At 45.0% G+C, this 72,089-nt stretch overlaps 3 protein-coding genes across 4 annotated transcripts; 2 read left to right on the forward strand and 1 right to left on the reverse strand.

Moving 5' to 3' along the window:
* Positions 1-26,962: 26,962 nt before the first annotated feature.
* PHYC (phytochrome C) lies at positions 26,963-32,043 on the forward strand. The gene is made up of 4 exons (XM_048694377.2): positions 26,963-29,658; positions 29,768-30,584; positions 30,907-31,200; positions 31,547-32,043. The coding sequence occupies exons 1-4, from the start codon at positions 27,594-27,596 to the stop codon at positions 31,788-31,790; spliced, it is 3,420 nt and encodes a 1,139-aa protein (XP_048550334.1). The 5' UTR covers positions 26,963-27,593; the 3' UTR covers positions 31,791-32,043.
* Positions 32,044-32,191: 148 nt separating this feature from the next.
* On the forward strand, positions 32,192-36,418 carry ATSPO11-1 (Spo11/DNA topoisomerase VI, subunit A protein). 2 transcript variants are annotated; one of them, XM_087521763.1, is made up of 15 exons: positions 32,192-32,393; positions 32,513-32,636; positions 32,739-32,815; positions 32,912-33,013; positions 33,121-33,194; positions 33,561-33,577; positions 33,854-33,923; positions 34,024-34,060; positions 34,433-34,480; positions 34,568-34,626; positions 34,709-34,740; positions 34,825-34,930; positions 35,151-35,271; positions 35,363-35,426; positions 36,098-36,418. In XM_087521763.1, exons 1-15 carry the CDS (start codon positions 32,288-32,290, stop codon positions 36,222-36,224), a joined length of 1,164 nt encoding a protein of 387 aa, XP_087377889.1. In that variant the 5' UTR covers positions 32,192-32,287; the 3' UTR covers positions 36,225-36,418. The 2 variants fall into 2 exon arrangements, with proteins under 2 accessions (XP_087377889.1, XP_087377888.1); XM_087521762.1 differs by having other exon boundaries at positions 32,513-32,815.
* A 240-nt stretch (positions 36,419-36,658) lies between these two features.
* On the reverse strand, positions 36,659-39,064 carry KCO1 (Outward rectifying potassium channel protein). Its single transcript, XM_087521764.1, has 3 exons — positions 38,830-39,064; positions 37,189-38,129; positions 36,659-37,083 (listed from the first exon to the last, which is right to left on the reverse strand). The coding sequence occupies exons 2-3, from the start codon at positions 38,082-38,084 to the stop codon at positions 36,930-36,932; spliced, it is 1,050 nt and encodes a 349-aa protein (XP_087377890.1). The 5' UTR covers positions 38,085-38,129; positions 38,830-39,064; the 3' UTR covers positions 36,659-36,929.
* Between the last annotated feature and the right edge of the window lie 33,025 nt (positions 39,065-72,089).

Below are 72,089 nucleotides of genomic sequence, written 5' to 3' on the forward strand. Positions count from 1 at the left end.
GGGCAGTAAGCTGGTGCAGTTGCAAGCAGAGCGTCGTGGCGGGATCTACATGTGAAGCGGAGTACATGGCAGCCTCGGAGGCAGCGCATGAAGCAATTTGGGTGAAGGAGTTCATCACCGACCTAGGAGTCATACCCAATGCGTCGGGGCCGATCAAGCTCTTCTGTGACAACACTGGAGCTATTGCACTTGCCAAGGAGCCCAGGTTTCACAAGAAGACCAGGCACATCAAGCGTCGCTTCAACTCCATTCGTGAAAATGTTCAAGATGGAGACATAGATATTTGTAAAGTACATACGGACCTGAATGTAGCAGATCCGTTGACTAAACCTCTCCCTAGAGCAAAACATGATCAACACCAGAATTCCATGGGTGTTCGATTCATCACAATGTAACTAGATTATTGACTCTAGTGCAAGTGGGAGACTGTTGGAAATATGCCCTAGAGGCAATAATAAAAGCATTATTATTATATTTCCTTGTTCATGATAATTGTCTTTATTCATGCTATAATTGTGTTATCCGGAAATCGCAATACATGTGTGAAAAATAGGCACCAACATGTCCCTGGTAAGCCTCTAGTTGACTAGCTCGTTGATCAACAGATAGTCATGGTTTCCTGACTATGGACATTGGATGTCATTGATAACGAGATCACATCATTAGGAGAATGATGTGATGGACAAGACCCAATCCTAAACATAGCACAAGATCGTATAGTTCGTTTGCTAGAGTTTTCCAATGTCAAGTATCCTTTCCTTAGACCATGAGATCGTGTAACTCCCGGATACCGTAGGAGTGCTTTGGGTGTACCAAACGTCACAACGTAACTGGGTGACTATAAAGGTATACTGCGGGTATCTCCGAAAGTGTCTGTTGGGTTGACACGGATCAAGACTGGGATTTGTCACTCCGTATGACGGAGAGGTATCACTGGGCCCACTCGGTAATGCATCATCATTATGAGCTCAAAGTGACCAACTGTCTGGTCACGGGATCATGCATTACGGTACGAGTAAAGTGACTTGCCGGTAACGAGATTGAACGAGGTATTGGGATACCGACGATCGAATCTTGGGCAAGTAGCATACCGATTGACAAAGGGAATTGTATATGGGGTTTCTTAAATCCTCGATATCGTGATTCATCCGATGAGATCATCGAGGAGCATGTGGGAGCCAACATGGGTATCCAGATCCAGCTGTTGGTTATTGACCGAAGAGCGATCTCGGTCATGTCTACATGTCTCCCGAACCCGTAGGGTCTACACACTTAAGGTTCGGTGACGCTAGGGTTGTAGGGATTTGTATATGCAGTAACCTGAATGTTGTTTGGAGTCCCGGATGAGATCCCGGACGTCACGAGGAGTTCCGGAATGGTCCGGAGGTAAAGAATTATATATATGAAGTGCTATTTCGGGCATCGGGACAAGTTTCGGGGTCACCAGTATTGTACCTGGACCACCGGAAGGGTCCCGGAGGTCCACCGGGTGGGGCCACCTGCCCCGGGGGCCACATGAGCTGTAGGGGGTGCGCCTTGGCCTACATGGGCCAAGGGAACCAGCCCCAAGAGGCCCATGCGCCTAGGGTTCAAGAAGGGAAGAGTCCCAAAGGGGAAGGCACCCCCTAGGTGCCTTGGGGGGAGGGATTCCTCCCTTGGCCGCCGCCCCCCCTAGGAGATTGGATCTCCTAGGGCTGGCGCCCCCCCCCTAGGCTCCCTATATATAGTGGGGGAAGGAGGTCCTCTCAATCCACGCCTTTGGTGCCTCCCTCTCCCTCTCCAACACATCCTCCTCCTCCATAGTGCTTAGCGAAGCCCTGCCGGAGTGCTGCAGCTCCATCACCACCACGCCGTCGTGCTGCTGCTAGAGCCATCTTCCTCAACCTCTCCTTCCCCTTGCTGGATCAAGAAGGAGGAGACGTTACGCTGACCGTACGTGTGTTGAACGCGGAGGTGCCGTCTGTTCCGCGCTAGGATCTTCGGTGATTTGGATCACGTCGAGTACGCCTTCCTCATCCCCGTTCTTCGCGCGATCTACAAAGGTATGTAGATGCAATCCAATCACTCGTTGCTAGATGAACTCATAGATGGATCTTGGTGAAACCGTAGGAAAATTTTTGTTTTCTGCAACGTTCCCCAACACCTTTGACATCAAAATTGAAGGTATGCTTTGTGTAAGTTGCATGTCATATATTATTGCTCTAATGTTTGGTCAAAGTTAGCCTCGAATAACGCATTAGGACCTATATAGATGGAAGGAGCGAGTAGAAATTCACCCGATGACACAAATGTGATTTTTCAACCAACTTTGGTGCACGGGAGCATGTGCTTGTAGTTCAAATTTGAATTATGCACATTAAATGACCAAAAACTCAATTAATGTGTAAATAAGCCCAAACGAAGCTGGAATAATTCCAAAATTTAACAGGGCACTCATGTAGTTCTATGTTGCCTTTCTAAATAAGCTCAAGGGGGACAATGTATATCATTTCGCACTCAAAGGTGGCACGTTCCCTCTCAAAACCACGAGCCTTCTTGAGAGAAGCTTTGGTTTGCAAAAGCTTATACCAAAATCTGTTCCTATTCGACCAATTTTTTTACCACAACATGGTAGTACCATGACATGACATCCATGCCAAGTTTCATGATTTTCAGACGTGTTTTGGATTTACAAGAATTTTAAAACCAAGTTTCTCAATGTTCTCGGCCGAGCCACGATGCCCAGATGTTTTAATTTTATTCTCATTTCTTGCATGGGACCTAGAAATTCACCTGAGGACACAAATGTGATTTTTCAACCAACTTTGGTGCACGAGAGCATGTGCTTGTAGTTCAAATTTGACTTATGCACATTAAATGACCAGAAACTCAATTAATGTATAAAAAACGACAAACAAACTCGGAATAATTCCAAAAATTAACAGGGCACTAATGTAGTTCTATGTTGCCTTTGTTAAGAAACTCAAGGGGGGCAGCGTATATCGTTTCACACTCAAAGGTGGCACGTTCCCTCTTAGAACCACGAGCTTCCAAATCGGCCCAATTTTTACCACAACATGTTAGTGCCATGACATGACACCATGCCAAGTTTCATGATTTCCAGGCGAGTTTGATTTACATGAATTTAAAATCAAAGTTTCTTGATGTTCTCGACTGAGTCATGACGCCCAAATGTTTGAATTTCATTCTCATGTCTTCCATGGGACCTAGAAATTCAACCAGGGACACACATGTGATTTTTCAACCCACTTTGGTGCACCGGAGCATGTGCTTGCAATTTATATTTAGATTATGCACATTAAAAGTCCAGAAACTCAATTAATGTATAAAAAGGCCAAATGAACCCAAAATAATTCCAAAATTTGACAGGGCACTCATATAGTTCTATGTTGCCTCTGTAAATAAAATCAGGGGGAGGCAGCGTATATTGTTTCACACACAAAGGTGACACATTCCCTCTCGGAACCATGAGGCTTGTTGAGAGAATCTCCGGTTTTGCAAGAGGCTTATACCAAAACTTGTCCCAATTCAGCCAAAAATTATATGTATGAAAACAGGGTTTAGATTATCCCAAACATCTCGCTACCTAGACCAATAATGTACTATGATTTGAATCAACATAAAATGGATACAAATATTTGAATTGGAGAGCGTATGGTACATGTAGTTCATAGTGAAATATGATTACTGCTATATGTATGTTTTTTGTTATCAAGATAATATTTAAATTATTGTATAACTTGACAACAATCGTATTCAAGTAAGGAAATTGATTAAAATTTAGTCCATATGGTAGACGACAATATATATGTTCACATGGTGGAGTAAAATGTTCATATATGATGGAAGATCAAAATGTACGACTACATCAATTATAAACCGCGAGGTCACCTAACGATATATTCGAATTCAACATAACGTGGATTCAAAAATTGTAATTCGAGATCATGGCATCTGCAATCATATAAAAAGGGACATTACTCTTTCTTTGGTGGGAATTGATTTGTTTTTTGTTGTTATTGAGGGAAGTGCGAATCGATTTGGTACTGTGCAGGGTAATCTTGTTCTCCCGATTTTTTTTACATTTTCTTGTAGTTTTTTTAATGGCATCTATAGCAATATAGTAAAAGGGGACATGACTCTCTTGTGTCTTGTATGAATTGTTTTTTTACACGTTAAGTTTGTTCTGTCGAACAAGGAATCCGCACCTTGTTATCCCGAAATTTTCAAGCTCGAGTATCTTCTGTCTCACCTGCTTTGAAACTCCCGCTTCTTCAACCCGCGTCGCGCCTTGTTATCCCAAAATTTGGACGCGTGAGAGAACTCCCTCCTCATCCGAAATCGCTCCCACAGTCCAGACACGCGAAATCCCCCTTCTACCCCTCAACCGAAATGAAGTTCCACGTCGCGGTGTCAAAACCGGTGGGGGTACGCTGGTAACTTACCCTACATTTCGGACAAGTGCGTCCCTAAGCTTGGCTCACCCCTCACCCTTCGCCCCCCCCCCATTCATACACCGAGGCCGCCAAAACCCACGAAACCCCACGCTCCTCCGTCGGCCTCCCAACCGCTGCCCAGCCGGAGACTCTTCCCCGACTACGTCGTCCACCGCAACAGCTCGCTGTCCCTCATCCACCGCACCGGATGAGGATCCGTTGTCAATCTTGGCGTCCCGCCGGATCAGCCGCCCCATCCTCCACCTCCAAGGAGCTGCCCCGACATTCGCCTCGTCTATCGCGCCACCTCAATCCCCACAGCGCCGTCTTGACCTGCCCCACCGGAACTGCAACACCCTCACCAGTTCCTCCGATGAAGCCGAGGCCAACTCGGCGCCACCAAGGAGCTTCTGCACTCACCGCTGCATTTTATCTTTTATTTGATCTCACGGGGCTGCCGGTGCTCGATACCGAGCAGACATGGCATGTCTCCATCGACGGCACCGTCGCCGGCCACATCATCCACGGCGTCTCTCCCCCATGTCGTTGCTTCCTCGGCAGCGACTTCCACAATGTCACTAGCTGCAGTTGCTCCGGCTCTCGCTCGCACTGCGGCTCTGTTCTTGTTGTCGGTCGCGCTGCTGCACTGCTCCTGCTTTCATTCGTGCTGCTGCTTTGCTATTGCTCTCGCTTGCGCTGCTGCTGCATGACCTCTGGCAGCTACAGGAGTTGCTGCTTTAGCACTCGCTCGCGGTGCTACTGCATGACTTGCTCTCTGCTAGTGCGTTCCCTGCTCGAGCGTCTGCTGATTTAGATCACTGCTTCTCTGCTACTAGTGCTCGAACGCCCTAAACATCTATTGCAATTCTCTGTTACTAGTTCAATCAGTTTCGACAATAAAATTCAGTTTCGACTGTGAAGTTCATTTTCTTTAGTTAAGTTCAGAGTGATTAGTACTTACATCATCTGTCGGAGTAGCCGTGGCATGGCTGATGCATTTTACATCTAGCACTTTTTGGTGATGTATTTTACATCATCTATTGCAGATGATATTAGGGTCCCACTTCAGATTAACGTTATCTGTCTTGTCATGCTTCAGCCTCGTCGTCGTACACCTTAGCGGAGCTGCTCCAATGACGGAACCGTCCATCATAGTGGAGCAGTACCCTTGGCACCATTTCCAGAGTCCTCAGATCTTCTTCCCCGCCTCTGACAGTCACACCAGCATCATCACCATCCTCCACGTCCAACCCAATGATGTTGAGGTCCACAAGGCTATGCCAAAGAGGTTGTACACTCGTCGCATCACTTTGTTTCTCCATTCCTCTATTCTTCCAATTCATGTGAGCCAAACACCCAGGTTGACTGAAATCCTATGTTTCCAAATGCTCTATTTTGCACGTGCATTCCTATCCTATTCCTGTGTTTTTCCTGTCCCTGCATTTATAGAATCCTCCAATTCTAAGGAGCCCTTACAGATTTACTTCATTTTCAGATAGGCGTCAAAGAAAACTCTGTGTGTTATGTCCTCTTCCTGCCGTGCCGTCATCCACCCCGCCTGAGGTGCACCATCGACAGAAGCGTTCACTGCAGCAGAGATCCCCCCTGTAGACTTCCTTTCGCCGCCTCAGATCATCTTCCCCATTGCCGGCAGCCATGCCAACTACATTACCATCATCGACTTGAGCAGATGAACTTGAGGACTACACAGTTCCGGAAGAGAGGTCGCAGTCTTTCGTGTTTGCTTATGTTATACATCGGTTATTATTACCTGCTACTTTATCGTTCAATCTTGAGTTTTGAATTGCCCATGGGTCTCATATCGAGCCAGCAACAAATACTATCTGTCTACTATCTGGTTCATCTGGGTCTTCCATGTGGTTCATGTTGGGTGGGCAATAAACAATAGATGATCCATTGTCTATCTTTTTAAACTGAAGCTATAATCTACCTGCTATCATTAGTTTTGGATCCATCCACTCGTTTGCTACCATCAGTCTTGATTTTTGCATGCACCCCTTAGGCCTTACAAAATCTAACTATTTTTTATTATGCATGTCAGATATTGTACACAATCGTACTGAACATGTAGAGAAAAAGAGAAGACTGTTGCGTGCGAATATAATGTCATGCAGACGCCGCTCCATGGTGGGCGAAGTGCCCCACCCCTCCTGCATTTCTAGATTGTATTCCAGAGAAAGATAATTGTTCAGATGGAGATTCAGAAGGAGCCGACCACGCCTGTTTACCACCTGAGGTGTTTGCTCTAACCTGGCATGTTGATGTTGGTCATATCATGCATATGGCGCCTTGCATTGCTTACATTATACATCTTATATGTCATCAGCTTAGTTTAGATTTTCTTTGTGTGAATGCCACCTGTTTGGTTTCTATATCATACTCCCACCATTCCTAAATATTTGTCTTTTTAGAGATTTCAACAAGTGACTACATACGGAACAAAATGAGTGAATCTACACTCTAAAATGTGTCTATATACATCTGTATGTGGTAGTCCATTTGAAATCTCTAAAAAGACAAATATTTAGGAACGGAGGGAGTATATGGGAATTATGCAATGCCATCTTCTTTAGCCAGGCATCATATACGTGGATCATGCAATGCCATCCTGTTTAGCTAGTCATCGTATATGTGAATTGTATCGTGCCATATTTTTTCCATAATGTATTCCATTTGTCAACAATGTTTATACATTCATCTACTCTTCCTGTGCATCAGCCATTTGAGTCGGTCATGGGAAAATCAGGAGTGAAAACAAGGTCTTCTGAGCAGTCAGTGCTACCTGTTGATGCAGATTTCTTGCTGGTTACAGATAGCTCCTCATAGGAGGATTCAAAGAGAGATGACTAATTGTATTCCCCCCCCCCCCCGAGGTGCATGCTCTAACTTGGCTGGGTTATATTGCTCATATCATGCATATGGTGTCTTGCATTGCCATGCCATCTGCTTAGATTAGACATGCTTTGTGTGAATGCCTCATGTTTGCTTTCTATATCAGATATGTGAATTATGCAATGCCATGTTTTTCAGCCAGTTATAATATATGTGAATTATGCACCGCCATGGAGCCAGGCATCATATATGTGAATTATCTCATGCCATCTTTTTTTCATTACGTATTCCATTTGTCGACAATCTGTGTATATTGAACTACTCTTCATGTGTATCAGCCATTTGAGCCGGTTATGGGAAAATCTGGAGTGAAAACAAGGTCTTCAGAGCAGGCAATGGTACTTGTTGAAGCATATATCTCGATGGTTACAGGCGGCTCCTCAGAGGAGGATTCAGAGACAGATGACCAGTCCTATATCCCACCTGAGGTGTATGCTCTAAGTTTCAATGTTTATATTTCTCATATGATGCATATGGTGTCTTGCATTGCTTAGTTTAGACATCATATGCACAATATTGAATTCTATCTGCTAGTTTAGAGATCATACATGCGAGTGCCAGTTGCTTAGTATATGAATCAATTATGTCAATTATATCATGCCATCATGTATACTTAGACAACATGTATGTGAATTATTTCATCCCAACCTATTTTAGAAAGACATCATATAGTTGTGTCATGTCATCCTGTTTAGGTACTCATCATATGTTGAATTATGCCATTATATCCTATTAAGTTATCCATCATATATCTGAAACTGTGTCATGCTATCCTGTTTAGTTAGGCATCATATATGTGAAACTATGTCATGTTGTCCTGTTTGGTTAGACAACATATATGTGAATTACCACATCTGTCTATCATACAATGTCTGTACGTTCAATTTCTTTTCTTGTTTATCATCCATTTGAATTGGAGGGGGTTCTTGAACAGGACAGCGGTACAGGCTAGCTACAAGCGCTTGTGCCAGCGGTACTGGCCAGTAACTCGAACAACAAGTTACTGTGGCTGATAAACACCAGTCCTTTCTTGTGCAACAACAAGCGCTGGAGGATTTAAGCACCAAACAAGAGAAAGTTAATAAGCTTGCTAAGCATCTTGCCAGCATTATGGGTACCCAGGATATTATTTCTTGAACTCTTCTGAAGTGGTTTCAGTTCTGGACTTGTTTTGCTGCGGCGTTTATATGCTGCTTTGTTCCCTATATTTGCACTGGTGGCGAACTTTGATGCCCAGTGGATGTAATATGTGTAATAGCCGTGATATCCTAGCATAAGTTGCTTGCTTATTTATTTCCTTGTTGTCTTGTTTATTTGTTTTCTTGTAGTCAGTGCAGTTCTTTTTCCGTGGTTTGCTAGTGGCTGCAATAACCTATTTTTTAAAACTAGGCCACAATAACCATGGGCTAATATTTACTGTAGTGACACTGGGCCTCCTACGGGCCGTAGAAACAGTGGGCCTTCTACGGGCCGTAGAAACAATAGGCCTTCTACAGGCCGTAGAAACAATGGGCTTTCTACGGGCCGTAGAAACAATGGGCCTTCTACGGGCCATATCATCAATGGGCCTTATACGGGACGTATGATCGATTGGCCAAACATGGGCTAATAACAGGCCGCATTATGGTCGTAAACGGGCCATCGTTAATAGGTCATATTTGATGATGCTATGAAAATGGCCCAACATATTAACGGACCACAAACGGGCTGACTGTAACCACGGGCTGAATTTGGCCCACAAGCAGAAAATGACAGTAACGGGCCGTAAGTAAACGAATGCTGGAAATGAGCCCAAGAATAAATGGGCTCTGAGAAGGCCGAAACATAACATGGGCTGGAAACGGCCCAACGGAATAACGGGCCATTAATGGGTATAAAGTGATACACTGTTCATTACGGGCCAGTTTCACCAAGGGTCGTTAATGGGTGTACAGTGATACACTATTCATTACGGGCCAGTTTCACCACGGGTCGTTAATAGGCCAAGAGTTACATAGGGCCTCATATGGGCCGAAAGACGTCATGGGCCATACATGGGCCAGAAGTGAAAACAGGCTAGAATCATATTGGATGGCCCAAATGATGCTACTAGGCCTAATTCGGATAGGGCGTAATGGGCCTTGGGTTAGCGGGCTGTAAATGGGCTATATGCGAACAGGCTATTAACAGGCTTTCCATGGGCCGGCCCGCCACCTTTTGACCAAGTCAAACGGGCTGGCCTTTTCACAGGAAGGGGCCTCTGTTGGGCCGTGCCACATGTCGACGTATCATAGGCGCCTTCTGTCCAATGAGTGGATGACATCTGTCCCAATGATGAGCTGACACGTGTTTCCTCCAGCCAATGATGATTTTACATGTGGAAAATCCCCAATGGTCCGGGCTGTTAACGGGTTATTGGATCCAAAACCCGACCCGATAGCTTAACGGCGTTCCATTACGGTGGATGCCACGTGTCCGTCACCCTTGACGAAAGCACTTCTGTGACGCGCGATTTATCATCATGGAAGTGCACACTTCCGTGATGATAATTTTGGTAATGTCATGGAACACTTCTACGACAGCACAAGTATGACTATCCTGATTCTGTCATAAAATCGTCATGGATGTACATGCATGACAAAAAACGCGACCTACTGTGACAAACACGTATCATCACGGAAGTGTATTTTTTTGTAGTGTACGGGTTCGGGAACCATGTAGACATGACCGAGAAAACTCTCCGGCCAATAACCAACAACGGGATCTGGATACCCATGTTGGCTCCCACATGTTCCACGATGATCTCATCAGATGAACCACGATGTCGAGGATTCAAGCAATCCCGTATACAATTCCCTTTGTTAATCGGTATGTTACTTGCCCGAGATTCGATCGTCGGTATCCCAATACCTCGTTCAATCTCGTTACCGGCAAGTCACTTTACTCGTTCCGTAATACATCATCTAGTGACCAACCCTTAGTCACATTGAGCTCATTACGATGATGCCTTACCGAGTGGGGCCATAGATACCTCTCCGTCATACGGAGTGACAAATCCCAGTCTTGATTCGTGCCAACACAACGGACACTTTCGGAGATACCCGTAGTGCACCTTTATAGTCACCCAGTTACGTTGTGACGTTTGGCACACCCAAAGTATTCCTACAGTATCTGGGAGTTGCACAATCTCATGGTCTAAGGAAAAGATACTTGACATTAGAAAAGCTTTAGCAAACGAACTACACGATCTTGCGCTATGCTTAGGATTGGGTCTTGTCCATCACATCATTCTCCTAATGATGTGATCCCGTTATCAATGACATCCAATGTCCATGGTCAGCAAACCGTAACCATCTATTGATCAACGAGCTAGTCAACTAGAGGCTCACTAGGGACATGTTGTGGTCTATGTATTCACACATGTATTACGATTTCCGGATAACACAATTATAGCATGAACAATAGACAATTATCATGAACAAGGAAATATAATAATAACCATTTTATTATTGCCTCTAGGGCATATTTCCAACAGTCTCCCACTTGCACTAGAGTCAATAATCTAGTTACATTGTGATGAATCGAACACCCATAGAGTTCTGGTGTTGATCATGTTTTGCTTGAGGAAGAGGTTTAGTCAACGGATCTGCGACATTCAGGTCCGTATGCACTTTACAAATATCCATGTCTCCATTTTGAACATTTTCATGAATGGAGTTGAAGCGGCGCTTGATATGCCTGGTCTTCCTGTGAAACCTGGGATCCTTGGCAAGGGCAATAGCTCTAGTGTTGTCACAGAAGAGAGTCATTGGGCCCGACGCATTGGGAATAACTCCTAGGTCGGTAATGAACTCCTTCATCCAGATTGCTTCTTGTGCTGCCTCCGAGGCTGCCATGTACTACGCTTCACATGTAGATCCCGCCACGACGCTTTGCTTGCAACTGCACCAGCTGACTGCCCCACCATTCAAAATATACATGTATCCGGTTTGTGACTTAGAGTCATCCAGATCTGTGTCGAAACTAGCATCGACGTAACCCTTTACGACGAGCTCTTCGTCACCTCCATAAACAAGAAACATATCCTTAGTCCTTTTTAGGTACTTCAGGATATTCTGGACCACTGTCCAGTGTTCCATGCCGGGATTACTTTGGTACCTTCCTACCAAACTCATGGCAAGGTTTACATCAGGTCTGGTACACAGCATGGCATACATAATAGACCCTATGGCCGAGGCATAGGGGACGACACTCATCTTTTCTCTATCTTCTGTCGTGGTCGGACATTGAGCCGTGCTCAATCTCATACCTTGCAATATAGGCAAGAACCCCTTCTTGGACTAATCCATATTGAACTTCTTCAATATCTTGTCAAGGTACATACTTTGTGAAAGACCAATGAGGCGTCTCGATCTATCTCTATAGATCTTGATGCCTAATATATAAGCAGCTTCTCCAAGGTCCTTCATTGAAAAACACTTGTTCAAGTAGGCCTTTATGCTTTCCAAGAATTATATATCATTTCCCATCAATAGTATGTCGTCCACATATAATATGAGAAATGCTACAGAGCTCCCACTCACTTTCTTGTAAACACAGGCTTCTCCATAAGTCTGCGTAAACCCAAACGCTTTGATCATCTCATCAAATTGAATGTTCCAACTCCGAGAGGCTTGCACCAGCCCATAGATTGAGCGTTGGAGCTTGCACACCTTGTCAGCATTCTTAGGATCGACAAAACCTTCCGGCTGCATCATATACAATTCTTCCTTAAGGAAACCATTAAGGAATGCCGTTTTGACGTCCATTTGCCATATCTCATAATCATAGAATGCGGCAATTGCTAACATGATTCGGACGGACTTCAGCTTCGCTACGGGTGAGAAAGTCTCATCATAGTCAACCCCTTGAACTTGTTGATAACCCTTAGCGACAAGCCGAGCCTTATAGATGGTCACATTACCATCCGCGTCTGTCTTCTTCTTAAAGATCCATTTATTTTCTATGGATCGCCGATCATCGGACAAGTCAGTTAAAGTCCATACTCCGTTTTCATACATGGATCCTATCTCGGATTTCATGGCTTCCAGCCATTTGTCGGAATCTCGGCCCGCCATCGCTTCTTCATAGTTTGAAGGTTCACCGTTGTCTAACAACATGATTTCCAGGACAGGGTTGCCATACCACTCTGGTCCGGAACGTGTCCTTGTGGACCTACGAAGTTCAGTAGCAACTTGATCTGAAGTTTCATGATCATCATCATTAACTTCCTCTCTAGTCGGTGCAGGCACCTCAGAAACATTTTCTTGAGCTGTGCCACTCTTCGGTTCAAGAGGCAATACTTCATCAAGTTCTACCTTCCTCCCACTTACTTCTTTCGAGAGAAACTCCTTCTCTAGAAAGGATCCATTCTTGGCAACAAAGATCTTGCCTTCGGATCTGAGGTAGAAGGTATACCCAATAGTTTCTTTAGGGTATCCTATGAAGACGCATTTTTTCGATTTGGGTTCGAGCTTTTCAGGTTGAAGTTTCTTGACATAAGCATCGCATCCCCAAACTTTCAGAAACGACATCTTAGGTTTCTTACCAAACCACAATTCATATGGTGTAGTCCCAATGGATTTCGACGGAGCCCTATTTAAAGTGAATGCGGCAGTCTCTATAGCATAACCACAAAATGACAGCGGTAGATCGGTAAGAGATATCATAGATCATACCATATCCAATAGAGTGCGATTACGACGTTCGGACACACCATTACGCTGAGGTGTTCCAGGCGGCGTGAGTTGTGAAACTATTCCACATTTCCTTAAGTGTGTGCCAAATTCGTGACTCAAATATTCTCCCCCACGATCTGATCGTAAGAACTTGATTTTCCTGTCACGTTGATTCTCAACCTCACTCTGAAATTCCTTGAACTTTTCAAAGTTCTCAGACTTGTGTTTCATTAAGTAGACATACCCATATCTACTCAAGTCATCAGTGAGGGTGAGAACATAACGATAGCCACCGCGAGCCTCAACACTCATTGGACCGCACACATCAGTATGTATGATTTCCAATAAGTTGGTTGCTCGCTCCATTGTTCCTGAGAACGGAGTCTTGGTCATTTTACCCATGAGGCATGGTTCGCACGTGTCAAATGATTCGTAATCAAGAGACTCTAAAAGTCCATCAGCATGGAGCTTCTTCATGCGTTTGACACCTATGTGACCAAGGCGGCAGTGCCATAAGTATGTGGGACTATCATTATCAATGTTACATCTTTTGGTACTCACACTATGAACATGTGTAGCATTACGCTCGAGATTCATTAAGAATAAACCATTCACCATCGGAGCATGACCATAAAACATATCTCTCATATAAATAGAACAACCATTATTCTCGGATTTAAATGAGTAGCCATCTCGAATTAAATGAGATCCTGATATAATGTTCATGCTCAAAGCTGGTACTAAATAACAATTATTGAGGTTTAAAACTAATCCTGTAGGTAAATGCAGAGGTAGCGTGCCGACGGCGATCACATCGACCTTGGAACCATTCCCGATGCGCATCGTCACCTCGTCCTTCGCCAGTCTCCGTTTATTCCGCAGTTCATGTTTTGAGTTACAAATATGAGCAACTGCACCGGTATCAAATACCCAGGAGCTACTACGAGCGCTGGTTAGGTACACATCAATAACATGTATATCACATATACCTTTGGTATTGCCGGCCTTCTTATCCGCTAAGTACTTGGGGCAGTTCCGCTTCCAGTGACCATTTCCCTTGCAATAAAAGCACTCAGTCTCAGGCTTGGGTCCATTCTTTGGCTTCTTCCCGGCAGCTTGCTTACCGGGCGCGGCAACTCCCTTGTCGTCCTTCTTGAAGTTCTTTTTACCCTTGCCTTTCTTGAACTTAGTGGTTTTATTCACCATCAACACTTGATGTTCCTTTTTGATTTCCACCTCCGCTGATTTCAGCATTGAATATACCTCAAGAATGGTCTTTTCCATCCCCTGCATATTGAAGTTCATCACAAAGCTCTTGTAGCTAGGTGGGAGCGACTAAAGGATTCTGTCAACGACCGCATCATCCGGGAGATTAACTCCCAGCTGAGACAAGCAGTTGTGCAACCCAGACATTTTGGGTATGTGCTTGCTGACGGAACTATTCTCCTCCATCTTACAACTGTAGAACTTGTCGGAGACTTCATATCTCTCGACCCGCGCATGATCTTGAAAAACCATTTTCAGCTCTTGGAACATCTCATATGCTCCGTGTTGCTCAAAACGCTTTTGGAGCCCCGGTTCTAAGCTGTAAAGCATGCCGCACTGAACCAGGGAGTAATCATCACTACGCGTCTGCCAAGCGTTCATAATGTCTTGTTCTGCTAGGAAAACAGGTGCTTCACCTAGCGGTGCATCAAGGACATATGCTTTCCTAGCAGCTATGAGGATAATCCTCAGGTTACGGACCCAGTCCGTGTAGTTGCTGCCATCGTCTTTCAGCTTGGTTTTCTCTAGGAACGCGTTGAAGTTGAGGGCAACATTAGCGTGGGCCATTTGATCTACAAGACATATTGCAAAGATTTTTAGACTATGTTCATGATAATTAAGTTCATCTAATCAAATTATTTAATGAACTCCCACTCAGATATACATCCCTCTAGTCATCTAAGTGATACATGATCCGAGTCAACTAGGTCGTGTCCGATCATCACGTGAGACGGACTAGTCATCATCGGTGAACATCTTCATGTTGATCGTATCTTCTATACGACTCATGTTCGACCTATCGGTCTTCCGTGTTCCGAGGCCATGTCTGTACATGCTAGGCTCGTCAAGTTAACCTAAGTGTATTGCGTGTGTAAATCTGGCTTACACCCGTTGTATGCGAACGTTAGAACCTATCACACCCGATCATCACGTGGTGCTTCGGAACAACGGACCTTAGCAACGGTGCACAGTTAGGGGGAACACTTTCTTGAAATTATTGCGAGGGATCATCTTATTTATGCCACTGTCGTTCTAAGCAAATAAGATGTAAAACATGATAAACATCACATGCAATCGAATAGTGACATGATATGGCCAATATCATTTTGCTCCTTTTGATCTCCATCTTCGGGGAGCCATGATCATCGTCGTCACTGGCATGACACCATGACCTCCATCATCGTGTCTTCATGAAGTTGTCTCGCCAACTATTACTTCTACTGCTATGGCTAACGGTTAGCGATAAAGTAAAGTAATTACATGATGTTTATGTTGACACGCAGGTCATAAATAAATTAAGACAACTCCTATGGATCCTGCCGGTTGTCATACTCATCGACATGCAAGTCGTGATTCCTATTACAAGAACATGATCAATCTCATACATCACATATATCATTCATCACATCCTTTTGGCCATATCACATCACACGGCATATGCTGCAAAAACAAGTTAGACGTCCTCTAATTGTTGTTGCAATTTTGTACGTGGCTGCTATAGGTTTCTAGCAAGAACGTTTCTTATCTACGCCAAAACCACAACATGATATGCCAATTTCTATTTACCCTTCATAAGGACCCTTTTCATCGAATCCGATCCGACTAAAGTGGGAGAGACAGACACCCGCTAGCCACCTTATGCAACTAGTGCATGTCAGTCGGTGGAACCAGTCTCATGTAAGCGTACGTGTAAGGTCGGTCCGGGCCGCTTCATCCCATGATGCCGCCGAATCAAGATAAGACTAGTAACGGCAAGTAAATTGACAAAATCGACGCCCACAACAACTTGTGTTCTACTCGTGCATAGAAACTACGCATAGACCTAGCTCATGATGCCACTGTTGGGGATCGTAGCAGAAATTTAAAATTTTCTACGCATCACCAAGATCAATCTATGGAGTCATCTAGCAACGAGAGGGAGAGGAGTGCATCTACATACCCTTGTAGATCGCGAGCGGAAGCGTTCAAGAGAACGGGGTTGATGGAGTCGTACTCGTCGTGATCCAAATCACCGATGATCCTAGTGCCGAATGGACGGCACCTCCGCGTTCAACACACGTACGGAGCAGAGACGTCTCCCGCGCCTTCATCTAGCAAGAAGGAGGGAGAGGTTGAGGAAGAGAGCTCCAACAGCAGCACGACGGCGTGGTGGTGGTGGAGCGGTAGTACTCTGGCAGGGCTTCGCCAAGCACTTAACGGAGGAGGAGAGGTGTTGGGGAGGGGAGGGGCTGCACCTTTGATGTGCTGTGCAGCCCTCCGCTTGCCCCTCTATTTATAGGGGAAGGGGGAAGGGGGCCGACCCCCTCTAGATGAGATCTAGAGGGGGGCGGCGGCCAAGGAGAGGGACTTGCCCCCCAAGCAAGGGGGCGCCCCATCTAGGGTTTCCACCCCCCAACCCTAGGCGCATGGGCCCAAGGGGGGATGTGCCCCAGCCCACTTGGGGTTGGTTCCCTTTCCTCTACGGCCCATGAGGCCCTCCGAGAGAGGTGGCCCCTCCCGGTGGACCCCCGGAACCCCTCCGGTCGCCCCGGTATAATACCGATATGCCCCCGAACCTTTCCGGTGACCGTATGACAACTTCCCATATATAAATCTTCACCTCTGGACCATTCCGGAACTCCTCGTGATGTCCGGGATCTCATCCGGGACTCTGAACAACATTCGGTAATCACATACAAGTCTTCCTAATAACCCTAGCGTCATCGAACCTTAAGTGTGTAGACCCTACGGGTTCGGGAACCATGTAGACATGACCGAGACAACTCTCCGGCCAATAACCAACAGCGGGATCTGGATACCCATGTTGGCTCCCACATGTTCCACGATGATCTCATCGGATGAACCACGATGTCGAGGATTCAAGCAATCCCGTATACAATTCCCTTTGCCAATCGGTACGTTACTTGCCCGAGATTCGATCGTCGGTATCCCAATACCTCGTTCAATCTCGTTACCGGCAAGTCACTTTACTCGTTCCGTAACACATCATCTGGTGACCAACCCTTAGTCACATTGAGCTCAGTACGATGATGCCTTACCGAGTGGGCCCAGAGATACCTCTCCGTCATACGGAGTGACAAATCCCAGTCTTGATTCGTGCCAACCCAACAGACACTTTTGGAGATACCCGTAGTGCACCTTTATAGTCACCCAGTTATGTTGTGACGTTTGGCACACCCAAAGTATTCCTACAGTATCCGGGAGTTGCACGATCTCATGGTCTAAGGAAAAGATACTTGACATTAGAAAAGCTTTAGCAGACGAACTACATGATCTTGCGCTATGCTTAGGATTGGGTCTTGTCCATCACATCATTCTCCTAATGATGTGATCCCGTTATCAATGACATCCAATGTCCATGGTCAGGAAACTGTAACCATCTATTGATCAACGAGCTAGTCAACTAGAGGCTCACTAGGGACATGTTGTGGTCTATGTATTCACACATGTATTACGATTTCCGGATAACACAATTATAGCATGAACAATAGACAATTATCATGAACAATGAAATATAATAATAACCATTTTATTATTGCCTTTAGGGCATATTTCCAACACATGGTAAGACATAACATTCTTCCCTGGCAAAAAAACTATGGTGAAGAATTCCTTTAAGTTGTCCTCAGTTACTGTGGAAGGGACCCAGTTGCAGACGGTCGGTGCTTTTGACAGCATGATGATCAAAAGACGAACTGAAAATAAAGTAACGTGCCGGTTCAATTCAATGGTGAAATTAACAGTTAAATGATGATGGTGCAAATAGGTAATGGCGGCTTAAGTAAGGGCTAATGTCATATAAGGGAAAAGTAAGCCGACGTCATAAGCCGCCATGACTACAGACATTTGAAGGAAAACAAAAACAGAATTGGCTAAGTGTTTAGGCAAACAGGTTTCCTAGATTCTTGATATTATTCTAGATCGAGTGGTCGTTCAAAATGGAAAATATTCTAGACCTAAAAGTCTGGCACAGAAGAGTTCGTGAGCTCTAATGAAACCCTTTTTACCAGAAGAAGGAATCTACTAGTATCAAGGATGGGCACAAAATAACTACCGTACGATTATATGTTTATTTTTGGATCAAGAAGAAGCCGCAGTGGAAAAACTACAACAAACCCGTGACGAACTGTGAAGAACACGCAGGAAACTTAGAAACCCTAATGCAGATCTGAGGAGCAGGAAGGTGAAAACTTACAACCACGGATCTTCTGCGGAGGTCGCCACCGTTCTCTGGACTGATTCAGGTTGATGCAGCGGCCAAGGTCGACGGAGACGAGGAGCTCTGCGACGGCGGCGGAGCTTGAGCGGCGGTAGGGTTGCGAGAGGAAGAAGACGGAGAAAGAGAAGAATGAGAAAGACTGGGACGTGCCTATTTATAAGGAGATAAGCGAACAGGTGGGCACGAAAATCGAGGAAGACCCAAATAATGACTATCCAACTAAATGGACGCCTCGATTCTTGGAAGACATTAAAAGATAAAGATCCGTTGAGGATGATGTCATAACAGTTTTTTGTGTTTTTAGAAGATGACGTCATGACGAGTTACATAATTTTTACAGAGAGAGGAAGATGGATTTCATCTAAGTATTGAAGATTGACAAGGAACAAAGTTCAAAGTCAACCTGGGGTCTAATGTTGGGAATATAGATACCAGGTAAGACCCGCCTGGGAGGGGCCGGGTCAGCCCCAATGGCGGGTTACAAAAGAAGCCCAGTAACATTCAAAGCGATAGTTTATTAAGACTTATAGAAGGCCTAAGGCCAGAGGCGGCTTAAGGCCCAATATTGTAAACCGCCATTGTAAGGAAAGACTTGTAAAGAAAGGCATGTAAAATAAGTCACCGAGCCGGACACGTTTTATAAGCCAGCCGGGACTCTGTAGGCCGTCAGGCTTCAACCCGTGTATATAAGGGGACGACCCGGCAGCGGCTTAGGTCAAGAGAGAACAACTCGAAGCCAGGACAAGCATATGTGTTCCCTGGTCTCCGAAACCCCAGCAATTCCAAACACAACTAGACGTAGGCTTTTACCTTCATCGTAAGGGGCCAAACTAGTATAAAACCTCTCTTGTCCTTTGTCCCGATTAACCCCTTTAAGCTTCCTAGTTGTGATGGCCCTACAACTAAGTCCTTTTGCTAGGACATCTGTCGTGACAATTCCACGACAGTTACCGTTACTTGTTCGTTACAAATTATCTTGCTATCAAACTACCTGTTACCGACTATTTCAGTGCTTACAGAAAATACCTTGCTGAAAACCAGTTGTCATTTCCTTCCGCTCCTTGTTGGGTTCGATACTCTTACTTATCGAAAGGACTACAATTGATCCCTATACTTGTGGGTCATCACCCACCGTATGCTTTCTTTCAAGAGAGAAGCCTCTAGTGAAAATTATGGCCCCCGGGTCTATCTTTTATCATATTATTTTTAGATCTATAAAATAAAAAACACAAAAATACCTAGCTGCAATTTATTTATTTTTCTTTTGTTTGCACTTTTACTTATTTTTTATATCCATCACTATCAGATGTCATCCTTGTAAGTAACCGTGAAGGGATTGACAACCCCTTTGTCGCGTTGAGTGCAAGTATTTGTTTGTTTGTGCATGTGCTATTATTGAAAACTCGTGTGTTCCTCCTACTGGATTGATACATTGGTTCTTAACTGAGGGAAATACTTATCTCTACTTTGTTGCATCACCATTTTCTTTTCAAGGGAAAAAATCAACGCAAGCCCAAGAAGTAGCAGCGGCTCAGTCAGACCAATCTTTCCGATGCCCCGGACCTCGTCTCTTGGCGTTGGACACCGAACGACGCGTACTCCGCCAAATCATGCTACAAAGCCCTCTTTGTCGGTTCCACGATCGAGCCCTCCTGGAAGCTAACATGGAAATTTTGGGCACCCCTCCGCGTCAAGATCTTCCTTTGGCTAGCCTTCCAAGGACGATGCTGGACCGCCGATCGACTTGCTCGTCGCGGCCTCGCCCACGCCCCGTTGTGCCTTCTCTGCGAGCAGGAGCCCGAGGCCATGGAGCACCTCCTCGCAGGTTGCTCTTTCTCTCGACAGACATGGCACGAGGTCCTATCCTGGTACCACATCACCGACACCCCACTCCCAGGCCCATGGCTGGACTTCCGCGACTGCTTCTCTCTGGTCGTGCAGGACGCGCCCACATCCTTGCGACGCGGTTTGGCCTCGCATATCATCCTCACAATCCGGCTTCTCTGGAAGGCGCGAAACACCTGCGTCTTCAACGGCGCGACTCCCTCGACCCCCCTCCTAGTCAACAACATCAACGAAGACACCTGTGGATGGGCAAAGGGCTCAGCAACCTGCTCCTACCTCCGTAGTGATCGACTGCGGGGACGACTAGCGCAGCCCCCATCACTTTGTATGCGCCCACGTAGTACTCACTCATGCCATCTCGCGTACGTGCTTGTGGGGCTACACTTGTAACCGACACATCTTTTTCCCTTCCTGTCAATGTAATGATACGCAAAGCCTTTGCGTATTCACGAAAAAAATATCAAAGCCGGGTGATCATCGCTCGATCCAATCGCACTCCCATCCGTAGCAGCAATGACCACCGTGTCCCCTTGCCATTGCCCCGCGCTACGTGCATACAGGCTCCACCTTAAGCACAAACCACAAAGAACGGTCAACATTTTCTGACAGCGCCGCTTGCCACCCCATTTCTGTGCGAAAAGCAAAGCACGCACGCCGCCTCTGCCTAACCGATCCAGGACGACGGTTTCTTAATTATAGATGACCGTTTAGGGTGATCTTGGCTCGAAGCATCACGCACCACACAATTTTGGGAAAGGAATCGGGGAGCCCCACGGACGATCTGGGTTGCACGTGTCCAATCCACCGGCCAAAGATGGACAGCCTGCTGGGCACTGGTACTACTGCTAGTACTACGTTGTGGCCCCGACAAGCCAACCCATTCTTCAATTATTATTCCGATCAAGTGGGAAGCGCCATCCAAATTAGCCGAGCTCGCACATTACTGCCGCGTCAGCTCTTGCGGGGAAGACGAGCCACGCCGGAGTGACGTCGTACGGCTTTCCGTTCCCCTCTCGGTCTTGGCTCATCTCGGTTTGACCGATTACACAAACTTGGTGGGACCGATTTGGGTAATAAGTGAAACAGAGAGTTGGTCAAGCAAACTTGGTGGGACCGATTGCATATCTCGGTGAGACCGAGATTATTACAATAGGCAACAAAGAGTTTGTAAGCCCATCTCGGTGAGACCGAGATCCCATCGGTGTGACCGAATTGATTAGGGTTTGTGGCAATGGCTATGTCAAGTGAACTCGGTGGCGCCGGATGAAAATTTTTGGTGGGGCCGAGTTTGACTTTTGGGTTGGGACATATGTGGATATGAGAAAGTGGTAGAGGGCTTTGGAGCATATCACTAAGCACTTTGAGCAAGCAAGCCATTAAGCAACACCTCATCCCCCTTTTAATAGTATTGGCTTTCCTATGGACTCAATGTGATCTTGGATCACTAAAAGCAAAATGTAGAGTCTTGAGCTTTAGAGCTTGAGCCAATCTTTTGTCCTTAGCATTTCAAAAGGGGTAAAAGGGGTTCCACATCTTCTTGTCCATGCCACTCCATCTATTGAATTTATCTGAAATATACTAGATAAAAACATTAGTCTAACAAAAGATATGTTGACATTAATTACCAAAACCACCCAGGGAGCACTTGTGCTTTCAACAGGTTTGTCAACATCACCGACTACAAGTTCGCCACGGTGGATACCAAAGACGATGTAAAAGCGCTCAGTGTTACGGGTTTGGCCTACAAGAACCTTGTCAAAATCCGTGACCACTACAGGGTCTGGGCAGCACGAAGCAGGACTCCCTGGTCGAACTCGCCTCGGCCATCATCGACCCCTACTACGAAAAGATGAAGCAGGATGCCCAGAGAACAAGTCCCGTATCCTGTCACAAGGCTTGGATGCGACAACTGGATGAACCTCACCTCAGGTTCGCGGCCAAGAGCGTGTACACATGCTACGAGATGCACAAGCGAATCGTTGACATGAGGAAGTGCCTCGTTACCCAAATCGACGAGCCCGGATTGAGCCACAAGAAGAGCAAGCGTCACAAGAAGTAGATGATGATCAGCTGATCCTTTATGCTAGTTAATCATGCATGTAATATATAGTTTACTTTATTGGTGTGTGTGAAAATGTCATGTGTGTAGTAGCCACCTATGTAATTATGCATGTAACAGTTTACTTTGGTGTGTGCAGATGCCATGGTTGTAGTTGCCACCTATGTAAGTGGATGTTTAATTTGGTTATGCAAGCATGTCCTTATAAGTGTGTGTATAAATATATATATATATATATGTTGTTGTTCTGTACGCAATCCCATCACACAAAACACACGTCTTATTAGCAGCAACCGTCTGTGTTCTTATCGGCCTTCAGACACATTTCTGATTACAGACCTGTTTATCGCGTATCACACACATTGTATTGAGTTGAACCGTATCTGTTCTCATGTCTCAACGCAAACAGTTCATCCGAGTGAACCGCATGCCGTATATCGCACACACCTTTGATCTGGCTGACCGTTTCTTTTGTGTTGCCTAATCACAAACAGTTCATCTGAGTGAACCGTATGCTGTGTATCGCACACGCCTCCATCTGGCTGCCCGTTTCTTTTGTTCCTCCTCATCGCAAACAGTTCATTGAACTGAACCGTATGCCCTTCATCGCACACGCAACTAAAACCTGAATCGTGTTTGATGCATCCGTCGTCGCAAACGTTTTACACATTTCTGACGATTTTCATACAGCACCGTTTGCGATTATGGCATCGCACACAGTTTCTTGAAGGGTCTCTGATTGTAGTGTCGCGTTAGCAGCATCCTGCAGTAGTGGAAGACGCATGCGGATGGGCAAAAGGCTCAACAACCTGCTCCTACCTCCGTAGTGATCGACTGCGGGGACGACTAGCACCCCCCCATCTCTTTGTATGCGCCCATGCAGTTCTCATTCACGCCCTCTCGCGTACGTGCTTGTGGGGCTACCCCTGTAACCGTCACATCTTTTTTCCCTCCTATCAATGCAATGATACGCAAAGCCTTTGCGTATTCGCGAAAAAAATATCAAAGCCGGGTGATCATCGCTCGATCCAATCGCACTCCCATCCGTGGCAGCAATGACCACCGTGTCCCCTTGCCGTTGCCCCGCGCTACGTGCATACAGGCTCCACCTTAGGGCATCTCCAATGGTCGTAAGATAGTTGTTGGTAGAGTTTGTCACATAGGATTTTTGATGATGTGTCATACAATAAATGAGGAAAGAGAGGAAGGTTGTATGTACATGAACCAACACCCATTGCACAAGCTTCAATGTAGAATGAGAGAACACCCCACTTATTATCTCACATCCTATTGGGCAAACTAGATACAACCCATTGGAGTTGTTGTATGTTAAGGTGTTGGTTGATGACATGGAATATTTTACCAACAAGCTAACATACAAACTATTGGAGATGCCCTTAAGCACAAACCACAAAGAACGGTCAACATTTTCTGACAGCGACGCTTGCCACCCCATTTCTGTGCGAAAAGCAAAGCACGCACGCCGCCTCTGCCTAACCGATCCAGGACGACGTTTTCTTAATTGTAGATGGCCGTTTAGGGTGATCTTGGCTCGAAGCATCATGCACCACACAGTTTTGGGAAAGGAATCAGGGAGCCCCGCGGACGATCTGGGCCGCACGCGTCCAATCCACCAGCCAAAGATGGACAGCCTGCTGGGCACTGGTACTACTGCTAGTACTACGCTGTGGCCCCGACAAGCCAACCCATTCTTCAATTATTATTCCGATCAAGTGGGAAGCGCCATCCAAATTAGCCGAGCTCGCACATTACTGCCGCGTCAGCTCTTGCGGGGAAGACGAGCCACGCCGGAGTGACGTCGTACGGCTTTCCGTTCCCCTCTCGGTCTTGGCTCATCTCGGTTTGACTGATTACACAAACTCGGTGGGACCGATTTGGGTAATAAGTGAAGCAGAGAGTTGGTCAAGCAAACTTGGTGGGACCGATTGCATATCTCGGTGAGACCGAGATTATTACAATAGGCAACAAAGAGTTTGCAAGCCCATCTCGGTGAGACCGAGATCCCATCGGTGTGACCGAATTGATTAGGGTTTGTGGCAATGGCTATGTCAAGTGAACTCGGTGGCGCCGGATGAAAAATTTCGTTTGACTTTTGGGTTGGGACATATGTGGATATGAGAAAGTGGTTGAGGGCTTTGGAGCATATCACTAAGCACTTTGAGTAAGCAAGTCATTAAGCAACACCTCATCCCCCTTTTAATAGTATTGGCTTTCCTATGGACTCAATGTGATCTTGGATCACTAAAAGCAAAATGTAGAGTCTTGAGCTTTAGAGCTTGAGCCAATCTTTTGTCCTTAGCATTTCAAAGGGGTTCCACATCTTCTTGTCCACGCCACTCCATCTGTTGAATTTATCTGAAATGTACTAGATAAAAACATTAGTCCAACAAAAGATATGTTGACATTAATTACCAAAACCACCCATGGATCACTTGTGCTTTCAACAGGTTTGTCAACATCACCGACTACAATTTCGCCACGGTGGATACCAAAGACGATGTAAAAGCGCTCAGTGTTACGGGCTTGGCCTGCAAGAACCTTGTCGAAATCCGCGACCACTACAGGGTCTGGGGCAGCACGAAGCAGGACTCCCTGGTCGAACTCGCCTCGGCCATCATCGACCCCTACTACGAAAAGATGAAGCAGGATGCCCAGAGAACAAGTCTCGTATCCTGGCACAAGGCCTGGATGCGACAACTGGATGAACCTCACCTCAGGTTCGCGGCCAAGAGCGTGTACACATGCTACGAGATGCACAAGCGAATCGTTGACATGAGGAAGTGCCTCGTTACCCAAGTCGACGAGCCCGGATCGAGCCACAAGAAGAGCAAGCGTCACAAGAAGTAGATGATGATCAGCTGATCCTTTATGCTAGTTAATCATGCATGTAATATATAGTTTACTTTATTGGTGTGTGTGAAAATGTCATGTGTGTAGTAGCCACCTATGTAATTATGCATGTAATAGTTTACTTTGGTGTGTGCAGATGCCATGGTTGTAGTTGCCACCTATGTAAGTGGATGTTTAATTTGGTTATGCAAGCATGTCCTTATAAGTGTGTGTGTGTGTGTGTGTATATGTTGTTGTTCTGTACGCAATCCCATCGCACAACACACACGTCTTATTAGCAGCAACCGTCTGTGTTCTTATCGGCCTTCAGACACATTTCTGATTACAGACCTGTTTGTCCCGTATCACACACACTGTATTGAGTTGAACCGTTTTTGTTCTCATATCTCAACGCAAACAGTTCATCCGAGTGAACCGCATGCCGTATATCGCACACACCTTTGATCTGGCTGACCGTTTCTTTTGTGTTGCCTAATCACAAACAGTTCATCTGAGTAAACCGTATGCTGTGTATCGCACACGCCTCCATCTGGATGCCCGTTTCTTTTGTTCCTCCTCATCGCAAACAGTTCATTGAACTGAACCGTATGCCCTTCATCGCACACGCAACTAAAACCTGAATCGTGTTTGATGCATCCGTCGTCGCAAACGTTTTACACATTTCTGACGATTTTCATACAGCACCGTTTGCGATTATGGCATCGCACACAGTTTCTTGAAGGGTCTCTGATTGTAGTGTCGCGTTAGCAGCATCCTGCAGTAGTGGAAGACGCATGCGGATGGGCAAAAGGCTCAACAACCTGCTCCTACCTCCGTAGTGATCGACTGCGGGGACGACTAGCGCACCCCCCATCTCTTTGTATGCGCCCATGAAGTTCTCATTCACGCCCTCTCGCGTACGTGCTTGTGGGGCTACCCCTGTAACCGTCACATCTTTTTTCCCTCCTATCAATGCAATGATACGCAAAGCCTTTGCGTATTTGCGAAAAAAATATCAAAGCCGGGTGATCATCGCTCGATCCAATCGCACTCCCATCCGTGGCAGCAATGACCACCGTGTCCCCTTGCCGTTGCCCCGCGCTACGTGTATACAGGCTCCACCTTAGGGCATCTCCAATGGTCGTAAGATAGTTGTTGGTAGAGTTTGTCACATAGGATTTTTGATGATGTGTCATACAATAAATGAGGAAAGAGAGGAAGGTTGTATGTACATGAACCAACACCCATTGCACAAGCTTCAATGTAGAATGAGAGAACACCCCACTTATTATCTCACATCCTATTGGGCAAACTAGATACAACCCATTGAAGTTGTTGTATGTTAAGGTGTTGGTTGATGACATGGAATATTTTACCAACAAGCTAACATACAAACTATTGGAGATGCCCTTAAGCACAAACCACAAATAACGGTCAACATTTTCTGACAGCGACCGACGCTTGCCACCCCATTTCTGTGCGAAAAGCAAAGCACGCACGCCGCATCTTGGCTCGAAGCATCACGCACCACACAGTTTTGGGAAAGGAATCGGGGAGCCCCGCGGACGATCTGGGCCGCACGCGTCCAATCCACCGGCCAAAGATGGACAGCCTGCTGGGCACTGGTACTACTGCTAGTTACTACGCGATGGCCCCGACAAGGCAACCCATTCTTCAATTATTCCGATCAAGTGGGAAGCGCCATCCAAATTAGCCGAGCTCGCACACTACTGCCGCGTCAGCTCTTGCGGGGAAGACGAGCCGCGCCGGAGTGACGTCGTACGGCTTCCCGTTCCCCTCTCGGTTTCCCGACGCCTCTCTTGGCTCACCCACCCGCCCGCCGCCGCCCTGCCACTTCCTCCGCGCGTGAAAGCCCACCGCGTATTCCCCTTCCCTTCGCTCTCCGACGCCGGGCGCCGCCCCGGCGGATCGAGCGGGCGGGCGGTTAGTTAGTTGCGCATCGCTGTTGCTTGCTTCTTCTACCGTTTGGCGCAGGGAGGAGGAGCGTGGGGGTAACATCGCTGTCCCACTCCCACCCGGGTGCTGCCCCCTCCTGTTCCCTTCTCACTCACTGCGTGTGCTTATCCGCGCCGGGCGAATCCAATCCCCCACTCTCCCCCGTCCTTCTCCAGAAAAGTCGCGGCTTTCCCCCCGCCCCCTCATGATTCCCGCCGATTCCTCCTCCGCCCATTTGCCCCTCCGCGTCGCAGAATCCCCCGCGCCACCGCTGCTGACCGTCGCGCGGTAGGGGGAGGGGCAGGAGCGAGGAGCCTAGCTCGGGGGTGGTCGTGGTGGCGACCGGCGGCGAGATGTCGTCGTCGCGGTCCAACAACCGGCCGGCGTGCTCGCGGGGGAGCTCGGCGCGCTCCAAGCACAGCGAGCGGGTGGTGGCGCAGACGCCCGTGGACGCGCGCCTGCACGCCGAGTTCGAGGGCTCGCAGCGCCACTTCGACTATTCCTCCTCGGTCAGCGCGCTCAACCGCTCCGGGGCCAGCACCAGCTCCGCCGTCTCCGCCTACCTCCAGAACATGCAGCGGGGCCGCTACATCCAGCCCTTCGGCTGCCTGCTCGCGATCCACCCGGAGTCCTTCGCGCTGCTCGCCTACAGCGAGAACGCCGCCGAGATGCTCGACCTCACGCCGCACGCCGTGCCCACCATCGACCAGCGCGACGCGCTCGCCGTCGGCGCCGACGTGCGCACGCTCTTTCGCTCCCAGAGCGCCGTCGCCCTGCACAAGGCCGCCGTCTTCGGGGAGGTCAATCTGCTCAACCCAATCCTCGTCCACGCCAGGACCTCCGGGAAGCCCTTCTACGCCATCTTGCACCGCATCGACGTCGGCCTCGTCATCGACCTCGAACCGGTCAACCCCGCCGACGTGCCCGTCACCGCCGCCGGCGCGCTCAAGTCGTACAAGCTCGCCGCCAAGGCCATCTCCAGGCTGCAGTCCCTGCCCAGTGGCAACCTCTCCCTGCTCTGCGATGTGCTGGTCCGGGAGGTAAGCGAGCTCACTGGCTATGACAGGGTGATGGCATACAAGTTCCATGAGGACGAGCATGGTGAGGTCATTGCCGAGTGCAGGAGGTCTGATTTGGAGCCGTATCTTGGCCTGCACTACCCGGCAACTGACATCCCACAAGCATCCAGGTTTCTGTTTATGAAGAACAAAGTGCGCATGATATGTGATTGTGCTGCAAGTCCTGTGAAGCTCATTCAGGATGACAACCTGTCACAGCCTATCAGCCTCTGTGGCTCGACCATGAGAGCACCCCATGGTTGCCATGCCCAGTACATGGCCAACATGGGCTCCATCGCGTCGCTGGTGATGTCGATCACTATAAACGAGGACGACGATGAGGATGGAGACACTGGGAGTGACCAGCAGCCGAAAGGCAGGAAGCTGTGGGGGCTGGTGGTATGCCATCACACGAGCCCGAGGTTCGTCCCCTTCCCTCTCAGGTATGCTTGCGAATTTCTCTTGCAAGTGTTCGGCATACAGCTCAACAAGGAGGTGGAACTTGCTTCTCAGGCAAAGGAGAGGCACATCCTCCGCACGCAGACGCTTCTGTGTGATATGCTCCTCAGGGATGCTCCTGTTGGGATATTTACCCAGTCTCCCAATGTAATGGATCTGGTGAAGTGCGATGGTGCAGCATTGTGTTACCAAAACCAGATTATGGTGCTGGGATCAACACCCTCTGAAGGAGAGATAAAGAAGATTGTCGCGTGGCTGCTGGAGTGCCATGATGGCTCTACTGGGCTAAGTACGGACAGCTTATTGGAAGCAGGATATCCTGGTGCGTCTGCGCTCGGTGAGGTTGTCTGTGGCATGGCAGCTATAAAGATCTCTTCCAAAGGATTTATCTTCTGGTTCCGGTCGCACACAGCAAAGGAGATCAAGTGGGGTGGAGCTAAGCATGAACCAGGTGATGCAGATGACAATGGCAGGAGGATGCATCCACGTTCTTCGTTCAGGGCCTTCTTGGAGGTAGTTAAATGGAGGAGTGTTCCTTGGGAGGATGTTGAAATGGACGCAATCCATTCTCTCCAGCTAATATTGCGTGGCTCCCTGCAAGATGAAGATGCTAACGACAACAATGCAAGGTCAATTGTTGAAGCTCCATCTGATGACATCAAGAAGATACAGGGGCTACTTGAACTGAAAATTGTGACAAATGAGATGGTGCGCCTAATTGAGACAGCAACTGCTCCTATATTGGCTGTCGACATCGTTGGTAACATAAACGGATGGAATAATAAAGTTGCAGAAATTACTGGATTACCAACCACGGAAGCCATAGGGATGCTTCTGGTAGATCTCGTGGAGGGTGATTCTGTTGAAGTGGTTAAGCAAATGTTGAACTCAGCTCTGCAAGGTTGTCACTATGTCTTGAATCTGGTCCTTTTATGCTTTCCAGCTTAGTTATAACATGTACATCATTTTTTGGTGACACATCTGTGTTTCATTTCTCCTTTATATTTCAGGAACCGAAGAGCAGAATTTGGAAATCAAGCTTAAAACATTCCATCAACAGGAAAGTAAGGGCCCTGTAGTCTTGATGGTTAACGCCTGTTGTAGTCGTGACCTTTCAGACAAAGTTGTTGGGGTATGTTTCGTAGCACAAGATTTGACAGGGCACAAGATGGTTATGGATAAGTATACCCGGATACAGGGTGACTATGTTGCAATAGTAAAGAACCCTAATGAGCTCATACCCCCTATATTTATGATCAATGATCTTGGTTCTTGCTTAGAATGGAATGAAGCTATGCAAAAGATTACTGGTATAAAGAGGGAAGATGCAATAGATAAGTTGCTAATCGGGGAGGTTTTCACTCTTCATGATTATGGATGCAGGGTAAAAGATCAAGTTACTCTAACCAAACTTAGCATACTGATGAACACGGTGATCTCTGGTCAAGAACCCGAGAAGCTTGCTTTTGGTTTCTTCAACACAGATGGCAAGTACATGGAATCACTGCTGACAGCAAACAAGAGGACAGATGCTGAGGGTAAGATCACCGGCGCTCTTTGCTTTTTGCATGTGGCCAGCCCCGAGCTTCAGCATGCTCTTCAGGTGCAGAAAATGTCTGAACAAGCTGCTACACACAGCTTTAAGGAATTGACATATATTCGTCAAGAATTAAAGAACCCACTCAATGGCATGCAATTTACCCGTAAGTTATTGGAACCGTCTGACTTGACAGAGGAGCAGAGGCAACTTTTTGCATCAAATGTTCTCTGCCAAGAACAGTTGAAAAAGATTTTACATGACAATGATCTAGAAGGCATTGAACAGTGGTAAGTGCTATTTTTTCAGCATCGTCTAAAAGCTGATAAGCTATTTTTTTCACTAACCCCAGTAAATTGTGTCTGTGCTGATGCAGAACTGAAACTACTAATATCTCATGTTTTTTTCCCTATCAATTGCATTTAATCTATGGAGTACACATGATATGCACTACTGGTTGCAAATTCTTAGACATGAGAACTTCCACCATTAACAAAATGCTTATAGTGCTAGAAAATCAATTCACACAACAGTTTAGCATGCCTTTTCCATTTACTTCTACATATGATAGAAAAATGATAGATTAAATATTAATTAATACTTTTTTTACAGCTACATGGAGATGAACACGGTGGAATTCAACCTTGAAGAAGCTCTGAATACGGTCCTAATGCAAGGCATGTCTGTGAGCAAGGAAAAACAAATTTCTCTTGATCGTGATTGGCCTGTAGAAGTATCATCAATGTACTTATATGGGGATAACTTAAGGCTTCAGCAAGTCCTAGCAGACTACTTGGCATGCACGCTTCAATTTACTCGGCCAGCTGAAGGGCCTATTGTACTCCAGGTCATTCCCAAGAAGGAACACATTGGTTCTGGCATGCAGATTGCTCATCTAGAATTCAGGTTAGCCCCTCCCACTTCTGTCCCTCCGCGCATGCCATAAATTGAACTAACTATATATATCAGAAGAACACATAGGGAACATGAGACACTTACTTTACGTGTACAGCATAAATATTTTTGGGATGGCGACTGTGCAAGTCCGGAGCCATCCCGGTCAGATAAAAATTATAGTGGTCAGCTTGTAAGTGACAGGAGGTTGCCCTTGCTCTTCTTTGGTAGTGTTTAGATTGCCTGATGAGTTTTCTGGGATGCAATGTCACTTAACTGAAAACAATCTGAAAGCGGTTTGCTGGATAGGCCAAATCTCCTTGAAAATAACAGCTGTTTAACCCATGAATCCATGCAGACTTGTCCACCCAGCACCAGGCGTCCCGGAGGCACTGATACAGGAGATGTTCCGCCATGGCCCAGGGGTATCCCGAGAAGGCCTCGGCCTGCACATAAGCCAGAAGCTGGTGAAGACGATGAGTGGCACGGTACAGTACCTCCGAGAAGCGGAGAGCTCGTCGTTCATCGTTCTGGTAGAGTTCCCGGTGGCGCAGCTCAATAGCAAGAGGTCCAGGCCTTCGACGAGCAAGAGTAACTTCTGAATCCCGACGACGGGTGTCCTCGAGGTGTGAACCAGGGCTATTGATTGGGTTGCGCAAAGAGCAAGCCCTTTGGGAGAGCCTAGCTGATGTATCATATGTGTAGCTGGGAACATGGGTTGTTCCCATCTTTGATGGTTGAGGAGGAGCTTAGCTAGCTTAGCTGTTGTTAGGTTTTTAGTGTAATTTTGACACGGCAACTCTACGAGTGCGCGATGAAATAAAATTAAAATATGTGCTTGTGTTCTTCGATCAATTCTCAGGTGGTTGCGAATTCAGACGTTCAGTCTGATTTGAGATTCTTGTTCTTCTGTATTTTCAGATACTGCAGTGCAGTTTGCAGAGTATACTACACTTGTGTGAAGAAAAAAATAAATAAACCATGCGTTTTAAACAGGCCTTGTAGCAGAGGAGGCTTTCACAAAGCCCATTAGACACTAGCCGTTGCTGGACCAGTTGTGACTTGTGACGGCGCTCTCCTGCTCTCCGAGCGACCGGTCATGGCGGGGAGTGGGAAGAGGAGGCGCGCGACGGTGCTCGACGACGACGAGCGGCGGGGGCGGCGGAGGCTGGAGGAGGCGGCCCTGCTCCTCCACAAGATCAAAGGTGCGAATCCCCTTCCCTCTCCTCGATCGACTGTAAACCCTCGTAATCCCCTTCGAATTGGGGTTGCAATCGGAGTTAACGCGGGTTTGCGCCGCCGCGCGCGTGGGCTGTCGGCGCAGGGCTGGTGGGCTGGGTGGTCGCGGAGGTCAGCGCCGGCCGATCCCCTTCCCTGGCTCTCCACCGCTACCAGAACTACTGCGCCTGCGCCTCCGCCGCCGCCGCCGCCGCGTCCCCGTCCACATGGTTTGGCTCCCCCTCCCTCTCTCGCCTTCAAATCTCTGCACACCAAACCTGTCAGATCCTTACCGGTGTGTGCGCGTCCGCGGGGTGCGGGCGCGCGTGCAGCGCCTGCAGCTACGACGCCCCCGTCGGCACGGACGTCCTCTCCCTCCTCCGCAAGGAATTCCACGCCTCCCGACTCAGTACGGACTCGCGTAGACCAAACTGGCTCGATTCTCATCAATCTCTCGTCGTTACTGGTCATGCTAATCAGTTTGGGATGCGTCGTTGATGTGCAGATGTGCTTCTCAGGGTCCTGCTCGTGGTGCAGCAACTCCTGCAGGAGAATAAGCACTGCTCCAAGAGGGACATCTACTACATGTACCCCTCCATGTTCGTAGGTCTGTGCTGGTCTGCGGTTGCCATGTCTGATCCATCTATGCGTAGTGTGAGTTTCAGGTGTTCTCTTTCTTTGCTGTGTGAGTGACAATTACAAGTCTCACTGCAGAACAAGCGATTGTTGATCGTGCCATCAATGATATCTGCATACTCTTCAAGTGCAGCCGGCATAATCTCAACGTGGTATGTGCTACCGCTTGTCTGCCATCTTTGCAGAAGCTTCAGTTATGTGTTTAGAAGTCATTTGTGCATTGGAGAATAAGCCTCTGGCTGTTATTAGATTATATATGGAGTACAATGTGCCGCACTGCGACTTGTTACTCCCTGGTTGTTCCTCCATTATGGTGTACCACTGTCCTATCTGATGTAGGATTATTTTCTTAATCTGTCTTTTGTGATGCATTATTTCTTGAGGTCTTCATTTCTCCATGAATCGCTAGGAGCTGTTTTCATTAGTTCTCTCAGTGATTTCTGCTGTATTTATTTCACCGCCTTTTCACTTCTCTTTTAATAACCACCTGCAATTTCTGCTCACTTGGCTGCTTGCAGGTTCCTGTGGCAAAAGGGTATGGATTCTTATTGAGTTGTGAGTGTTTGATTTTGATAACATGTTTAATCCTTCTATCTTGTCCCATGCCGTTACTTAACTAATCAGCATTTTTGTTCCTTCATCCTCCCTACCACTTGTCTTGCTTTACTTAAAACATGATCTGGCTAAGCAGTGTGATGCTGCGCTTTTAGCAGACATTTAGAGCATCATAATCTCCTGTGTCCATACAATGGTCTTAGTTATTTCTGAACATTTTCCCGCTATGTACTCGTCAATATCTTTATTGTTCCAGTTTGGTGATGGGCTGGATAAGATTTGTGGAGGGTGAAAAGAAAGTGTATTGTATAACAAACGTCAATGCTGTAAGCTTCTATGATTCTATCGAAATCTATCTAATTACTCAATATGATCTGTTTGTACTATGCATTAATTTGGCTAGCCTTTTTCCTTCTTCAAATGCAGGCTTTCCCCATTCCAGTTAGCATTGAGGCAATCAAAGGTTGTTTAACAATTTGAAAACTCATAATAATCTTTGCCATTCATAGACTTTTATTATTTCATATCTGTTTCCTTAGGAAAATCAGTTTTAACATCTCTTAGCAAGTCAATGTTCAGTTTAAATTTGTAATAGATAGTGATTGATGTATCAGAAAGTGGGATTTCGACAAAGCACCAAATTTTGGACATCATGTGAAAGAGTAATGAGAATTCATCTTTATTTTTTGTCTCAAACATATATGGAGAGGAGTATCCTTGTTATTCCACAAACTATATGGCATAGGTTTGCTGTCTTTTTATACATACACTATATTTCTTTCATATTCTCAATTACTATGCAGTAAACTTAAGCTGTCTAAGTTTTTTCTTGCAGATGTTGTTAGTGTTGCTCACTACATCCTTGTTGTTGAGAAGGAGGCAGGTGTGAGGATTAAAGACCCCCTATCTGCATATGATTTTTCTATTCCTTGCAGTCTTCCTGCAGTTTGATTCTGTATGCCATTTGCAGTGTTCCAGCGTTTGGCCAATGACAAGTTCTGCGAAAAGAATCGCTGCATTGTTATTACAGTAACTGCTAACGCTGCATCTAGTGTTATACTGCCATTATTTTTCACATAGCATGTTTGATGGTTTTCTTCTGTTTACTCAGGGAAGAGGCTACCCAGATATTCCAACAAGAAGGCATGTGCTCTTTCGTATATTTGTTTCTCCTGTATATTAAAACTGAATTGCTATTTGAAACGTACATTCCTTGTAATGTTGCAGATTCTTGCGCTACCTTGTCGAACAGCTGCACTTGCCTGCTTATTGCTTAGTGGATTCAGATCCGTATGGTTTTGATATTCTGGCTACCTATAAATTTGGTTCCATGGTAGGGCCAAAATATCTATCTAATATCTAGTTATTTATTGAAGTCCTAATAGCATCAAAGGCAGTGTAAATTTATCAGTGCAATTTCAATTTTTTTGTTAAGCCAAGTGAAATGTGATTTTGTACATTTATTCAAAATTTAGTCCCATTTTGTTGATATGTTTCGAGTGTTAACTGACCAACACTTCCTGCTCCCTTGTCCAATTCTCATTCTATTTAAGCAATTGGCATATGATGCAAATGTTCTGCGTGTGCCTGAGATACGATGGCTTGGGGTCTTCACATCTGACTTTGAGGAGTATTGTCTTCCAGACTGCTGTCAACTTCAATTGTCATCTGAAGGTCACTAAATTGGAGGGATATAAATTTCATTTCTACTTATCTCGGAACTTGATTTGTTGTTAAATATCAAATGACATGCATCCTGCTTCAGATAGGAGGAAGCTTGAAGGAATTCTAACCAGATGTTACTTGCACAAGGAAGCCCCAGAATGGAGGTAAAGGAACAGGAAGTTGTATTTCCTATTACACGTATTCCAATAACTTTATGGCTATGATGTGGGTTGCAAGAATAGTTAGTGCATCTAGAATTAAATAGAAGTTCTCACAATATCTTTCTTACAAAATGGCAAACGCAACAGTTAAACTCAGTGATGTAAGTGAAATTTTCTTCCAAGCACAATGATCAATCCTATTATTTAGCCCCTGTATTCCAAGCACTTCAGGGATATGATGTGGGTTGCAAATAATAATAGTTCAAGTCCAACTACTAGAATTTGTTATTTGATTTGTTTAATCAACTAGTAGTTAAATAGAGCTTTTCATATTTTCTTCTTACAAAATGCCAAATGCAACAACAAAATTCACTGATACGAGTGAAACCTTCTTCCAGTACACAGTCTTATGATTTTATCCCGTGTCCGTAATATGTAAGTGCTTTCAGCATCAGTTCCTTAGTTTCAAAAACTCCATATCTGCGCCACCTTGTCGACTCTAACAGCAGTAGGTGCTCCATTGTTCCAAAAGGTCTATGACTGCTTTCACCTGGTCAGTTCTAATGTCAACGGGTTTGTGTTTAAAATTAGAATCATTTATGTAGTTAATAGCCGGTTCTTTTTCCTGAAGATTTTTCCTCCTGAAATATTCACGACTATATAATCCTTGGCAGGTTGAAGTTGGAAGCCATGCTGGAAATGGGTGTCAAGTTTGAGATTGAAGCATTGTCAGCAAGTTCCATTTCGTTTCTGTCGCAAGAGTACATCCCCCAACAGATCAGGCTAGGGAGGTATATATAGGATTGCATAGACCTGTATCTATGCAGAATTGTGCTAGGCTAAGAGTCTCCTTTTGTTTTGGTTACACCACTTGTAGTTGCTTGTCTGATCATACGTCAAACAATCACCTTGGTATTCACAACAAGAGTTTGACTGCAATTGCTGTATACCTTCCATTACTGCATTGCTACTCATAATGCTTCTTGTGGTGCGTAGATTAGTTTGGGTTTATTGTGTTATTAATGTGTAAAGGCAACCTGTTAGAAGTGAATGCCTGAATAGAAACTCTGGATGTCCTCTTAGTTCTACCAGGTCACCATCTCATGGAAGCAAATTCATATTTACCTGAGATCTCAGCCTCCACTTGCCAAGCATCATTAGATAGGTTGTTGCTTGCCTTGCAATTCTGGAGCCAGGAGAAACAAATCCAAGAAATACATCTACACAGGCTACCATATTGGAAGCTGGAAATATTTCATGGCTGGAAAATAGTTTAACAGACTTCATGTACACAGGTACTTAAGCTTAGCGAAGCATCACCAAATACTTCTTTCTTACACATGTCCAGGTGCATATGAGCAGATCCATTGTGTTAAATACATGTAGGAGCTCAACGAGGTCGTATCTTTTAACACTTTACTAGATTACAGAATTAATTAACAGCATTAACCGACTATTCAACCAAAGTATTTAAGCTGTAGAATTAGGTACAAGCCCATATGTTCGTCACTGACCGGATTGTGCCTGAGTAAGGTCATATGTGGAGAGCGTGCCGGACTGGTCAACGTCGAGTTTGTCAAACTCCTCTAGAAAAGAAGATATGTCCTCTTGGCTGATCTTCCCCAGTTCTTTGAGCTTGTACACGACAAATTCAGCAGCACTACACATATCAAAGTTCACAAAATCAACATCAATTGCTCATTACCTGCAAAATCTCAAGGGATATGATGGAGGGAAGAATACTGAAAACGCATTATGTGCTTACCCCACTTTTCGATCACTATCCAGATCAGCCGCTTCAAGATCCATGGTTGTTACTCTCCGTGTGAGAACCCATTTGGCCAGCATTTTCTGCCGCCGCTCGGTGTAGATCTCAGCAAGGTACATGAAGAACAGCGCCAGAATTATGGTGCTCGTAATTATCCAAAATACCGCGAAAGTGCGCCCCAATTGGGACGAGAAGCTTTTATCCCCATAACCCAGGGTAGTGATTGTGGCACAGACACAATAAAAGGAGTCAACAAGGCTCAACTTCTCAACCTTCCAGAGAAAAACAGTCCCCACAACAATGGCCGTCACAAGAAGCAAAGCGGCTGTGTAGAATTTGTACTTTGTCTTGTTTGTCTCAATTTGCCTGAGCATTTTGGCCTCGCCACACTTCATATTCATGTGCAGTGCCTTGAAGAACAACACCTCCTGCTTCTCGACGAGGTAATCTGCTGACTTGCTCACGAAGAGAGCAATGATCGCCATGCCCGTGAAGACGAAAACACAGGCGAGCAGCTTCGTCGTGTCTGTGTTAGGAACAAGGTCTCCATAGCCAACCGATGTCATCGTGACAATGCAGAAGTACAGTGCGTCAAGCACTCTGTTGGTTCTCTTGCCAGATAACTGATCCATGACAAGGTAAAAGACGACGACGCCCGCTAGCAGGTAGAGAAATAGGAGGAACCCTACTAGTCTGAAGCTCGGCCGCACCACGCTGAACAACTCCTTGGCTGGAAGCGACGAGCCATTTTCTTGTGGTTTTTCATCGGTCTCTGATCTGGGAGCCGACCTGCATCTCCGGAACCGCTTGGCTCCTTGCGACGGCTTTCTTTGGAGCACATTGGCATCGGGGTTATCAGGTAGCAATGCTCGCTGAATACTGTTGTCAGACATTGGCTTATGCTGGATTTGTTGTGAATTGACGTCGCAATTGAAACCCTATGATTCAGAGAATGGCACACGTTACAGTATGGTTTTACAGATATGCGAGGACGAAGTTTAGAAGCTCATTAAATATCAGGCAAGACGGTGGATATGCACTGAATTGCATGAATCACCGGGAAACTTTATTCCTCTCAGCTTGTGTGAATTATACGTGTCCTAGCTGACACGGGAATTTCCCACCACCATCACTCAAAGCATCAAATTATTCGACTGCATGTCAACGAGAGGCAGGCAAAATAAATTTGGTCAAATTTAAGGACCAATTCCTTGGCTGTTGTATTGAATTCCTGATCTTTTTGACTTTATAGGCATTTAGGCACAGAATTCTTCTCTTATCTAACACTCCTACTCCTATAAAAAATAAGGGCCAATTCCTGTTACCTATTCTGTCGCTTTCTTTGTGGACAAAGTCGCACTGCTACTGGTTCAGATCGGATCTCTACAGCTAGGTTAATCTGCAACCCAGGGATGAAACCGAGAAGCAAAGTGGTGGAGATGAGATGGGTCGTGAAGAGCAAAGTGAGACGAGCAGGGGAAGCATTCCCCTCTGCTATTAGCATACAGCAGGACCATCTACTCCTACTCGTGATGCAGCTACAGAATTCGGAAGGCAACTGTGGCAGCTCCGGGCATTCGCACGAAGCAAGCAAAGAGCAGAGCACAGCTCAGAAGACAGAGATTATTCATCCCTTACCTCCCTCCGGCCGACGGAAGCTGGGCGACGCTTTTGGGTTTGAGGGGGCCTTCTTCCTCCTCCTCTTCTTCTTCTTCTTCCCTCGAGCTCTCCTGCTCCTCCCACTCCGCGTTGCCTTTTTGTCGGCCCGAGCTGAGGGGCAGAGATGGAGACGCACGCACGCGCCACGCCGGATCTCTACGTGTTGGCGCCGCGTGGGGCTGACGGCCCCACCGGCCCACCCTGCCGGCGCAAGCTGGAACCCTTCGCCGCTTTTTGACCTTCCGACCCCGGAGGGGGCGCGAATAGACGTGGCAGGCCCAGGTTGGTTGGCCGAACCGCCGGTGCACGCAGGCAAAATTCTGCAGAGCTGATCAAGATCAATCCAAAAAATGTGTCGCCGCAACTTCGCAAGGAGGTGGTGCGGGCGTACAGCACGAACTAGAGAATCGGGATAAGGTGGGGCCCACATGTCACTCTCTCCTCGTGCCCTCCCTGAAAGCTCCAGCCTCCGCCTCTCCATCGCTCTCGTGTCGCTGAGCCATCAAGAACGATGTCCCTAGCTTGCAGTTTGCTTTGCAGTGTGGTGTGGGGGAGCATTTAAGGATGCCAATGGGTTGGGTTCGCGGCATGTGTTGTTGCCCTTTGGCAAGGTCGGAATGGTAGGATCTTCAACGCCAAGATATGGACAGCAAGAGCACTTCGCGAGCGTACGGCACAAATTCTGCTGCTATGGAGCAACCGTGCGAGACGCCATCAAGATAGAGTATCGCTGAAAGTGTGGGCACAGAGTTTTTTTTGTTTTTTTTTTTGACGAAAAGCATTGAGCGTTGCATTTCATTCATATGAAGGAGGTTACAAAGCTCAAGATGAGCAGTTGAGCACACAACTAGCTCATCTTCATCGAGAAAATGAAAGACAACAACAAAAGCAAAAACAACAGCAGCAGCAACTTGGCTTCAGGGCCGGTCCAGAGAGTTAGGGGGGCCGGGGCGAAACTAAAACACGGGGCCCTTAACACTATCGCAAGGTTTTCTTGAAAATATAGAAGGTGGTATTTAATGTCAAGCTTTACTATAAGTATTAGAGTAAATTATAGGTTCAGGTGCCAGAAGATTAGATAGATAGGTGAAGGCAAGTCCATAGATAGTCTGAACAGAAATTTGCATAAAAATGCAAAGTTGAAAAGTATTGTTTAGTTCCTCAAAACAAAAGTACTGTTTAGTTTCTACAGTAACTAATGTTAATTGTAAGGTTGTTACTCCGAGTATGATTATCTCACAAATTAAGACAGATAAGTAAATAATGAGTGATGTGAAAAACATTCCTTCGTTGGTTCAAATATTAAATCCCTTCATATCATCAAAACTTAAATCAAAGGCAGTCATCATACCTAATTGTGCAAATGAGTAAATAAGACATATTTTTAGCCCGTTGTTGCCGTCAATGTTCAGTTCGTCTGAAAATAGCAGCCTTGATCAGAAACCAGAACCATGTTCTCTGAGATCAGCTACTAGTTGCAACTAATTAGGTCAGGCCCAATAGCATTTTTTATGCAGCTAATTAAGGCCTAATCCAGAGCTCGTGGGGGCCCCTCCACTTTGGGGGCCAGGGGCGGCGGCCCCCTGCCCCCCATCAGGGTCGGGCCTGAAACCAGAACCACATGAACATGAATATCAACTCTGCATTAAACTACAGAAACAGAAGGTTAGCAATACAAACTCCGTAAGACCTCGGCCGGCCAACAACACTCACCTTCGCAGATAAATGCAATACCAACCCGCTGCTGAACTCTGGCGGGTAGCCGTGTTTGTTGCGATCGAGTCCTCGTATGAGAGCAATCCCCTGATTTATAATCTGCCATGATCTTGATCTGCTCGCGAAGAGAAAAAGCGGCGTGTGCTTCGTGCGTGGAGCCTCGCTCCAGTTTCGGGATTCCGCAGGTCGATGCGTGCGTTACGGCGATGTATCAGACGCTACAGCTACTAGTTGCAACTAATTAGGTCAGCCCCAATAGCATTTTTATGCAGCTAATTAAGGCCTAATGCAGAGCTTGCGGGGGGGGGGGGGACTCCACTTTGGGGGCCCGGGGTGGCCACCCCCTGGCCCCCCATCAGGGTCGGGCCTGCTTGGCTTCAAAGATCATGTTGGTTCAAGCAACCGGAGTTGGTCTTCGACATCCATCGCCATCTAACCAAGCAAGGGGAAGCCTTTAGCATTGGCAATATGGTTGCCACCCAACAACACTCCTCAAAGAGAGAGATAGTTGTTGCATGGGAACGAGGTGATCCGAGGAGGATCGAACTCGCTAACCCAGCTTCAAATGAGCACCTTAACCAAACCTTCACTTCATCGAGACCAAACCAAATCTCGTCGACCAGGCAGCACCACGACCACCTCCACTTATCATTGGTCCCTCCGGTCGGTAAGAAGCTCCTGGAACGATGCCATAAGTGGTGCAATGCATGTCGCCATCATTGTTTGATCCCAAGGGAATCTAGGGTTTCCCTAGGAACTTTCTCGTGTAGTGGAGCAAGAAGAACACTTCAACAACGCCTTCCATAAGGATGTGGAGCCCACACGTGTCGCCCTCGCCCGCCCCGGCCCATGACAGGCAGCAAGCCTTCACCCGACGCTGCACCACCCACCCGCCCGCCCAAGCCAGACCACCACCACAATCACACGCCTGACGGTTGTCAGCCCCACACGCCAACTTCGCCGCAGCCACCTTCCGATATAGGCACTAGAACCCAGATCTCCATAGTCACCACCAGCCCCGCGCTCGGTAACCATCGGCCCCATGCGCCCGACGGTCGTCACAGCCATCAACAGATCTGGACGCCGAGGCCCGATCTGTCACACACCGGCCCCCAGAGCCGCCAACAACACCACCCTGCACGCGGCCGCTCGACAAAGCCTTGTGATATGTCAGATTGTTTATGCTACATTCATACTAAAATTTATACATGCTTTGTCACCAATTCCAGAACTATATAAGTAAATTGTTGTCGCAATGGGACTCAGAACTCCAACACCCAGAAAGTTGCTCCACCAAAACCAAGATCCAATATGAGGATCTCTCGCCACCCGGAGGCCATGAACACCAAGGACCAGAGGAGGAAACCTTTGACACGCAGTTGGACTAACCCAGTTGCATGTCCATCCTTGACACGCTACTCGCCCGACCTAGTTGCCTATCCACCCTCGACACACAACTCGCTCAACCCAGTTGCATGTTCACCATTGACACACAACTTTTTCCTACCCCAACCAGTTGCATGTCCACCCTTGACAAGCAACTTGCCCGACCCCGACCCAGCTCCATGTCGACCCTCGACATGCAAATGGCTAGATCCAGTTGTCTGCCAGCCCATGACATGCAACCCGCCCGACCCAGTTGCTTGTCCACCCTTGACACGCAACTTGCCTGACCTAGACGTAGTTGGATGTCCATTATTGACACGCAACTTGCCCGACCCCGACCCAGTTGCCTGTCGACTTCGACTTGCAACTCACTCGAGCCAGTTGTCTGTCCGTCCTCGCCATGCAACTTGTTTGACCCAGTTGCATGTCAAATCTTAACACGCAACTCACCAACCAGTTGCATGTCCGATATCGACGCACAACTCACATGCAACCTGACCCAGTTTCTTCTCAACCATCGACATGGAACTTGCGTTGATCCAGTTGCATGTCCACCCCAGACACGCAATTCACCCCGACTTGACCCAGTTGCATGTCCACCCTCGACACACAACTTTTCTGACTCACTTGCATGTCTACCCATGTAATGCGACTCGCCCCGACCCAGTTGCATGTCTACCTCAACACACAACTCGTCTTGACCCAATTACATCTCCATCGTCAATATGAAAATTTATATTTATTAGGGGTAGTTTTTTTCCTGTAAAATAACAGTTTTGAACGATAACATCCATTGTCATGTATTGGAGAGCAACTATCTAACGGGTACCGCTTCGGGGGCTCCCGTGGAGGTCACTTTTTGGCGCTGGGAGCACGTCAAGTGGTGCGTCTAGCTGCCACCATATGTCCCGCGCTGGGTTCAGCCTCAGGATTATGTTTTTCTTTTCTTTTGCACACGTTTTTGGGTGTTCCTGCTTTTTTCTATTTGGCTTTTTCTAGGTTTTGACAGGAAAATTTTCTGTTTTCTTTTCTGGGAAGCCGTGCTTGACGGGAAAATGCTTTTCCACGAAGTCGTGCTTTTTTGTGAGAAGACATGTGCATCTGCGAGAAACAAAACTATGCTTCTAGAAGAAAAAAAGCATAGTTGTGCTTTCTCGAAAAAAGAGTAAAATCACAACCTATGTTAAAAAGCATAGTTGTGCTTCCAAAAAAGCAGTATTTGTTTCCATGAGACTATGCTTCTCGAAAAGGGAAAGGTAATAGAAAGTGAAAATATATAACCATGCTTCTGTTTTTGTTTTCGATTCTGATTTGTTTCCAGTTTTCGGGTTTTGTTTCTTATTTCCTTTTTGTTTTTTTGTTTTCATTTCCAGTTTTCTCCTGGTTTTCCGCGAAAATAAAATTTCATCGAAACCTATTAACATCGAAGATCTTGAGCTAAGAAATCCAACAATGAAAACAGTTCGTGATTTAGACGTTGTTCAAGAGAAAAAACAATTTGAAAAACCAAATCTAAAAAAACTCTTAGATTGCGCCAAGTGACGCACATGTAGAGAAGGTGAGAATGATCTTTGCAAGAGGCATCCTTAATTAGTGATTTCACATGTATTTCCCTACAAGCAAGGCGCAAAGCCTGCATGTGCACTCACTAGTAGAAAACAGGGCTTTGGTTCGAGCCTGCCAAGCCCATTAGTCCCGGTTCAGTTAAGAACCGGGACCCATGGGGGGCATACGTCCCGATTCATGCGCCCAGGGGCCCGGCCAGGCCTCGGGAGGCATTTGTCCCGGTTTATGTGGACCCATTTATCCCGGTTCTAGGCACGAACCGAGACCAATGAGCCTCGCTCCTGGCCCACAACCATTGGTCCCGCTTCGTGCCTAGAACCGGGACAGAAGGGGGCCTTTAGTCTCGGTTCCAGCCATGAACCGAGACAAATGAGTTGCCTACATATACCCCCTCGCCGACGAGCAGAGCAGTCTGCACTGCTCTGTTTTTTTTTTGCCGGTGAGGGGAGGGCATTTGGGTGCTCTAGCTCACCTCCTATGCACATGAGGTGTTCGATGAAATGCCCGAGCCACGCTAGTTAAGTTTTCTCCTCTCGAAGCTCGACCTCCGAGCTCCATTTTTCCTGAGATTTGTCTAGGTTTAGCGGTCCGTCACGCCCCGTCCCCGTCTTCACCGCCGTCGATCGCCCACGCTGATCTCGTCACCGGCACCACCGTGGTGAGCCTCTTGTTCTTATATTCTTTCTGAAAGAAAGAAAAATTCTTACTTTAGATAGATACTTGTCTAATTTTCTTACTTTTGACACACATAATTATATATAATGCATGCAGATGAACCGGAATGGATGTACGATGACAGACACACCTCCGAGTATAATAAGGGCCTGCATAATTTTCTCGAAGTGGCTGAGGCAAACAAGCAGAATGGTTTTATGTGTTATCCATGCCCTAATTGTGGGAATACGAAGTCTTACTCTAACCGGAAAATCCTTCACACCCACCTGCTTTATAAGGGTTTCATGCCACACTATAATGTTTGGATGAGGCACGGAGAAATAGAGGTTATGATGGAAGACAACGAAGAATAAGAGGACGATTACAACTATGTGCCCCCTGAATACGGTGATGCTGCAATGGGGGAAGCCGTTGAAGATCAAGAGGAACTAGACGATGTGCCCAATGATGATGATCTCCGCCGGGTCATTGTCGATGCAAGGACACAATGTGAAAGTCAAAAGGAGAAGCTGAAGTTTGATCGTATGTTAGAGGATCACAAAAAAGGGTTGTACCCCAATTGCGAAGATGGCAACACAAAGCTCGGTACCGTACTAGAATTGCTGCAGTGGGAGGCAGAGAATGCTGTGCCTGATAAAGGATTTGAGAAGCTACTGAAAATATTGAAGAAGAAGCTTCCAAAGGATAACGAATTGCTCGACAGTATGTACACAGCAAAGAAGGTCGTATGCCCTCTAGGATTGGAGGTGCAGAAGATACATGCATGCCCTAATGACTGCATCCTCTACCGCGGTGCGTACGAGGATTTGAACGCATGCCCGGTATGCGGTGCATTGCGGTATAAGATCAGACGAGATGACCCTGATGATGTTGACGGTGAGCCCCCAAGGAAGAGGGTTCCTCCGAAGGTGATGTGGTATGCTCCTATAATACCACGGTTGAAACGTCTGTTCAGAAAAGAAGAGCATGCCAAGTTGATGTGATGGCACAGAGAGGGCCGTCAGAAAGACGGGAAGTTGAGAGCACCCGCTGACGGGTCGCAGTGGAGAAAAATCGAGAGAAAGTACTGGGCTGAGTTTGTAGCTGACCCAAGGAACGTATGGTTTGGTTTAAGCACGGATGGCATTAATACTTTCGGGGAGCAGAGCAGCAATCACATCACCTGGCCCATGACTCTATGTATGTATAACCTTCCTCCTTGGATGTGCATGAAGCGGAAGTTCATTACGATGATCCAAGGCCCTAAGCAACCCGGCAACGACATTTATGTGTACCTAAGGCCATTAGTTGAAGAACTTTTACAGTTGTGGAATGGAAATGTTGTACGTGTGTGGGATGAGCACAAACAGGAGGAATTTAACCTGCACGCATTGCTGTTTGTAACCATCAACGATTGGCCCACTCTCAGTAAACCTTTCAGGATAGACAAACAAGGGATACCACGCATGCACGCACTGTTTAGCTGACACCGAAAGTATATACCTGCACAAATACAGGAAGAATGTGTACCTGGGCCATCGTCGATTTCTTCCAACCAACCATCAATGTCGAAAGAAAGGCAAGCATTTCAAAGGCGAGGCAGATCACCGAAAGAAGCCCGCCATGCGTAATGGTGATCACGTACTTGCTATGGTTAATGATTTACACGTAATCTTTGGAAAGGTTCCTGGCGGACTAGCTGTTCCGAATGACACTGAGGGACTGCTACCTCTTGAGCACTGCGTTGGCTTTTCCCCGAAGAGGAAGGGATGATGCAGCAGAGTAGCGTAAGTATTTCCCTCAGTTTAGAGAACCAAGGTATCAATCCAATAGGAGGCTACGCGTGAGTCCCTCGTACCTGCACAAAAAAATAAATCCTCACAACCAACGCGATAAGGGGTTGTCAATCCCTACACGGCCAGTTATGAGAGTGAGATCTGATAGATATGATAAGATAATATTTTTGGTATTTTTATGATAAAGATGCAAAGTAAAATAAAATAAAAGCAAAGGAAATAACTAAGTATTGGAAGATTAATATGATGAAGATAGACCCGGGGGCCATAGGTTTCACTAGTGGCTTCTCTCAAGAGCATAAGTATTCTACGGTGGGTGAACGAATTACTATTGAGCAATTGACAGAATTGAGCATAGTTATGAGAATATCTAGGCATGATCATGTATATAGGCATCACGTCCGAGACAAGTAGACCGACTCCTGCCTGCATCTACTACTATTACTCCATTCATCGACCGCTATCCAGCATGCATCTAGAGTATTAAGTTAATGAAAATAGAGTAACGCCTTAAGCAAGATGACATGATGTAGAGGGATAAACTCATGCAATATGATGAAAACCCCATCTTGTTATCCTCGATGGCAACGATACAATACGTGCCTTGCTGCCCCTACTGTCACTGGGAAAGGACACCGCAAGATTGAACCCAAAGCTAAGCACTTCTTTCATTGCAAGAAAGATCAATCTAGTAGGCCAAACCAAACTGATAATTCGAAGAGACTTGCAAAGATAACCAATCATACATAAAAGAATTCAGAGAAGATTCAAATATTGTTCATAGATAGACTTGATCATAAACCCACAATTCATCGGTCTCAACAAACACACCGCAAAAAGAAGATTACATCGAATAGTTCTCCACAAGAGAGGGGGAGAACATTGTATTGAGATCCCAAAAAGAGAGAAGAAGCCATCTAGCTAATAACTATGGACCCGTAGGTCTGAGGTGAACTACTCACACTTCATCGGAGGGGCTATGGTGATGATGTAGAAGCCCCCCGTGATCGATGCCCCCTCCGGCGGAGCTCCGGAACAGGCCCCAAGATGGGATCTCGTGGATACAAAAAGTTGCGGCGGTGGAATTAGGGTTTTGGCTCCGTATCTGATCGTTTGGGGTACATAGGTATATATAGGAGGAAGGAGTACGTCGATGGAGCAACAGGGGGCCCACGAGGGTGGAGGGCGCTCCTGGGGGGGGGGGGTAGGCGCGCCCCTACCTCGTGACCTCCTCTTTTGTGTCTTGACGTAGGGTCCAAGTCTCCTGGGTCTTGTTCATTAAGAAAATCACGTTCCCGAAGGTTTCATTCCGTTTGGACTCCGTTTGATATTCCTTTTCTTCGAAACCCTAAAATAGGCAAAAATAGCAATTCTGGGCTGGGCCTCCGGTTAATAGGTTAGTCCCAAAAATAATATAAAATTGGATAATAAAGCCCAATAATGTCCAAAATAGTAGATAATATAACATGGAGCAATCAAAAATTATAGATACGTTGGAGACGTATCAAGTATCCCCAAGCTTAATTCCTGCTCGTCCTCGAGTAGGTAAATGATAAAAACAGAATTTTTGATGCGGAGTGCTACTTGGCATAATTTTAATGTAATTCTTCTTAATTGTGGTATGAATATTCAAATCCGAAAGATTCAAGATAAAAGTTCATATTGACATAAAAATAATAATACTTCAAGCATACTAACAAAGCAATTATGTCTTCTCAAAATAACATGGCCAAATAAAGTTCATCCCTACAAAATCATATAGTTTAGTCATGCTCCATTTCGTCACACAAGAATGCTCTCATCATGCACAACCCTGATGACAAGCCAAGCAATTGTTTCATACCATAGAAATCTCAAACCTATAAACTTTCACGCAATATATGAGCGCGAGCCATGGACATAGCACTATGGGTGGAATAGAATATGATGATGGGAGTTATGTGGAGAAAACAAAAAGGGAGAAAGTCTCACATCAACGAGGCTAATCAATGGGCTATGGATATGCCCACCGATTGATGTTAATGCAAGGAGTAGGGATTGCCATGCAACGGATGCACTAGAGCTATAAATGTATGAAAGCTCAACAAAAGAAACTAAGTGGGTGTGAATCCAACTTGCTTGCTCACAAAGACCTAGGGCACTTGAGGAGGCCCATTGTTGGAATATACAAGCCAAGTTCTATAATGAAAATTTCCCACTAGTATATGAAAGTGACAAAACAAGAGACTCTCTATCATGAATGTTATGGTGCTACTTTGAACCACAAGTGTGGCAAAGGATAGTAACATTGTCCCTTCTCTCTTTTTCTCTCATTTTTTTATTTACGCCTTTTTCTTTTTATGGCCTTTCTCTCTTTTTTTTCTTTTTTTATTTACTTCCTCACTTGGGACAATGCTCTAGAAAATGATGATCATCACACTTCTATTTATTTACAACTCAATGATTACAACTCGATACTAGAACAAAGTATGACTCTATATGAATGCCTCCGGTGGTGTACCGGGATGTGCAATGAACCAAGAGTGACATGTATGAAAGAATTATGAACGGTGGCTTTGCCACAAACACGATATCAACTACATGATCATGCAAAGCAATATGACAATGATGATGCATGTCATAATAAACGAAACGGTGGAAAGTCGCATGGCAATATATCTCAGAATGGCTATGGAAATGCCATAATAGGTAGGTATGGTGGCTGTTTTGAGGAAGATATAAGGAGGTTTATGTGTGAAAGAGCGTATCATATCACGGGGTTTGGATGCACCGGCGAAGTTTGCACCAACTCTCAATGTGAGAAAGGGCAATGCACGGTATCGAAGAGGCTAGCAATGATGGAAGGGTGAGAGTGCGTATAATCCATGGACTCAACATTAGTCATAAAGAAATCACATACTTATTGCAAAAATCTACAAGTCATCAAAAACCAAAGCACTACGCGCATGCTCCTAGGGGGATAGATTGGTAGGAAAAGACCATCGCTCGTCCCCGACCGCCACTCATAAGGAAAACAATCAAATAACACCTCATGTTTCAAATTTGTTACACAACATTTACCATACGTGCATGCTACGGGACTTGCAAACTTCAACACAAGCACTTCTCAAATTCACAACTACTCAACTAGCACAACTTCGATATTATTACCTCCATATCTCAAAACAATCATCAAGCATCAAACGTCTCTTAGTATTCAAAACACTCCTAGGAATTTTTTTACTAATCTTGTACACCTAGCATATTAGGATTATTTAAGCAAATTACCATGCTATTTAAGACTCTCAAAATAATCTAAGTGAAGCATGATAGATCAATAGTTTCTATAAAACAAATCCACCACCGTGCTCTAAAAGATATTAGTGAAGTACTAGAGCAAAACTATATAACTCAAAAGATATAAGCGAAGCACATAGAGTATTCTAACAATTTCCAAATCATGTATGACTCTCTAAAAAGGTGTGTACAGAAAGGATGATTGTGGTAAAATAACAAATAAAGACTCAAATAATACAAGACGCTCCAAGCAAAACACATATCATGTGGTGAATAAAAATATAGCTCCAAGTAAAGTTACCGATAGAAGTAGACGAAAAGAGGGGATGCCTTCCGGGGTATCCCCAAGCTTTGGCTTTTAGGTGTCCTTAGATTATCTTGGGGGTGCCATGGGCATCCCCAAGATTAGGCTCTTTCCACTCCTTGTTCCATAATCCATCAAATCTTTACCCAAAACTTGAAAACTTCACAACACAAAACTTAAAGTAGAAAATCTCGTGAGCTGCGTTAGTGAAAGAAAACAAAAGACCACTTCAAGGTACTGTAATGAACTCATTCTTTATTTATATTTGTGTTAAACCTACTGTATTCCAACTTCTCTATGGTTTATAAACTATTTTACTAGCCATAGATTCATCAAAATAAGCAAGCAACACACGAAAAACAGAATCTGTCAAAATCAGAACAATCTGTAGTAATCTGTAGCTAGCGAAAGATCTGGAACCCCAAAAATTCTAAAATAAATTGCTGGACGTGAGGAATTTATCGATTAATCATCTGCAAAAATAATTTAGCTAAATATCACTTTCCAAATAAAAATGGCAGCAGTTCTCGTGAGCGCTAAAGTTTCTGTTTTTTACAGCAAGATTAACAAGACTTTCCCCAAGTCTTCCCAACGGTTCTACTTGGCACAAACACTAATTAAACACAAAAAACACAATGTAAACAGAGGCTAGATAAATTATTTATTACTAAATAGGAGCAAAAAGCAAGGAATAAAAATAAAATTGGGTTGCCTCCCAACAAGCGCTATCGTTTAACGCCCCTAGCTAGGCATAAAAAGCAAGGATAGATCTAGGTATTGCCATATTTGGTAGGCAATCCATAAGTGGCTCTCATAATAGATTCATAAGGTATTTTAATTTTCTTTCTAGGAAAGTGTTCCATGCCTTTCCTTAACGGAAATTGGAATCTAATATTTCCTTCCTTTGTATCAATAATTGCACCAATCGTTCTAAGGAAAGGTCTACCAAGAATAATAGGACATGAAGGATTGCAATCTATGTCAAGAACAATAAAATCTATGGGCACATAATTCCTATTTGCAACAATAAGAACATCATTAATTCTTCCCATAGGTTTCTTAATAGTGGAATCCGCAAGGTGCAAGTTTAGAGAACAATCATCAAAATCACGGAAACCTAACACCCAAATCACACAAAGCATAGCATTCATGATCTTTAATTTTAATTTTAATAATTGGTTCCCACTCATCATAAAGTTTTCTAGGGATAGAAACTTCCAATTCAAGTTTTTCTTCATAAGATTGCATCAAGGCATCAACGATATGTTTAGTGAACGCCTTATTTTGACTATAAGCATGAGGAGAATTTAGCACAGATTGCAACAAAGAAATACAATCAATCAAAGAGCAATTTTCATAATTAAATTCCTTGAAATCCAAAATATTGGGTTTAACAACATCTAGGGTTTTAATTTCTTTGATCCCACTTTCATCAATTTTAGCATCAAGATCTAAAAACTCCGAATTCTTGGAACATCTTCTAGGTAAAGGTGGATCATAATCAGTCACATCATTATTAAGATTCATATTGCAAAACAAAGATTTAATAGGGGACACATCAATAACTTTTAGATCTTCATCTTTATTTTCATAGGAACTAGAAGAACACGCTCTTATAAAGGCATCTTTCTTAGCACGCATCCTAGCGGTTCTTTATTTGCACTCATCAATGGAAATTCTCATGGCTTTGAGAGACTCATTGATATCATGCTTAGGTGGAATAGATCTAAGTTTCAAAGAATCAACATCAAGAGAAATTCTATCAACGTTCCTAGCCAACTCATCAATCTTAAGCAATTTTTCTTCAATCAAAGCATTAAAATTCTTTTGCGAAGTAATAAATTCTTTAATATTAGATTCAAAATTAGAGGGCATCTTATTATAATTACCATAAGAATTGTTGTAGGAATTACCATAATTATTAGAGGGATTACTAGGATAAGGCCTAGCTAGGATTAAAATTTCCTCTATACGCGTTGTTACCAAAATTGTTCCTACCAACAAAATTCACATCAATAGATTCATTATTATTCTCAATCAAAGTAGACAAGGGCATATCATTAGGATCAGAATAAACACTTTTACTAGCAAATAATTTCATAAGTTCATCCATCTTTCCACTCAAGACATTAATTTCTTCTATCGCATGCACCTTTTTATTAGTGGATCTTTCAGTATGCCATTGAGAATAATTAACCATAATATTATCTAGGAGTTTAGTAGCTTCTCCTAAAGTGGTTTCCATAAAAGTGCCTCCCGCGGCCGAATCTAAAAGATTTCTAGAAGCAAAATTCAATCTGGCATAAATTTTTTGTATAATCATCCACAAATTCAAACCATGAGTAGGCTAATTACATATCATTAATTTCATCCTCTCCCAAGCTTGTGCAACATGTTCATTATCAAGTTGCTTAAAATTCATAATATCGTTTCTAAGGGAGATGATCTTAGCGGGAGGAAAATACTTAGAGATAAAAGCATCTTTGCACTTATTCCATGAATCAATACTATTTTTAGGCAAAGACGAGAACCAAGCTTTAGCACGATCTCTAAGCGGAAAAGGAAATAGCTTCAGTTTAACAATATCATTATCCACATCTTTCTTCTTTTGCATATCACACAAATCAACGAAGCTATTTAGACGGGTAGCGGCATCTTCACTAGGAAGGCCGGAAAACGGATCTTTCATGACAAGATTCAACAAAGCAGTATTAATTTCACAAGATTCAGCATCGGTAAGAGGAGCAATCGGAGTGCTAATAAAATCATTGTTGTTGGTATTGGTAAAGTCACACAATTTAGTATTATCTTGAGCCATCGTGACAAGCAAGCAAACTAACACACAAGCAAACAAAAAGCAAGCAGGCAAAAAGAGGTAAATAGAGAAAGAGAGGGAGGATAGAGAGAGAGGGCGAATAAAACGGCAAGGGTGAAGTGGGGGAGAGGAAAATGAGAGGCAAATGGCAAATAATGTGATGCGGGAGATAGGGATTGTGATGGGTACTTGGTTTATTGACTTTTGCATAGACTCCCCGGCAACGGTGCCAGAAATCCTTCTTGCTACCTCTTGAGCACTGCGTTGGTTTTTCCCCGAAGAGGAAGGGATGATGCAGCAGAGTAGCGTAAGTATTTCCCTTAGTTTTGAGAACCAAGGTATCAATCCAATAGGAGGCTACGCGCGAGTCCCTCGTACCTGCACAAAACAAATAAATCCTCGCAACCAACGCGATAAGGGGTTGTCAATCCCTACACGGCCACTTGCGAGAGTGAGATCTGATAGATATGATAAGATAATATTTTTGGTATTTTTATGATAAAGATGCAAAGAAAAATAAAAGCAAAGGAAAAAACTAAGTATTGGAAGATTAATATGATGAAGATAGACCCGGGGGCCATAGGTTTCACTAGTGGCTTCTCTCAAGAGCATAAGTATTCTACGGTGGGTGAACGAATTACTGTTGAGCAATTGATAGAATTGAGCATAGTTATGAGAATATCTAGGCATGATCATGTATATAGGCATCACGTCCGAGACAAGTAGACCGACTCCTGCATGCATCTACTACTATTACTCCACTCATCGACCGCTATCCAACATGCATCTAGAGTATTAAGTTAATGAAAATAGAGTAACGCCTTAAGCAAGATGACATGATGTAGATGGATAAACTCATGCAATATGATGAAAACCCCATCTTGTTATCCTCGATGGCAACAATACAATACGTGCCTTGCTGCCCATACTGTCACTGGGAAAGGACACCGCAAGATTGAACCCAAAGCTAAGCACTTCTCCCATTGCAAGAAAGATCAATCTAGTAGGCCAAACCAAACTGATAATTCGAAGAGACTTGCAAAGATAACCAATCATACATAAAAGAATTCGGAGAAGATTCAAATATTGTTCATAGATAGACTTGATCATAAACCCACAATTCATCGGTCTCAACAAACACACCGCAAAAAGAAGATTACATCGAATAGTTCTCCACAAGAGAGGGCGAGAACATTGTATTGAGATCCAAAAAGAGAGAAGAAGCCATCTAGCTAATAACTATGGACCCATAGGTCTGAGGTGAACTACTCACACTTCATCGGAGGGACTATGGTGATGATGTAGAAGCCCTCCGTGATCGATGCCCCCTCCGGCGGAGCTCCGGAACAGGCCCCAAGATGGGATCTCGTGGATACAGAAAGTTGCGGCGTTTGGGGGGTACATAGGTATATATAGGAGGAAGGAGTACGTCTGTGGAGCAACAGGGGGGCCACGAGGGTGGCGGGCGCGCCTGGGGGGGGGGGGTAGGCGCGCCCCTACCTCGTGGCCTCCTCTTTTGTGTCTTGACGTAGGGTCCAAGTCTCCTAGGTCTTGTTCATTGAGAATATCACGTTCCCGAAGGTTTCATTCCGTTTGATATTCCTTTTCTTCAAAACCCTAAATAGGCAAAAAATAGCAATTCTGGGCTAGGCCTCTGGTTAATAGGTTAGTCCCAAAAATAATATAAAAGTGGATAATAAATCCCAATAATGTCCAAAATAGTAGATAATATAGCATGGAGCAATCAAAAATTATAGATACGTTGGAGACGTATCAGGGACCCGCACCCGTGTGGAAGAAGAAATCTATATTTTGGGACCTACCCTACTGGAAAGTCCTGGAGGTCCGCTCTTCAATCGACGTGATGCACATGACGAAGAACCTTTGCATGAACCTGCTAGGCTTCTTGGGCGTGTATGGGAAGACAAAAGATACACCTGAGGCGCGGGAGGACCTGCAACATTTGCACAAAAAATACGGCATGCCTCCAACGCAGTATTAAGGTCCTGGTAGCTACGCTCTTACCAAAGAAGAGAAGGAAATCTTCTTTGAATGCCTGCTCAGTATGAAGGTCCCGACTGGCTTCTCATCGAATATAAAGGGAATAATAAATATGCCAAAGAAAAAGTTCCAGAACCTAAAGTCTCATGACTGCCACGTGATTATGACGCAACTGCTTCCGGTTGCATTGAGGGGCCTCTACCGGAAAACTTCCGATTAGCCATTGTGAATCTATGTGCATTCCTCAATGCAATCTCTCAGAAGGTGATCGATCCAGAAATCATACCAAGGCTAAGGAGTGATATGGCGCAATGTCTTGTCAGTTTCGAGCTGATGTTCCCACCATCGTTCTTCAATATCATGACGCACGTCCTAGTTCATCTAGTCAATGAGATTGTCATTTTGGGGCCCGTATTTCTACACAATATGTTCCCCTTGTTGGGGAACATAGTAATTTCAAAAAAAAATCCTACGCACACACAGGATCATGGTGATGCATAGCAACGAGAGGGGAGAGTGTTGTCCACGTACCCTCATAGACCGAAAGCGGAAGCGTTTGCACAATGCGGTTGATGTAGTCATACGTCTTCACGATCCGACCGATCAAGTACCGAACGTACGGCACCTCCGAGTTCAGCACACGTTCAGCTCGATGACGTCCCTCGAACTCCGATCCAGCCGAGATTTGAGGGAGAGTTCCGTCAGCACGACGACGTGGTGACGATGATGATGTTATACCGACGCAGGGCTTCGCCTAAGCACCGCTACGATATTATCGACGTGGACTATGGTGGAGGGGGGCACCGCACACGGCTAAGAGATCCAAGAGATCAATTGTTGTGTCTAGAGGTGCCCCCCTGCCCCCGTATATAAAGGAGCAAGGGGGAAGAGGCGGCCGGCCAGGAGGAGGCGCGCCAGGGAGGAGTCCTACTCCCACTGGGAGTAGGACTCCCTCCTTTCCTAGTTGGAGTAGGAGAAGGGGGAAGGAGGAGGGAGAGAGGAAGGAAAGGGGGCGCCCCCCTCCTTGTCCAATTCGGACTAGAGGGAGAGGGGCGCGCGGCCTGCCCTAGACGCCCCTCCTCTTCTCCACTAAGGCCCATCTTGGCCCATTTAACCCCCAGGGGGTTCCAGTAACCCCCCGTACTCCGTAAAATTCCGATTTCACCCGGAACACTTCCGATATCCAAATATAGGCTTCCAATATATCAATCTTTATGTCTCGACCATTTCGAGACTCCTCGTCATGTCCGTGATCACATCCAGGACTCCGAACTTCCTTCGGTACATCAAAACACATAAACTCATAATATAACAGTCATCGAACTTTAAGCGTGCGGACCCTACGGGTTCGAGAACTATGTAGACATGACCGAGACACATCTCCGGTCAATAACTAATAGCGGAACCTAGATGCTCATATTGGCTCCTACATATTCTACGAAGATCTTTATCGGTCAAACCGCATAACAACATACGTTGTTCCCTTTGTCATCGGTATGCTACTAGCCCGATATTCGATCGTCGGTATCTTAATACCTAGTTCATTCTCTTTACCGACAAGTCTCTTTACTCGTTCTGTAATACATCATCCCGCAACTAACTCATTAGTTGCAATGCTTGCAAGGCTTATAGTGATGTGCATTACCGAGTGGGCCCAGAGATACCTCTCCGACAATCGGAGTGACAAATCCTAATCTCGAAATACGCCAACCCAACAAGTACCTTTGGAGACACCTGTAGAGCACCTTTATAATCACCCAGTTACGTTGTGACGTTTGGTAGCACACAAAGTGTTCCTCTGGTAAATGGGAGTTGCATAATCTCATAGTCATAGGAACATGTATAAGTCATGAAGAAAGCAATAGCAGAATACTAAACGATCGCGTGCTAAGCTAACAGAATGGGTCAAGTCAATCACATCATTCTCCAAATGATGTGATCCCGTTAATCAAATGACAACTCATGTCAATGGCTAGGAAACATAACCATCTTTGATCAACGAGCTAGTCAAGTAGAGGCATACTAGTGACACTCTGTTTGTTTATGTATTCACACAAGTATTATGTTTCCGGTTAATACAATTCTAGCATGAATAATAAACATTCACCATGATATAAGGAAATAAATAATAACTTTATTATTGCCTCTAGGGCATATTTCCTTCAGTCTCCCACTTGCACTAGAGTCAATAATCTAGATTACACAGTAATGATTCTTACACCCATGGAGCCTTGGTGCTGATCATGTTTTGCTCGTGGAAGAGGCTTAGTCAACGGGTCTGCAACATTCAGATCCGTATGTATCTTGCAAATTTCTATTTCTCCCACCTGGACTTGATCCCGAATGGAGTTGAAGTGTCTCTTGATGTGCTTGATTCTCTTGTGAAATCTGGATTCCTTTGCCAAGGCAATTGCACCAGTATTGTCACAAAAGATTTTCATTGGACCCGATGCACTAGGTATGACACCTAGATCGGATATGAACTCCTTCATCCAAACTCCTTCATTTGCTGCTTCCGAAGCAGCTATGTACTCCTCTTCACACGTAGATCCCGCCACAATGCTTTGTTTAGAACTGCATCAACTGACAGCTCCACCGTTCAATGTAAACACGTATCCGGTTTGCGATTTAGAATCGTTCGGATCAGTGTCAAAGCTTGCATCGACGTAACCATTTACGACTAGCTCTTTGTCACCTCCATAAACGAGAAACATATCCTTAGTCCTTTTCATGTGTTTCAGGATGTTCTTGACCGTTGTCCAGTGATCCACTCCTGGATTACTTTGGTACCTCCCTGCTAAACTTATAGCAAGGCACACATCAGGTCTGGTACACAGCATTGCATACATGATAGAGCCTATGGCTGAAGCATAGGGAACATCTTTCATCTTCTCTCTATCTTTTGCAGTGGTCGGGCATTGAGTCTTAGTCAACTTCACACCTTGTAACACAGGCAAGAAAACTTTCTTTGCTTGATCCATTTTGAACATCTTCAAAACTTTGTCAAGGTATGTGCTTTGTGAAAGTCCAATTAAGCGTCTTGATCTATCTCTATAGATCTTGATGCCCAATATATAAGCAGCTTCACCGAGGTCCTTCATTGAAAAACTCTTATTCAAGTATCCCTTTATGCTATCTAGAAATTCTATATCATTTCCAATCAGCAATATGTCATCCACATATAATATCAGAAATGCGACATAGCTCCCACTCACTTTCTTGTAAATACAGGCTTCTCCAAAAGTCTGTATAAAACCATATGCTTTGATGACACTATCAAAGCGTTTATTCCAACTCTGAGAGGCTTGCACCAGTCTATAAATGGATCTATGGAGCTTGCACACTTTGTTAGCTCCCTTTGGATCGACAAAACCTTCCGGTTGCATCATATACAACTCTTCTTCTAGAAATCCATTCAGGAATGCAGTTTTGACATCCATTTGCCAAATTTCATAATCATAAAATGTAGCAATTGCTAACATGATTCAAACAAACTTAAGCATCGCTACGGGTGAGAAAGTCTCATCGTAGTCAATCCCTTGAACTTGTCGAAAACCTTTTGCAACAAGTCGAGCTTTATAGACAGTAACATTACCGCCAACGTATCTATAATTTTGATTGCTCCATGCTATATTATCTACTGTTTTTGACTATATTGGGCTTTATTTTCCACTTTTATATTATTTTTGGGACTAACCTATTAACCGGAGGCCCAGCCCAGAATTGCTGTTTTTTGCCTATTTCAGTGTTTCAAAGAAACGGAATATCAAACGGAGTCCAAACGGAATAAAATATGTGGGAACGTGATTTTCTCACCGAACGTGATCCAGGAGACTTGGACCCTGCTCCAAGGAACAAAAGAGGCGGTCACGAGGGTGGGGGTGCCCCTCCCTAGGGCGTGCCCCCTGCCTCGTGGGCCCCTCGTTGCTCCTCCGGCGTACTTCTTCCTCCTATATATACACACGTACCCCCAAACAATCAGAACAGGAGCCAAAAACATAATTCCACTGCCGCAACTTTCCGTATCCACGAGATCCCATCTTGGGGCCTGTTCCGGAGCTCAAGGGCCGTCATCACGGAGGGCTTCTACATCACCATAGCCCCTCCGATGAAGTGTGAGTAGTTTACCTCAGACCTTCGGGTCCATAGTTAGTAGCTAGATGGCTTCCTCTCTCTCTTTGAATCTCAACACAAAGTTCCCCCCTCTCTCGTGGAGATCTATTCGATGTAATCTTCTTTTTGCGGTGTGTTTGTTGAGACCGATGAATTGTGGGTTTATGATCAAGTCTATCTATGAATAATATTTGAATCTTCTCTGAATTCCTTTATGTATGATTGGTTATCTTTGCAAGTCTCTTCGAATTATCTGTTTGGTTTGGCCAACTAGATTGGTAGTTCTTGCCATGGGAGAAGTGCTTAGCTTTGGGTTCGATCTTAAGGTGTCCTTTCCAAGTGACAGAAGGGGCAGCAAGGCACGTATTGCATCGTTGCCATCGAGGATAACAAGATGGGGTTTATTTCATATTGCATGAATTTATCTCTCTACATCATGTCATCTTGCTTAAGGCGTTACTCTGTTTTTAACTTAATACTCTAGATGCATGCTGGATAGCGGTCGATGAGTGGAGTAATAGTAGTAGATGCAGAATCGTTTCGGTCTACTTGTCACGGACGTGATGCCTATATACATGATCATGCCTAGATATTCTCATAATTATGCTCAATTCTATCAATTTCTCAACAGTAATTTGTTCACCCACCGTAGAATACTTATGCTCTTGAGAGAAGCCACTAGTGAAACCTATGGCCCCCAGGTCTATTCTCATCATATCAATCTCCATCACTTTTATGTTGTTTTTCTATTTACTTTGATTTTACTTTTTACTTTGCATCTTTATACCAAAAATACCAAAAATATTCTATCTATCAGATCTCACTCTCGTATGTGACCGTGAAGGGCTTGACAACCCCTAATCGCGTTGGTTGCGAGTAGCTATCGTTTTGTGCAGGTACGAGGGACTTGAGCGTGGCCTCCTACTGGATTGATACCTTGGTTCTCAAAAACTAAGGGAAATACTTACGCTACTATGCTGCATCATCCCTTCCTCTTCGGGGAAAACCAACGCAAGCTCAAGACATAGCAAGAAGGATTTCTGGCGCCGTTGCCAGGGAGTCTGCGCAAAAGTCAACATACCAAGTACCCATCACAATCCCCATCTCTCGCATTACATTATTTTCCATTTGCCTCTCGTTTTCCTCTCCCCCACTTCACCATTGCCGTTTTATTCACCCTCTCTCTCTATCCTCCCTCTCTATTTGCCTTTTTGTTTGCTCGTGTTTTAGATTGCTTGTTTGTCGCGATGGCTCAAGATACTACTAAATTGTGTGACTTCACCAATACCAATAATAATGATTTCCTTAGCACTCCGATTGCTCCTCTTACCGATGCTGAATCTTGTGAAATTAATACTGCTTTGTTGAATCTTGTTATGAAAGATCAATTCGCCGGCCTTCCTAGTGAAGATGCCGCTACTCATCTGAATAGCTTCGTTGATTTATGTGATATGCAAAAGAAAAAAGATGTCAAATACGATGTCGTTAAATTGAAGCTATTTCCTTTTTCACTTAGAGATCGTGCTAAAGCTTGGTTTTCGTCTTTGCCTAAGAATAGTATTGATTCATGGAACAAGTGCAAAGATGCTTTTATCTCTAGGTATTTTCCTCCCGCTAAGATCATCTCTCTTAGAAACGATATTATGATCTTTAAACAACTTGATCATGAACATGTTGCACAAGCTTGGGAGAGAATGAAATTAATGATACGTAATTGCCCTACTCATGGTTTGAATGTGTGGATGATTATACAGAATTTTTATGCCGGATTGAATTTTGCTTCTAGAAATCTTTTAGATTCGGCTGCGGGAGGTACTTTTATGGAAATCACTTTAGGAGATGCTACTAAACTCCTAGATAATATTATGGTTAATTATTCTCAATGGCACACTGAAAGATCATCAAATAAAAAGTGCATGCGATAGAAGAAATTAATGTGTTGAGTGGAAAGATGGATGAACTTATGAAATTATTTGCTACTAAGAGTGTTTCTTCTGATCCTAATGATATGCCTTTGTCTACTTTGATTGAGAATAACAATGAATCTATGGATGTGAATTTTGTTGGTAGGAATAATTTTGGTAACAATGCTTATAGAGGGAATTTTAATCCTAGGCCATATCCTAGTAATCCTTCTAATAATTATGGGAATTCCTACAACAACTCTTATGGAAATTATAATAAGATGCCCTCTGATTTTGAATCTAATATTAAAGAATTTATTTCTTCGCAAAAGAATTTTAATGCTATGATTGAAGAAAAATTGCTTAAGATTGATGATTTGGCTAGGAACGTTGATAGAATTGCTCTTGATGTCGATGATTTGAAACTTAGATCTATTCCACCTAAGCATGATATCAGTGAGTCTCTTAAAGCCATGAGAATTTCAATTGATGAGTGTAAAGAAAGAACCGCTGGGATGCGTGCTTCCAAAGATGCCTTTATTAAAGCGTGTTCTTCCAATTCCTATGAAAATCAAGATGAAGATCTAAAAGTTATTGATGTGTCTCCAATTAAATCTTTATTTTGCAATATGAATCTTTATGAAACTGAATATGATCTTCCTTTACCTAGAAGGCGTTCTAAAAATTCGGAGTATTTAGATCTTAATGATGAAATTGATGAAAGCGGGATTGAAAGAAATAAAAATCTAGATGTTGCTAAACCCACTATATTGGATTTCAAGGAATTTAATTATGAAAGTTGCTCTTTAATTGATTGTATTTCCTTGTTGCAATCCGTGCTAAATTCTCCACATGCTTATAGTCAAAATAAAGCCTTCACCGAACATATTGTTGATGCCTTGATGCAATCTTATGAAGAAAAACTTGAGTTGAAAGTTTCGATTCCTAGAAAACTCTATGATGAGTGGGAACCAACTATTAAAATTAAAATTAAAGATCATGAGTTTTATGCTTTGTGTGATTTGGGTGCTGGTGTCTCTACTATTCCCAAGACTTTGTGTGATTTACTAGATTTCCGCGATTTTGATGATTGCTCTCTAAACTTGCATCTTGCGGATTACACTATTAAGAAACCTATTGGAAGAATTAATGATGTTCTTATTTTTGCAAATAGGAATTATGTGCCCATAGATTTCATTGTTCTTGATATAGATTGCAATCCTTCTTTCCCTATTATTCTTGGTAGACCTTTCCTTAGAACGGTTGGTGCGATTATTGATATGAAGGAAGGGAATATTAGATTTCAATTTCCATTAAAAAAGGGCATGGAACACTTTCCAAGAAAGAAAATAAAATTACCATATGAAACTATCATGAGAGCCACTTATGGATTACCTACCAAAGATGGCAATACCTAGATCTATTCTTGCTCGTTATGCCTAGCTAGGGGCGTTAAATGATAGCGCTTGTTGGGAGGCAACCCAATTTTATTTATATTACTTGCTATTTGCTCCTGTTTAGTAATAAATAAATTATTTAGCCTCTGTTTTGGTTGTGTTTTTTGTGTTTAATTAGTGTTTGTGCCAAGTAGAACCATTGGGAAGACTTGGGGAAAGTCTTGTTGAACTTGCTGTAAAAAACAGAAACTTTAGCGCTCACGAGAACTGCTGTCATTTTTATTTGAAGAGTGATATTTAGTTAATTCTTTTTGAAGATGATTAATAGATAAATTCCTCACGTCCAGAAATTTATTTTAGAATTTTTGGGGTTCCAGATCTTGCGCTAGCTACAGATTACTACAGACTGTTCTGTTTTTGACAGATTCTGTTTTTCGTGTGTTGTTTGCTTATTTTGATGAATCTATGGCTAGTAAAATAGTTTATAATCCATAGAGAAGTTGGAATACAGTAGGTTTAACACCAATATAAATAAAGAATGAGTTCATTACAGTACCTTGAAGTGGTCTTTTGTTTTCTTTCACTAACGGAGCTCACGAGTTTTCTATTTTGAGTTTTGTGTTGTGAAGTTTTCAAGTTTTGGGTAAGAATTTGATGGATTATGGAACAAGGAGTGGCAAGAGCCTAAACTTGGGGATTCCCATGGCACCCCCAAGATAATCCAAGGACACCAAAAAGTCAAAGCTTGGGGATGCCCCGGAAGGCATCCCCTCTTTTCGTCCACTTCCATCGGTAACTTTACTTGGAGCTATATTTTTATTCATGTAACACCCCGGATGTAATTTACCCAATTTGTACTCCAACTCTTGCCGTTTCCGGCACTAAGTTATTTCATTTTCCCAGGTTCGGGTTTTTGTCTCCGTGTGTTGTTGTCGTTGTCATGCATCTCATATCATGTCATCATGTGCCTTGCATTTGCATACGTGTTCATCTCATGCATCCGAGCATTTTCCCCGTTGTCCGTTTTGCATTCCGGCGCTCTTATCTCCTCCGGTGGTCATTTCTACCTTTCTTTCGTGTGTGAGGGTTAAACATTTCCGGATTAGACCGAGACTTGCCAAGCGGCCTTGGTGTACTACCGGTAGACCGCCTATCAAGTTTCGTACCATTTGGACTTTGTTTGATGCTCCAACGGTTAACCGAGGGACCGAGAAGGCCTCATGTGTGTTGCAGCCCAACACCCCTCCAATTTGGCCCCAAACCCACCAAAACCTTCTCCATCATCTAGAGCGTTCGATCACGATCGCGTGGCCGAAAACCGCACCTCATTTGGACTCTCCTAGCTCCTCCTATGCCTATTTAAAGACCCCCCTCCGAAATCCATGGGTTCTTCTCCCCCGAAACCCTAAAATCCCCTCTCCGCGCAACCGGACATGTCCGGCCCGTGCCGACAGCATCCACCGCCGCGCCCCAGCCAACCAGACGTCGACACGTGGCGCCGCGCCCACATAGCCGCTGCGGCCCGTATCCGGCCCTCCCGGCCCAGATCCGCGCGCCGCCTCCTCACCCGAGTGCCGCGCCCCGCCGCCATCTTCCATGTCGCCGGCCGCCGCCGCCCGACGCGCCCCCGCGCCGATGCGAGCTCGCCGCCACCGTAGCTCGCTGGCAACCCGGCCGCGCCTCGCCTCCTCGTCGTCCGGCGGCCCCGCCGCCCTCCGCCGTCCTCCTCTTCGATCTCCGGCCACCTCCCCAACGTCGGTGAGCTCCGGCCTCACCTCCTCCTCACCGGCGAACTCGAGCCCTGGTGATCCTCGTTTTGCGCGCATGCCGATCTGGATCCGGTTCGGGTGAACAGTAAACCCTAGATCCGGAGGGTATATTTTTCTCTAAGTCCCCAGTTTTCAGTATTTTTGGCAAACTTTGACGCATCGTAACTCCGCATCCGTAGCTCCGTTTTGGGCGTGTAGCATATTAAAATGTTCGTCTCAGAGAGTACATGATTTCATCTCATTGTATCATTTTCATTTGAGCTCATCTTGATGCCCGAAATGCTATTGGAAGAGTGCTATTTGAGTTAATTGTCAGATCTGCTGCACAATCTCAACCTCAAGCAGACTCGTTGGGTCGAAATGATTCAAGAGTATAATCCGAGTATGGAGTATACTCCAGGCAAGGCCAATGTGATTGCTGACGCATTGAGCAGGAAGGCTTATTGCAACAGCCTGATTCTCAAGCCGTACCAACCCGAGCTTTGTGAAGCTTTCCGCAAACTCAATCTGCAAGTTGTTCCTCAAGGTTTCCTCGCCAACCTTCAAGTCTCTCCTACTTTGGAAGATCAGATTCACCAGGCTCAACTTCTTGATGCTATGGTGAAGAAGGTGAAGATTGGGATTGCCAAAAGCCAACCCAAGTACAAGTGCTATCGCCTTGATGACAAGGATACTCTCTTCTTTGAGGATTGTATTGTTGTGCCCAAAGGTGACCTTCGTAAAGTGATCATGAATGAGGCTCACAATTCACTCCTCTCCATCCACCCTGGGAGTACGAAGATGTATCAGGACCTCAAGGAGGCTTATTGGTGGACTCGAATGAAGCGAGAGATTGCTAAGTTCATGAATGAGTGTGATGTCTGCAGAAGAGTGAAGGTAGAACACCAAAGGCCAGCTGGTCTCCTCCAACCTCTTGCCATTCCAGAATGGAAGTTTGACCACATTGAGATGGACTTCGTGACTGGGTTTCCAAAGTCCAAGCGTGGCAATGATGCTATATTCGTTGTCATCGACAAACTCACTAAAGTGGCTCACTTTCTGCCTATCAAAGAGTCTATCACTGCAGCTCAATTGGCGGAGCTGTATACCTCTCGGATTGTCTCTCTGCACGGTATTCCACAGGTGATCTCTTCAGACCGTGGCAGCATCTTTGCCTCCAAGTTTTGGGATTCTTTTCAGAAGGCCATGGGAACCAACATTCGCTTCAGCACAGCTTTCCATCCTCAAACTAGCGGTCAAGTCGAGCGTGTCAATTAGATTCTTGAAGACATGCTCAGGGCTTGCGTTATCTCCTTCGGTATGAAGTGGGAAGATTGTCTTCCATATGCCTAATTCTCCTACAACAACAGTTTTCAAGCAAGTTCGGGCAAGGCCCCATTCGAAATTCAGTATGGCAGGAAGTGCCGTACCCCTCTCAACTGGTCAGAAACAGGTGAACGTCAGCTTCTTGGAAATGACTTAATCACAGAGGTAGAGGAAATGTGCAAAGTCATTCGAGATAACCTCAAAGCAGCGCAATCGCGCCAGAAGAGCTACTATGATAGCAAGCACCGTGATTTGGCTTTCGAGATCGGAGATCATGTTTACCTCCGCGTGTCTCCAATGAAAGGTACTCATTGCTTTGGTATCAAATGGAAGCTTGCCCCTAGATACGTGGGCCCTTTCAAGATCGTCAGCAAGAGAGGCGATCTCGCCTATCAACTCGAGCTTCGTTCAAACTTTGCAAATGTGGACGACGTGTTTCATGTCTCTCAGCTCCGCAAGTGCTTCAAGACTCCTGACCGCACCGTCAACTTCGAAGACATTGATCTCCAAGAAGATCTCTCTTATCGTGAGCACCCCGTTGCTATTCTTGAAGAGACTGAACACAAGACTCGCAATAAGTCAATCAAATTCCTCAAAGTCAAGTGGTCACACCATTCCGACCGTGAAGCCACCTGGGAACGCGAGGATCACCTCCGTTCTGAGTACCCGGCGTTCTTCCAGTCCTAGATCTCGGGATGAGATCCTTTCGCAGTGGTGGAGTGTTGTAACACCCCGGATGTAATTTACCCAATTTGTACTCCAACTCTTGCCGTTTCCGGCACTAAGTTATTTCATTTTCTCGGGTTCGGGTTTTTGTCTCCGTGTGTTGTTGTCATTGTCATGCATCTCATATCATGTCATCATGTGCCTTGCATTTGCATACGTGTTCATCTCATGCATCCGAGCATTTTCCCCGTTGTCCGTTTTGCATTCCGGCGCTCTTATCTCCTCCGGTGGTCATTTCTACCTTTCTTTCGTGTGTGGGGGTTAAACATTTTCGGATTGGACCGATACTTGCCAAGCGGCCTTGGTTTACTACCGGTAGACCGCCTGTCAAGTTTCATACCATTTGGACTTCGTTTGATGCTCCAACGGTTAACCGAGGGACCGAGAAGGCCTCGTGTATGTTGTAGCCCAACACCCCTCCAATTTGGCCCAAAACCCACCAAAACCCTCTCCATCATCTAGAGCGTTCGATCACGATCGCGTGGCCGAAAACCGTACCTCATTTGGACTCTCCTAGCTCCTCCTATGCCTATTTAAAGACCCCCCTCCGAAATCCACGGGTTCTTCTCCCCCGAAACCCTAAAATCCCCTCTCCGCGCAACCGGACAGCGTCCGCCGCCGCGCTCCAGCCAACCGGATGCCAACACGTGGCGCCGCGCCCACATAGCTGTCGTGGCCCGCATCCGGCCCTCCCGGCCCAGATCCGCGCGCCGCCTCCTCGCCCGAGTGCCGCGCCCCGCCTCCATCTTCCACGTCGCCGGCCGCCGCCGCCCGACGCGCCCCCGCGCCGGCGCGAGCTCACCGGCGACCCGGCCGCGCCTCGCCTCCTCGTCGTCCGGCGGCCCAGCCGCCCTCCGTCGTCCTCCTCTTCGATCTCCGGCCACCTCCCCAACGCCGGCGAGCTCCGGCCTCACCTCCTCCTCACCGGCGAACTCGAGCCCTGGTGATCCTCGTTTTGCGTGCACGCCGATCTGGATCCGGTTCGGGTGAACAGTAAACCCTAGATCCGGAGGGTATATTTTTCTCTAAGTCCCCACTTTTCAGTATTTTTGGCAAACTTTGACGCATCGTAACTCCGCATCCGTAGCTCCGTTTTGGGAGTGTAGCATATCAAAATGTTCGTCTCAGAGAATACATGATTTCATCTCATTGCATCATTTTCATTTGAGCACATCTTGATACCCGAAATGCTATTGGAAGAGTGCTATTTGAGTTAATTGTCAGATCTGCTGCACCAAATAGCTATTTGTCATTTTTGCCATGATTAATGTGTGCATGATATGCCCCTGAGCTCTACATGAGTTTTGTTATATGCCATGCCGTCTTTCCAGAGGTGCTATCCATATATTTTTGTGATATGTGTGGTGACTAGCACAATCTTGCAAAGTGGTGCATTCGTTAATGCTGATTTCAAGGACTTAGAAATTCCACTAAGTCCTTGATATGTTTTTTTATCAATATGCCATATGTCCATGTTGTTTCCTAGTGATCTGTGCCTCTTTTGAGGATGATCAGTAAGGATGTTTTGTTAATATCGTAGTGCTCTATCCATCCATGTCTTTGTTTACAATTATGGAGCACCCTAGCTTGAGTCAATCGAGCTCTACTTTTGCTATTTCGTGAATCTGGGCAGATTGTCTACTTGTTAGCGATTTTGCCGAGGATGTTGTTGTTGATCCGTGCATGCTATGTTGTTGTTCTTGCCTTGTCTAGCTTATATAATATGTATTCTTGATGGGTGTATGCTTAGATTGTCATGCCTTGCTCTGTAGTGAGTGCATCGAGCTCGTAAACATGCATACTCGTTAACAGATTTACATGCTCCAGTTTTTCACTAAGTCTGAGATCTGATTATGTTTTTGCCATGTTCACATGCTTGCAATTGTATTTTCTGATCCCTTTTGGCTCAAGGTCACAAAGGGACTTTTGTTAAGCTCTTTGAGTATCTCCATACCATGCTTTACTTTGCCATTTTAAGTTCCTATAGCTTCTAGTTTTCATGCTCCAAAATGTGCTACCTGATCTGAAATTCCAGACTTGTGTTAATTTCACTAAGTCTAAAATCTATTTACCAATTGCACTTTTGCCATGCTTGTTTGAACCTGTTAATGGATGAATTGGCCGTAGCTCAATGTTCATCTTTTGTTAAGCATTATGAGTGGATCCCTGCCATGTATTTTTTTGCCATGTTTGAGTGCTGTAGCTTAATTATCTTGTTGCATCTAGATGGCTACTTGCTGTTTATCGCAGACCGGTGCCATATTTGTTTTGCTTGCCATTTCCAAACCGTGTCTCCGATTCCGGCGTTCTTTATATCGATTTCAACCGAAATCACCTCACCTTTCCAGTGGCACACTTGGATTTCCAAGTTGAGGCAAGGTTCATTCATTCCTTGTCAAATCTTGCATATGCATCACATATCGCATCCCGCATAGCATACCATGTTTGCATCATGTTGTTTGAGCTTTGCACGTGGTTGATTGTGTTCCTTTTGCTTGTTTGTCTTGTTTGGGTAGAGCCGGGAGACGAGTTCGCTAACGAGGAGCCCGTTGAGTTTGCTTTCGAGGATCCAGTCAACTCTGACAACTTTGCAGGCAAGATGATCATACCCTCGAAATCACTTCTATCTTTGCTTTGCTAGATGCTCGCTCTTTTGCTATGCCTATGCTACGATGCCTACCACTTGCTTATCATGCCTCCCAAATTGCCATGTCAAACCTCTAACCCACTATGTCCTAACAAACCGTTGATTGGCTATGTTACCGCTTTGCTCAGCCCCTCTTATAGCGTTGCTAGTTGCAGGTGAAGATTGGAGATCGTTCCTTGTTGGAACATTATTTTCTTGTTGGGATATCACTATATTACCTTGTTATCTTAATGCATCTATATACTTGGTAAAGGGTGGAAGGCTCGGCCTTTTTGCCTAGTGTTTTGTTCCACTCTTGCCGCCCTAGTTTCCGTCATATCAGTGTTATGTTCCCGGATTTTGCGTTCCTTACACGGTTGGAACCCCTTGACAGTCCGCCTTGAATAAAACTCCTTCAGCAATGCCCAACCTTGGTTTTACCATTAGCCACCTAGCCTCTTTTTCTCTTGGGTTACCGGAGCCCTAGGGTCATCTTATTTAACCCGCCCCCCCGGGCCAGTGCTCCTCTGAGTGTTGGTCCGACCGAGCAGACTGCGGGGCCACCTCGGGGCAACTTGAGGTTTGTTTTTACTCATAGGATGTCTCATCTGAGTGTGCCATGAGAACGAGATATGTGCAGCTCCTATCGGGATTTGTCGGCACATCCGGGCGGTGTTGCTGGATTTATTTTGACTTGTCGGAGTTGTCTTGTAGAACCGGGATGCCGAGTCTGATCGGAATGTCTCGGGAGAAGGTATATCCTTCGTTGACCGTGAGAGCTTGTCATGGGCTAAGTTGGGACTCCCCTGCAGGGTTTTGAACTTTCGAAAGCCGTGCCCGCGGTTATGGGCATATGGGAATTTGTTAATGTCCGGTTGTAGATAATTTGAACCTTAACTTAATTAAAATGAATCAACTGTGTGTGTTACCGTGATGGTCTCTTCTCGGCAGAGTCCGGGAAGTGAACACGGTGTTGGAGTAATGTTTGTCGTAGGTTGTTCTCTAGTTCTTCGTTCGTGCTTTGCCTTCTCTTCTCGCTCTCATTTGCGAACAGGTTAGCCACCATATATACTAGTCGCTTGCTGCAGCTCCACATATTTACCTTGCCTTACCTATAAGCTTAAATAGTCTTGATCACGAGGGTGCGAGATTGCTGAGTCCCCGTGGCTCACAGATTACTTCCAAACCAGATGCAGGGCCCGATGACTCCATTCCAAATGATGCGCTTGAGCTCAAGTGGGAGTTCGACGAAGACTCACGCCGTTACTATGTGTCTTTCCCTGATGATCAGTAGTGGTGCCCAGTTGGGGCGATCGGGACCATGTCGCTTGTGGGGTTGATCTTTTATTTTGGTACCGTAGTCGGACCATGATTGTATTGGATGATGTAGTGCTATTTATGTACTTTGTGTGACGTGGCGAGTGTAACCCAACTATGTTCCTTTCCCCTTATTATGTATTACATGGGATGTTGTGAAGATTACCTTACTTGCGACATTGCTTTCAATGCGGTTATGCCTCTAAGTCGTGCTTCGACACGTAGGAGATATAGCCGCATCGAGGGCGTTACAATTCACCAACATGATATGTGTTTTGCTTGGAGTGTCTTGTATTATTTGTGTCTTTGTTTGCTAGTATATCACAATCATCCTTGCTGTACACACCTTTTGAGAGAGCCATACATGAATTAAAATTTGATACAATACTCTATGTGCTTCACTTATATCTTTTGAGCTAAGTAGTTTTGCTCTATGTGCTTCACTTATATCTTTTGAGCGTTATAATTTTGCTCTATGTGCTTCACTTAGATATTTTAGAGCACGGTGGTGGATTTGTTTTAAAGAAACTATTGATCTCTCATGCTTCACTTAAATTATTTTGAGAGTCTCTTAATAGCATGGTAATTTGCTTAATAATAATATGCCTGGTATTCAAGATTTGTGAAACTTTCTTTTGAGTGTGTTGAATACTAAGACAAGATTGAACCATGATAATTGTTTTGAGATATGGAGTTGATAATATTAAAGTCATGCTAGTTGAGTAGTTGTGAATTTAAAGAATAGTTGTGTTGAAGTTTGTGATTCCTGTAGCATGCACGTATGGTGAACCGTTTTGTGATGAAGTCGGAGCATGATTTATTTATTGATTGTCCTCCTTATGAGTGGCGGTCGGGGACGAGCGATGGTATTTTCCTACCAATCTATCCCCCTAGGAGCATGCGCGTAGTACTTTGCTTTGATAACTTCTAGATTTTGTTCTAAGTATCGAGTTGTAATTGTTAAGTTGTAAGAAAAATAAAAGTGATGATCATCATTATTAGAGCATTGTCCCAGTGAGGAAAGAATGATGGAGACTATGATTCCCCCACAAGTCGGGATGAGACTCCGGACGAAAAAAAGAGAGGCCAAAGAAGCCCAAATAAAAAAAGAGAGAAAAGCCATAAAAAAGAGAAAGGCCATAAAAAATATATAAAAAAATGAGAGAAAAAGAGAGAAGGGACAATGTTACTATCCTTTTACCACACTTGTGCTTCAAAGTAGCACCATGATCTTCATAGTAGAGAGTCTCTCATGTTATCACTTTCATATACTAGTGGGAATTTTACATTATAGAACTTGGCTTGTATATTCCAATGATGGGCTTCCTCAAATTGCCCTAGGTCTTCATGAGCAAGCAAGTTGGATGCACACCCACTTAGTTTCTTTTTGAGCTTTTATATACTTATAGCTCTAGTGCATCCGTTGCATGGCAATCCCTACTCACTCACATTGATATCTATTGATGGGCATCTCCATAGCCCGTTGATACGCCTAGTTGATGTGAGACTATCTTCTCCTTTTGTATTCTCCACAACCACCATTCTATTCCACCCATAGTGCTATATCCATGGCTCACGCTCATGCATTGCGTGAAGATTGAAAAAGTTTTGAAAAATTTAGAGTATGAAACAATTGCTTGGCTTGTCATCGGGGTTGTGCATGATTTAAATACTTTGTGTGGGGAAGATGGAGCATAGCCAGACTATATGATTTTGTAGGGATAACTTTCTTTGGCCATGTTATTTTGAGAAGACATAATTGCTTTGTTAGTATGCTTGAAGTATTATTATTTCTAATGTCAATATAAACCTTTGTCTTGAATCTTTCTAATCTGAATATTCATACCACAATTAAGAAGATTTGCATTGAAATTATGCCAAGTAGCACTCCGCATCAAAAATTCTCTTTTTATCATTTACCTACTCGAGGACGAGCCTGAATTAAGCTTGGGGATGCCTGATACGTCTCCAACGTATCTATAATTTTTGATTGCTCCATGCTATATTATCTACTATTTTGGACTATATTGGGCTTTATTTTCCACTTTTATATTATTTTTGGGACTAACCTATTAACCGGAGGCCCAGCCCAGAATTGCTGTTTTTTGCCTATTCCAGTGTTTCGAAGAAACAGAATATCAAACGGAGTCCAAACGGAATAAAATCTACGGGAACGTGATTTTCTCACCGAACGTGATCCAGGAGACTTGGACCCTACTCCAAGGAACAAAAGAGGCGGTCACAAGGGTAGGGGGCGCCCCCCCTAGGGAGCGCCCCCTACCTCGTGGGCCCCTCGTTGCTCCTCCGGCATACTTCTTCCTCCTATATATACACACGTACCCCCAAATGATCAGAACAGGAGCCAAAAACCTAATTCCACCGCCGCAACTTTCCGTATCCACGAGATCCCATCTTGGGGCCTGTTTCGGAGCTCCGCCGGAAGAGGGCCGTCATCACGGAGGGCTTCTACATCACCATAGCCCCTCCGATGAAGTGTGAGTAGTTTACCTCAGACCTTCGGGTCCATAGTTAGTAGCTAGATGGCTTCTTCTCTCTCTTTGAATCTCA

The sequence above is a fragment of the Triticum urartu genome, chromosome 5A (assembly GCF_056163025.1).
Source record: "Triticum urartu cultivar PI428250 chromosome 5A, HENAU_Tu73, whole genome shotgun sequence".
Lineage (NCBI taxonomy): Eukaryota > Viridiplantae > Streptophyta > Magnoliopsida > Poales > Poaceae > Triticum > Triticum urartu.

Coding starts and splice junctions, on each gene's coding strand:
- PHYC (XM_048694377.2), top strand. CDS start 27,594: ATGTCGTCGTCGCGGTCCAACAACCGGCCGGCGTGCTCGCGGGGGAGC. Junction 30,585..30,906: donor CTAGAAGGCATTGAACAGTG/GTAAGTGCTATT, acceptor CTTTTTTTACAG/CTACATGGAGATGAACACGG. Junction 31,201..31,546: donor ATTGCTCATCTAGAATTCAG/GTTAGCCCCTCC, acceptor GAATCCATGCAG/ACTTGTCCACCCAGCACCAG.
- ATSPO11-1 (XM_087521762.1), top strand. CDS start 32,288: ATGGCGGGGAGTGGGAAGAGGAGGCGCGCGACGGTGCTCGACGACGAC. Junction 33,924..34,023: donor GTATAACAAACGTCAATGCT/GTAAGCTTCTAT, acceptor CTTCAAATGCAG/GCTTTCCCCATTCCAGTTAG. Junction 34,061..34,432: donor TAGCATTGAGGCAATCAAAG/GTTGTTTAACAA, acceptor TTTTTCTTGCAG/ATGTTGTTAGTGTTGCTCAC.
- KCO1 (XM_087521764.1), bottom strand. CDS start 38,084: ATGTCTGACAACAGTATTCAGCGAGCATTGCTACCTGATAACCCCGAT. Junction 37,084..37,188: donor GATAGTGATCGAAAAGTGGG/GTAAGCACATAA, acceptor TGATATGTGTAG/TGCTGCTGAATTTGTCGTGT.